This window comes from Triplophysa rosa, linkage group LG6 (genome assembly GCF_024868665.1).
Source record: "Triplophysa rosa linkage group LG6, Trosa_1v2, whole genome shotgun sequence".
Lineage (NCBI taxonomy): Eukaryota > Metazoa > Chordata > Actinopteri > Cypriniformes > Nemacheilidae > Triplophysa > Triplophysa rosa.
In genome coordinates this window covers 19,922,078-19,989,069 of record NC_079895.1, presented here as the reverse complement: position 1 = coordinate 19,989,069, position 66,992 = coordinate 19,922,078, and the positions used below count along the sequence as shown (strand labels likewise).

General features: G+C 45.3%; 3 protein-coding genes across 3 annotated transcripts in view; 2 read left to right on the top strand and 1 right to left on the bottom strand.

Moving 5' to 3' along the window:
* Nucleotides 1-6,404: 6,404 nt before the first annotated feature.
* LOC130555225 (uncharacterized) lies at nucleotides 6,405-29,302 on the top strand. The gene is made up of 3 exons (XM_057335254.1): nucleotides 6,405-6,459; nucleotides 27,149-27,284; nucleotides 27,346-29,302. The coding sequence occupies exons 1-3, from the start codon at nucleotides 6,420-6,422 to the stop codon at nucleotides 28,010-28,012; spliced, it is 843 nt and encodes a 280-aa protein (XP_057191237.1). The 5' UTR covers nucleotides 6,405-6,419; the 3' UTR covers nucleotides 28,013-29,302.
* A 35,467-nt stretch (nucleotides 29,303-64,769) lies between these two features.
* LOC130555530 (uncharacterized) lies at nucleotides 64,770-66,484 on the bottom strand. Its single transcript, XM_057335822.1, has 5 exons — nucleotides 66,311-66,484; nucleotides 66,052-66,123; nucleotides 65,823-65,876; nucleotides 64,963-65,266; nucleotides 64,770-64,780 (listed from the first exon to the last, which is right to left on the bottom strand). Exons 1-5 carry the CDS (start codon nucleotides 66,482-66,484, stop codon nucleotides 64,770-64,772), a joined length of 615 nt encoding a protein of 204 aa, XP_057191805.1.
* LOC130555224 (uncharacterized) overlaps nucleotides 66,331-66,992 on the top strand; it is a 3,831-nt gene continuing 3,169 nt past the window's right edge. The window contains exon 1 of the mRNA XM_057335252.1: nucleotides 66,331-66,825. Coding sequence (XP_057191235.1) covers nucleotides 66,618-66,825 — 208 coding nt within the window. The 5' untranslated portion in view covers nucleotides 66,331-66,617. The remainder of the gene's footprint in view (nucleotides 66,826-66,992) is intronic.

Below are 66,992 nucleotides of genomic sequence, written 5' to 3'. Positions count from 1 at the left end.
TGTAGGTTCATGGCCTGACCTGATGGTAGAGCGGAGAATGGGAAGTGGGGACCTGACAAGAGCTGAGATGATAGAGCTGGATAAAGAAGGACGCGGTCTCTTGACATGTCTTCACCACAAAATTTCAAATGCTATTAGATTATTAATGATAATCTTAAACTATAATTTATTTTATTATTAAGTTTATTTATTTTATTTAGCCTTGTTGTGCAAGTTCTCTGGAGCTTGTGCAGAGGCAGCAGCTTTTGCCAGAGGGGAACTGGAATCCCCTGGTTGGGCCTGGGTTCTCCTGAGGTTTTTTTTCTCGATTAGAGTTTTGGGTTCCTCGCCACCGTTTGCATACTGTTTTTGCACTATCTGCCTGACCGGGGGGGCTGCTTTAGAATTTTAAAGTTTTACTTAATTAATATTGCATATAGGAATTTATAGTCTGTTATATTTGACCTGTGCTTCTCTCTCCTTTATCCTAAATGTGTGCTCTCACTGAGCGTGTGTGTGTGTGTACTTGTCTGTGTACGTACGTATGTGTGTGTTGTGTGTGTGTGCGTGCGCATCCGTGTGTGTGTGTGTGTGTCTCTATGTCTATGTGTGTTAGTACGTGTGCATATTGTGTGTGTGGAGTGTTTTGTATGTGGGTATGTCTGTCTTCTGTGTTTTCAACCTTTTCTTGTTTCTGCAGGTACAACTTTAATTATTTTGCTTGTAGTCAATATGTCTCATGTACAGCTGCTTTGTAACAATGAAAATTGTAAAAGCGCTATATAAATAAAGTTGAGTTGAGTTGAGTTGAGTTGAATACTTGGAAAGAAGTTTAATAAAAAAAACTTCAGGATGTGTTACAGCACTAAATTACCTGTAGATTGAAACGAGAAACACGATTTCCCTGCAACACTCTATGTAAACATCTATGCTTTACCATGCTGGTTCATGATAGCTAGTCCTTATTTAGAGGACTGATTTTGATTTTAAGTCAGCATTAACTGATATAATCTTGCATGCATGGTCTTTAGTCTGACCACAGAATGTTAAGCTAGTTGTGTACGTGGTGGGGGCAATACACCAGCTTCTCATGTTACAGACTGGCATCCAAAACATAACAAATGCTGTTAAATAGCTATGCTGGATTTCTCAAGTCTTTACAATGCATTTTTGGACTTTATGATCTGCAAATAAGACCGTAAAACTTAGAAAAAAAGAGTAGACTGTTACATTGCCATGCATTGCAACATATTTCCGGGTGGGATGATTTACCTGTGGGCTGTGACACACATGATATATGCGCGACATGTATTTATATTTTAAATCCTGTCTCAGGCTATTTGAGTTGATTGGTTGGCTGAATGATTTAATTTATAAGGGGAGGGGAGTGGGAGGGAACATCTATAAATCAGTGTGATGTGTGCCAGACATTAAATCAGTATGTCTGCTTTTAGACAGAGTATGTCACTCATGTGTCATATGTCATCGTGTTTGTCACAGTCACCAGCTGGAGTGCCCTCTCAAATCCACTAGAGGGCACGCCCCTCATCACACGGACTGTCATTGCACACTTCATTTCCCATAACCCATTGCCCGGACTAATTGAACACTGATCTTTCTCCCCTGTTTGTAATCCCCTGTTTGTAATAACCTCTGTCTATATAAGATGGATCAATCACTTTGTCATTGCGAAGTCTTGTTAAGTGTCTACTGCATTTCTGAGCATTCTTGTTTGTGTTGGATTACCCTGTGTTTTGGACCTTGGACTATACTGCTGTCTTTTGTGAACCTTTGCTGCCTGCCTCGACCATTGCCTGTGACCCCGTTTCTGATTGTTTGCTGCCTGCCCTGAACTCATTGCCTGCTTGTACCAGATCTCTATTAATAAAGCTGCATTTAGATCCGCACCTGTCAAGTCTCCGAGCAGTTCGTGACAGTGTTATAAAGCAATAAGCTTTTGCAACTAAAACAACAAAAAAATCATTCATCTAAATGAATCGTGTCATACTGTACAGTACATCCTACATGCCTACACTATGCAGGAGTTTATTAAACAGATTTTTAATCTTAAATGAATAACACGTGACATGATGTAAAATTATTTTGTCCTGTTTTCTGGCAGAAATCTGTTTGCAAGTTAATAATTCCGTTATTCATTCAGGATTCAATCACTTACTTTTATGACAGTGAGTTTGTCTCCTCTGCACTACAGCTGCTGTGCGATTACAATGTGATTGTTTGTCTTATGGACTAACATTGTGATGTCGTCAGGTGAGCTGCTCTGAGTCAAAGGTCAGGGCCAATTTATACCCCAATCCATTTCTGGATATAAACACCTCTGGACATTTATGAAAGGGTAATGGGATTAGGCCAGATTTAAACCTGACACCGTTGCTCTTGAGAGCCTCTGAAAATGAAACAGTTGCTTTATTCTGTGCTGTGTGGTTTGTAATTGAATTATTTCTAGAGGCAAAAATTGTGATTTCTGCATTAGTGTCACCAACTAAAAAATGTTGTCAAGTGTCTACAGTTGTTTGGGGCACCGGTTAGTCTTGCCCCAAAATGATGCTATTGGTTGAGGCAATATTGGGTTGATCTGGATGCTCAAACAAACAGTTTTTACTTTTTTTAGGGGAGCCTATTCACATTAACTGTGATTGTGTAAATCCAGAGCTGTGCCATGTTCCTGTCCAAACCTGGCACATTCATCACCTTTCACCACTTTGAGTTTTAAATCCCTCTCTGGACCAAATCTACCAATCATAGCGCGTGTAAGAGAGAAGAGGCTGCCAGGAAGAAAAACAGCCTTTTTGTGTAAGAATATGTTATAGTACGATTGGTTTTAATAGTTCAGAAAGCAGTTGGAGGAAGAGGCTTTTTTTGGAATGGAATGGAAACAAACAATCACTAACATTTTGATTAGTAGTAAGTTTGTACACAATTGTTCAATACATAACGTTTGAAAACACATTAAATTGATTATTTCTACCAATAATCTCTGTATTTGTACATCAATTCATGGTTCAAAGTGGGCAGTTGGGTGCTCTGTAAAGTCAAGCGCCCACTACAAGACTTGAGGCTCATCACTTTTGAATTAAATTTACACTTATTTGTTTGCAAATATCAGCGCAACTGAGAATGGATAGAGAAGATAATACTGACACAGGATCAAACAATGATGATAACAGCAGCAAACACACAACAAAACATTTAAAACTTCATATTCCAGCCTCAACAGAATCAGAATCAGAATCAGAAGAGCTTTATTGCCAAGTGTGCTTGCACACACAAGGAATTTTCTTTGGTGTTGGAAGCTTCTAGTACAGACATTCAACACAATGACAATACAATATAATACGATTTACAGTCTAAAATATTCTAAATTGTGCATATATAAAATAAATTCTATTTTACAGAAAATGGGGGATAATAACATATAAGAGACATTGTACTGGGTAGTATATAGTAGAATAAACATATTAACAGATTGTATGTACACTTGTGCAAATGGATAATTTAGTAAGTGGAGGTAGTGTTATATACATGTATACATAAGATGTAGCAGCAGCACTCATCACATTAATGCATACTACTGCCATGAAAATCTTACTTTATGACATACTGTTCATCCCTGGTTTGAAAGCTGGAAAGCTATTTTTCTGTTTTTAACATAGGAAAGGGCACAAAATCAAACATTTTAAAAAGAGGTGGGGACATGTGGCCACTGTTCCCATTGTAAACAACGCCTCTGGCTGTATTAATACCTTGTAATAATATCCAGATGTGCTTGATTTCACTGTGTTAACAAAATAAAAACCCTCGAACAGATCATTCAAGTTATCCAAAGACATAACAAAACAGACAAATGTACAAAACTGCTTTCGGACACAATCATTAACCAACAAATCATCATGTACACACATTTAAGACTTAATATTCAGTTTTTTTATTCTTTTGGGTGTTTCCCAGCATGCCCTGCTACTCTGGGGGTCAGGTGGGAGAAAATAAATTGATCTATTTTCACTTTAGAAGTTGTAAAAGAGAATTACATTGATGACAAGAACAAAGTATAATGCAAAATTATTATTATCATCATTATTATTATTGAGTATAAACCCCTTTTGCGCCGACGTCACGCTTACGTCACAGCATTAGCTGGAGGCAAAACAAAGGGAAAACGGGAGGCGGCCAATACAAACCAGCACAGATTCGGCTACATACTGTATAAGGAGTTTTAAATATCATCTTGTTGTGTTGTTTAGTGCCACAACCGACAGAATACAGTCTCCAATTTGATATTTTAACACATAAATGCTGCCATTGCAAAACAAAAACACTGACAATAGCTGTAGTTAAACACAATGAAACTAGCGGACTGAACATAAATGATCAAAAATCTTTTATTAAGTTTTTGTCAGTACTGTCTCCAGATGCTACATATCATATTTCGTACAAATCTGACAAAACAACTCTGATATCTGCAAGGGCTCGAACGGATGAAGTGAAAGCGCCTTTAAAACCAAGGCTAGGTCCCATGGCGGCACCGTAGGAGGGCGAGGGGGGTTTAGTCGTCTCGCGCCCCACAAAAATCTCACCACCCAAGTATGCTTGCCTACCGAGCGACCGTCAATCGGAGGGTGAAAAGCGACAATGGAACCGATCTCAGATCAAGCTTACTGACTGAGGGTTCAACCTCTATTCCCCATGAGGGGGGCCGTACCTCGACAGCATGTCCGCTCCGCAGTTCATCTGACCAGGCACATGCATCGCCCTGATGGAGATGGAGAGTCCACCTGATGGAGAGTTGCACTGCCTGCTCGAAGAGGGCTCGTGAACGGACACCACCCTGTCGATTTATGTATGACACTACTGACGTGTTGTCCATACGAATCACTACATGTTGCGACTCGATCTGCGGGAGAAAGCACTTGAGGGCCAAGAAAACCGCTTTCAACTCTAAGCGGTTGATATGCCACTGTCTCTCTGACTTCAACCAGGAGCCCGAGGACGGGGCGACATCGCACAGGGCTCCTCATTCCGTCAGAGACGCGTCCATCGTAACCACTTTCTGCCCTGTGATAGGACCCAACTGGACGCCGCAGCGATACATGTCGGGGTTGCGCCAAGGCTTCAGGGTGTTTAGACATCCGCGTGTTACAGCGACTCTCACGTGCCCCGCAAACCAAGCATTTCTCGGCACGTGGGACATCAGCCAGAGCTGGGGGGGACGCATGAACAACAGACAGAGGTGGCACACTGCGGTTGCTGACACCATCAGCCCCAGAAGCCTCTGAAACACTTTTAGCGAGACGGGACGTCCCAGACTGAAAAGGCTCAAGGTAGACGTGATATGTTGCATGCGCTCTGGGCTCAGATGAGCGCGCATGGTGATCGAGTCTAAGCACACTCCCAAATACACGATCGACCAGCTGGGGAGAAGCACGCTCTTCTGTCTGTTCACACACAGCCCCAAGGATTTCATGTGTGAAAGGAGCCTGCATGCATTGGCATCGAGCATCTCTTGCGAGTGGGCTAAAACTAGCCAATCGTCCAAATAATTCAGAATGCGCATACTGCTCGCTCTCAGAGGGGATAAAGCCGCATCCACTATCTTTGTAAAAGTGTGCGGAGCTAACGCCAGCCCGAAGGGGAACACCATGAATTGGTACGTGGTGCCTTTGAATGCAAACCTCAGAAAGCGCCTGTGGCGAGGGGATATTTGAACATGAAAGTATGCATCTTTTAGATCCACTGAAATAAACCAGTCCCCGGGCCGAGTCTGCGCGAGGATCTGTTTTATCGTCAACATTCTGAAAGCGCGTTTGTACAGCGCACGATTGATGGGTCTCAGGTCTCGAATCGGCCGGAAGCCCCCATCTCTCCTCGGAAAGACAAAATAGTGGCTGTAGAATCCGCTCTCTCTCTCGCTTGAGGAGACTACCTCTATTGCTTGCTTCGCGAGGAGGCTGTCGATCTCCTGTCTCAACAGTGGTATATTCCGCGGGGAGACTACGGACGGGAACCACGCTATTGAAGCGCCGCATCCCACTCCGCCCACTCCTTCTCCGACGTCGCTAGCTCCTCTGACCCCGACAGATCCCTGTCCGAAGCCGCCAGCGACATGAGCTCGTCTTCATTTCCCAAAGTGCCAAACCGGATCATCTCCGTAGCTTCATCAGCGGGATGGAGGCTCTCATCCGTGAAGAACACTGGAGACGGTCCAGCTCTTTTTATCTCTGGAGGCGGTCCAGCTCTTTATCTCGCCTTAAGCACCCCCACCTGAAGGTCTTCGCAGTGCGGGCAGTTAGACTCAGAGAGAGTCCCCTCTGCATGGGCCAGACCCAGGCAGAGCACGCAGTGTGCGTGCGTGTCCTGCGGGTCGATGGGTCCGAACATAAGCTGCAAATCGGCATACCACAACACACGAGCAGAAGGATCTGATGAATTCCTCTTCTGTTCTCCCTCAAAAGCATGCAAAAGGTGAGTGAAGGAGAAAGATTCTGAGGAATGTGGTCCAGACAGCTAGTTATATAGGGGTGGCGCCACTCCCCTAGAAGGGGATTCCCCTAGCATTTCACGCAATGTAGAGAGACCTCTCTCGAAAGGGAACCTGTTAGTTTAGATTTAAATAAAAGTTTCAACTTACCAAACTGTATTGCAGCTCATTGATCAAAACAAAGGACGCTTCCGTTCCGGGGTAGAATTTGAATTTCAGACTTCCGGTTCTTCTAGTGAGAGGAAGCATTCTGTGAAATGAAGTCCTTTTCATAGGGCGCATTTAACGCTGTATTCGCAAATCGACTACAACTTCCAAGATGCATGGCAAACTACATAGTCATATCTGCAAAGACATCAGGCTTGCTCGATTTCATGAAGCGCTGCGAATACCGGATCATTGTTTAAAAAGCAGGCGAAGCAGTCGGCTCTCAATGCTCAAACTATACCATTCAGTGACGAAAAACACCCATACAAATAATATAAAAAATCTACAATCGTTTTTAATGATATAAATTTTCATATAATATCATATCATATAAATATTTGCCTTCTTAAAATTAGTTGTTATATTCCTCATTTGATATAAATTGGTTTTGATGTGTCTGCTAAGGGTTTTTGTGATAGTAATAATAGTATCATATTATAAGATATTATTACTGCCAGTTTTTGTTGCTTTTAACTTTGTGGCTAACCAAAACCGACCCAAATCTTAACCGAGCCAGGATGTAGCCAAATTAATGCTTGTTTTTTTGTTTCTTCTGGCTGAGCAGACTCACACCAAAAACGAGCCTAATTCTGTTTCACACAAGACTGTGAAAAAAACAATGCCAGATTCAAGATGTGTTAAAAATCCCCACCCCCACATGCTGCTTTTCACAGCGCAAAACGGGTGTACAGTTAAATGCTGCAAATTTACAGAAATTGATTAATATATGGGCCTTGGTGTGTTAGTCTACAGGATTAAACTGTCTATTGAAATAACAGTATTTTACTGTTGGAAATTGCCAGGATCAGCTCTGCTCGGAAGAACTACAAGAAGAGAATGCATACAATCTGCACTGATTTCTTTCGCATTCAGAGACAACCTCTACCTCCAATAGAATAGTCATTGTGCCAGTAACCACATTTAGCATAAGGGGGTCCCTGCTCCATGCATCTCTCATCTAAGGGGTCCTTGCCCCAAAAAACGTTGAAGACCCCTGCTTTAAAGCATTTTGTCTCCTGGCAATGCGAGCAAACGTTTGGAAAGACAGGTGTCGACTGCAAGTGACGTCACTTGCACAGGAAGCGAAGGTCGTGCAAGTGCAATTCTGCAGCCAGATGCTATTGGGTCCCCTTGCATTGAATTCGCATGTTGTTTTTGCAGTAGAACTAAACGGGCAAACTGCTCTGCACAGCGCGTTTCATAAATACATTATCTCCTTTGGCAAAGAATCAAAAACGTGACAACATCTTTGTTTTGTGTCAGTTGGCGTAGTGCTTCGAAAGGGAGAGGGGAGGAGTGAGCCATTGTTTGCATTCGCAACCTCACCACTAGATGGCGCTAAATTTCATACACTGGACTATTAACCTCTCTCATTTTGTGTCCAGAATAAGAATCTGGTTTTATAAGAGCTCAGTTCACAGCTCTGTTTCACGATTCACAGTGAATCTAACCTGTGTTGGTAATACGTTACCTCACACCATCTGTTCTGCCTTGTCCCAGAGTCTCATCTTGTTACATCGAGAGAAAAAGAGGAAAGAAGAGTGATAATAAAAATAAGGGAAGAAACAGAAAAGCTACATATGAATATGCTTTAATTGGCATTAGGAGGGGGGTATAGTGGTTTGTGTCACGATCAGCAGGGGAAGAACCCAATTGCAGGCAGCCGGGGATTAAGGGGTTAACACAAAATACTTTATTTTAACAAACACAAAACAAGGCCCGCGATGGGGTAAAAACAGCAACAAGAAAATAACAAACAAGCACAGAACGAAGACTGACTAAACACTAGACTGAATAAACACTTGACAAACTAAACTAAACTAAACTAAACTAAACACTTACTAAGACGATGACACAGGAACAGGAAATAATGGCTAACGCTGGATGAGAACAAGACAACTGAATATAGCACACACAATGACCGAACACAGGACAATGAAACATGAGGGTATTATATAGGGAGACTGACAAAGGATAATTAGCAAGGGGCAGGTGTGGGTAATAAAACACTCAGGGAAAGTTAACGAGGAAACGAGATGGCGGGAACAGAGACGCGGACCGGAGAGAGAGGGCATGGAAGGCCGAAAGGTCAACAATCTCTCTCTCCACATAAAACCTAAGGCTTTGCCATGACTCTGCTACAAGACCAAGAATAGACATGACATGATGAAGCAGAGTCATGACACGTTTGGTATTAGAGAACTATAAAAAACCTCTGATGTGAACGACCTGTAATGACCTTGGCAGTAATGCCAGTAATCCTTTATCCTAGACTTCCTAAGTAATAAAGCATAAACATAACACTTTAGTCATAATTGTCAGAAAGATTGAGGCTGATAATTGTTTGTGTTGTCTAATCATGTGAATCACCCTATTGTTGTATTAAACCTGTGTGATGTTATTTTTATATCATGATAAAACATGAGGAAAGTTTGTCAGCGATTTATCATTTTCATTTCGCTCTGCTCCTCATACAATGCTACAGTGTCTTTAATGTAACATAAATATACTCTTATGGACCACAGTTTTGGTTCATCTGCTCCTTTGTGGAGTATCACAACCAAGATCAAGAAAAAGAGTTGAATCTTCCTTCGTGTTTAACTGTATTCACAGCACAGAGGTTTGAAACGTTGGTTTCAATAAATAATGACAGAATTTACAATTTACTTTGTGTAAATTGAATATTACAGACACTGTAATATTCTCTGGCCCCCTCACTGCTTATCGTGGTGATGAGATTTATAGCAGATTATCATCACTAAATGGCTGGTTGTCTGAGTGGTGCCTGCAGAGTGATATATTTTTTATAAATAACTGGAAGAGTTTTGAGGGCAGACCTGACCTGTTGAAACGAGATGGTCTCCATCCCTCCTGGGCTGGGGATTCCATCCTGTCTGGAAATATGGCAAAAAGTCTTAATAATGCTAAAGCTTGACTCACTGGGGCCCAGGTCAGGGAGCAGACAGAATGGCTTAACCTGCTTGCCATCTCACGTCGCAGAATACACAAAATGTACAACATGTAATAATCCCTTCTCCCAAACATCACAAAATAGAGACTGTGTCTGTCCCCCGGATTAGCAAACATAAAATAATGCGTAAACCTCTTGAAAGTAATTTAATAAACGTTAAACAAATTAAACATCAACAAAATACAGATAATCAACTGTTATGACTCGGATTGCTAAATATTAGATCTTTCTCTAATAAAGCACTTTTTGTTAACGATTTGATTACAGATCATAAAATAGACATGCTCTGTTTGACAGAAACATGGCTAAAACCAGATGATTATATTACTGTAAACGAATCTGTCCCCCAAGATGATTATTATAAACATGAGCCTTGTCTAAAAGGCAGAGGAGGAGGTGTCGCAGCACTTTACAATAACGCTTTTAGCATTTCCCAGAAGTCTAACTCTAAATACAATCTTTTGAAGTCATGGTACTTCATGTATCAACACCTAATACTAAGGATAAAACATTTTTTAAATTTATTCTAGCTATTGTATATAGGCCTCCAGGGCACCACACAGATTTTATTAAAGTTTTAAATTTGGTGGGTTCTTATCAGAACTAGTACTGGCCGCAGATAGAGTCCTTGCCATTGGTGACTTTAACATCCATGTAGATAGCGATACAGATGCATTAGGAATGGCTTTGAAAGACACTGCATGAGCGTTAGTCAACATGTGTCAGGACCCACTCACCTTCCCCATATAGCAACCAAACCAGCAAATCATTGCGGCCCAAATCCGGCCCACACCTTACTCCCCATACCACCTCATCTGGCCCACATATGACATGGAATGATGGCATTTGGGTGGACCGCTCCTGTTTGCCAGGTTTGGGCCACAAGCAAGCCAAAGCAATGCCACATGTCAGCCAAAAACAAAACAAATAAAGCAGAATTGACCCAAATTTAAACAACTGTTCATTTCAATTCTGGCCCAGATTTATCCTAAAACCAACAACTTTCTGTGCTCCTGTTTGACAGAATTTGTATTGAGTTTCATTATTATTATAGTGATGATTGGGTCATTAGTGATGAACATCTGCTGTTAACAAACACACCGCAGAAAATATCAACAAAAACTACAAAAATTGTATTTACCCAAAGATACACAACAACTACAACCTGAAACACAACCCAGCTAACAAAAGTTTGTTATAATAACGTTCCTTAGAGGTTTTTCATGTGTTTGAATATGTTTTAAAAACATTACCATCATGGGGATAAGTGTTTCCTTGAGTTGGGATCTTGACCCTTGACTGTTACTTTATTTGACCTGCTGAAACTGTGAGCTTTTAAAGTACACTTGTTATGCGAGTGCAAACGAGAACCTAACCAAATGGTGTTGGTATGGAACCATTGACACCACTGTGATGTTGTAATTTGATTCAGTGCTTGCGTTTGGTTTGAGTGCTATGCTGTTGATCCTGAAAGAACAGTATAAGATCAGGGAGTTTGATTGTATTTTGACGTCTAGAAAGATTTGTGAAAAATGGATGTATGTTCATCATAAAACATTTTAGAATCACACAGACATCAAGAATCAGTGTATGAATCTCAGCAAGGGAGGCTAGGTAAATCGTGGACAATTGTCCATTCATATAGATTGCCATCGGTCGACTAGGCCGACGAAGGGCTCGTATACCTGGATTGGACGCCAAATTCTCGCTCACTCTTATTATGATTGGGACTTTTTTCCCTTATCGGAGTTTAGGGGCCGTTTTCCCGGAGAGGCATCATACGGACACCACAAGGGGTGTCAAAGTGCTGCGGGCGTGGACCCTCGCTCCACAAAATGCCTATTCATCCCCTGACAACCTAATCTTCATCACTGCATCCACGAGGGGCCTTTCGCGTCCCCCTGACCGCCTAACTCTGCCATAGTCTTCCTCACGTCCGCAGCGCGCCTAGAGTTGGTAGTTTGCTGCCCCTTGCTTCCTATTCGTGGCGCGACATCCAAAAGATGCCAAAACGTCTCGCTCGCCGCCCTTCTTTCTTTTTTCTCTCCCTCACGGCCGTGGCGCCCCCTAGAGTAGCCGGGCGTCCTTCGTGACCTTGCTCGTTCATGCTTAGGAGAGGTTTCTGTCAGAAAGACGTCGGATACCCGAGCCCACTGCGCGAGGGGGTTTGCGGGCCCATAGAGAACCACTAGAGGCAGGGAGATGTATGTAAAATAAGAAAAAAGATTTAATTTCACTTCCCGACGAAGCCCTAACGGTATGACGTCGAGAGTCTCGTGACGCAACTTTCTGTAATGTTTCGGGCTCCTGGGGCCTCCGCGGCCCGTACGGGAGCCTCTGACACCTGCAACATATCCTATTTCTCTCATAGGTTGCTATCATACGATGACCCCGGAACAGCCAGGGAGTCTTCGAATGACCCAGATTCAAATTCTATAGCTCCTCGCAGCCCCCTCATTCGGTTCCCAGAGTTTGAAGTCGGTACGGCCTCGTTATGTAATATATTGCATGTTTTGGGGACGTTGTGGGCCGTTTATTTTTCTGGAATAATTTTTGTGATTTTTTTCGAGCACTTGCCGTACAGCGAGGGGCATGGGCTTCGAATATGTGATGCAAGAGGGTGTGACGAACTAGCATTCGAAGCGCCAAGGTTTTTTACAAAAATAAAGCAGAATATTGCTGAAAATGCTGGTCAGAGATTTATTTCTGTGAAAAGTGCATTTGTGTAACACGTGAGCATTTTGACAGCCTGAAGTGTGCAATATACCTATACGGGGTGCTTCTAGGATACATATCTGTAGGTTTGTCACAAGAAAATGGGTTTACAGTATGAAAAATTGACCGTTTACAGCATTGTCCACCGTTAGCCTAAACGGCTACTGTCAAATAAGTTACGACTGGGACTTCCGGTGGTTTTGCTGAGTCACAGGAAGTCCCAGTCGTAACTTATTTGACAGTCGGTCGGTAGGCTACTAATGTACAAAACACTTTTCACACTAGAAAATGTTCCCTAGGTTCCAGTAAGCCACTCTCTCGGTGTGTGAAACAGGGGCCAACAGACTACCAGACTATAAAGTTTGGGGCCCCTCGATCCCACTGCGGCCCAAACGGCTGCTGCCGACACTCTTAACCTATCCCATTCATTTTCATAAGCTCACGGTGGACAAATGGGACAGAAAGGTCTGATCGACCTGCAATTCACGTATATGCCTCGTCACGGGGCCCTGGGTCGTATTCTGGAGTTCCGCGCCCCTCAGACCTCGTTGACCTCTCACTTTGCCCAAAAAGACACCAGAAGCCTACATATAGGTTGCGAATGTATGCTCTGGAATACAGGAGTCAAAAGGTCAAACGGTCTTAATACTCGGCACGGTATACCGTGGGAGTCTCCCAAGCCGGGGTATTGAGTACCGTGGTTCTCGGTCACCTCGAAGTATCTTATTCTTGAAAAAAGATTGAGGCCCAATTTTGTTCAGTTTGCTCATTCAAGAGGGTCTTTCTGGCTACGAAACATAGAAGCCTGCATGAGAGACTTTTGCAAACCGCACTATAAATCGTTTCCCTCGGTTCTAGAGAGCCACCCTCATGGTATGTTAAACAAGGGCCTACAGACTACTAGAATCTAAAGTTTGGGGCCCCTCGAGCACCCGGGGTCTGAACGGGAGCCGCCGACACTCTTAACTTATCCCATTCGTTTTCATAAACTCTTGATGGACAATTAGGGTTGGGGTACAGAATGGTCTGATCGACCCGCAATTCACGTATATGTCTCGTCACGGGGCCCTGGGTCATGTTCTGGGGTTCTGCGCCCCTGGGACCTCGTTGACCTCTCACTTTGCCCAAAAAGACACTAGCAGCCTACATATAGGTTGCGAATGTACGCTCTGGATTACAGGGGTCAAAGGGTCACAGGGTCTTAATACTCGGTACGGTATACCGCGGGGGTCTCCCAAGCCGGGATATCGAGTACCGTGATTCTCGGTCACCTCGAAGTATCTTATTCTTTAAAAAAGATCGAACTTTAATTTTGTTCAGTTTGCTCATTCAAGAGGGTCTTTCTGGCTATGAAATGAAGAAGCCTGCATGAGAGACTTGCAAATCGCACTATAAATCATTTCCCTCGCTTCTAGAGAGCCACCCTCACGGTATGTTAAACAAGGGCCTACAGACTACTAGAATCTAAAGTTTGGGGCCCCTCGAGCACCCGGGGTCTGAACAGGAGCCGCCGACACTCTTAACTTATCCCATTCGTTTTCATAAACTCTTGATGGACAATTAGGGTTGGGATACAGAATGGTCTGATCGACCCGCAATTCACGTATATGTCTCGTCACGGGGCCCTGGGTCATGTTCTGTGCCCCTCGGACCTCATTGACCTCTCACTTTGCCCAAAAAGACACCAGCAGCCTACATATAGGTTGCGAATGTACGCTCTAGAATACAGGGATCAAAAGGTTGCAGGGTCTTAATACTCGGTACGGTATACCGTGGGGGTCTCCCAAGCCGGGATATCGAGTTCCGCGTCCGTAGACGCTTCCGGAGACAGATTTCCACCTGGAAAGCAACTGCCTCACGAGGCCTTCGCAGGCACAAGTCCCCATAGAGATCAATGCGAGGGAGAGAGATGTGTGAAAAATAATAAAAAATATTAAATTTAATATCCCGACCTAGCCCTCTCGGTATGTCGTCGAGGGCCAACTGATGCAACTTTCTGTAAAGTTTCGGGCTCCTGGGGCCTTTGCGGGTGGTACGGGAGCCTCTGACACCTGCAACCTATCCTATTATTTTCATAGGTGCCTATCGTACAGAGACCCCCGAACGGCCCCGGGGACTCCGAATGACCCCGATTCAAATTCTGTAGCTGCTCGCCGCCCCCTCATTCGGTTCCCAAAGTTTGACGTCGGCACGGCCTCGTTATGTACTATATAGCACGTTTTGAGGACGTTGTTGGCCGATTATTTTTCTGGAATATTTTTTGTGATTTTTTTGGATCACTTGCTGTACACCGAGGGGTACGGGCTTCGGATATGTGGTGCGTGAGGGTGTGAAGAACCAGCATTCGAAGCCCCGAGGTTTCTGTACAAGAATAAAGCAGAATTTTGCTGAAAATGCTGTTCAGAGATGTATTTCTGTGAAAAGTGCATTTATATAAAATAAGCATTTTAATAGCCTGAAGTGTGCCAATATGGGGTGCTTCTAGGATAAATAGCTGTAGATTTGTCATACAAAAGCTTTTTACAGTCTTAAAAATTGACCTTTTACAGTCACATGGCCCATAGAGATCAATGCGAGGGAGAGAGACGTATGAAAAATAATAAAAAATGCTTACTTTCATAGCCCGACCTAGCCCTATCGGTATGTCGTCGAGAGCCACGTGACGCAACTTTCTGTTAGGTTTCGGGCTCCTGTGGCCTCTGCGGGCCGTACGGGAGCCTCTGACACATGCAACCTATCCCATTATTTTCATAGGTGGCTATCGTATGATGAGCCCGGAACGGCCCCGGGGACTTCGAATGACCCCGATTCAAAATCTATAGCTACTAGTTTTAATTTTTGCTTAAAAAACTGGTGAGAGACTAATTTCTGTGAAAAGTGCGTTTGTATGCAAAATAAGCATTTTAATAGCCTGAGGTGTGCAATATACCAATGCGGGGTGCTTCTAGGATACACATCTGTAGGTTTGTCATAAGAAAGTTGTTTACAGTCTAAAAAATTAACCGTTTACAGTATTGTCCACTGTAAGCCTACGAGGCTGCTGTCAAATAAGTTATGACTGGTACTTCCTGTGGTTTTGCCGAGTCACAGAAAGTGCCAGTCGTAACTTATTTGACGGGTCCTCATAGGTAGCTAATGTACACACCATTTTAAGCTTCTGGAGCACATCTATGAGCCTTAATGCACGTCATTGTGAAGGGCTGTGACTCTCATACACTCTACTGTAGGATTAAGCCATACAACTCCCTACTTAGGCTTATAATGACCCTTAATAGGCTTTGTCCATTATTTACCTATGAGGGTCCCATTAAATAAGTTACAAATGTACATGCCACACGTAACACTTTTGGCATGGCTCCCATAGGTAGCTAATGGACACACCACTTTTAAGCTTCTGGAGCACAACTGTGAGCCTTAATGCACGTCATTGTGAAGGGCTAAGCCTCTCAAACACTCTACTGTTGGTTTAAGCCATATAACTCGTTGCCAAGGTTAAATAATGACCCTTAATAGGCTTTGTCCATTATTTACCTATGAGGGTTACATTAAATAAGTTACACGTGTATTGTCCGTTATACACCTATGTGAGCCACATCAAATAAGTTACACATGTATTGTCATTTTGAGCATAATAACCATGTTACAAAGCTGTAATAAACAGGCTTTGTCCACTATTTACCTATGAGGGTCCCATTAAATAAGTTACACATGTATTGTCATTTTGAGCATAATAACCATGTTACAAAGCTGTAATAAACAGGTAATTGCCAAACTGAGTCACGGACACTTTTGGCACGGCTCCCATAGGTAGCTAATGGACACACCATTTTTAAGCTTCTGGAGCACAACTGTGAGCCTTAATGCACGTCATTGTGATGGGCTAAGCCTCTCATACACTCTACTGTTGGTTAAAGCTATATACATCCTTACTTAGGCTTATAATGACCCTTAATAGGCTTTGTCTATTATTTACCTATGAGGGCCCCATAAGATAAGTTACGACTGGGACATCCTGTGGCGACTCGAAAGTCAAAGAAAAGGGCTTTGGGCTGTTTAAGCGTGTGTCACACAGCCACTGGGCTCAAATGAGGCAGTCAGCTCTGAGACGGGGTCCCCCGGGGCGCCGGGTGGCGTCCGGGTCTTCGGGGGTGCCGGGCAGGCCTCCCACAAGTTTAGGCTGCAAGGGGGATGCGTAGGCGTTCTGAGGATGGAGGCGTGGCCAGCGGGAAGCCCCGCCCAAAATAGGTTACAAGGGGCACGCGTAGGCTTCTCATGTACGTCGGGGTCCGTAGCCGGCCCGTAGGCTGCAAGGGGGATGTTCAGGCGCTCTTCGGGAGGCCCGGTCGCAACCTGATCGGTGCGCGTGGCTTAGGCTGGGACCGTAAATCGAGTCGCCCCCTCGTGGTTCTGCCCAAGAGAGCGCCTAACCCTTCGTTCCGTGACTCAAAAATTAGGCACTTTGGGCATTTTTCATGGGTCCCCCTGGCGTCGCCACCGCCCCATGACGCTTCCATTCGATCGCGGGCACTCTCCCCTTCATTTAGGCACGGCCAGGTGACCTGGGAAAAATTTGGGGGCGTCGGCGCGCAGCGTCCATAACTAGTAGTCCGGCGCATATCAACTAAGTTAAACGTTACGTTTGATGGCATGCAATGGTGACAATCAACCAACTAATTTAGATAAACAGATCAACTGCAATGCATGCTGGGAATTATGAATGAGTTTTGTGCTATGATGTTACCCAGCATGCCTTGCAACATGAAGTTTTCATTTGCTGATTGTCACCATTGTTGAGATTCATACACGGATTCTTGATGTCTGTGTCTAAATTCGATTTTTTGCCTAAATATTTATTTGTTTCAGTTTTCACAAATCTTTCTAAACAGCAAAATGCAATCAAACTCCAAGATGTAATAAAGTTCTTTCAGGATCAGCAACACAGCAATTTACTCAAAGTTAAACATGATAGTAATCTCAATGACCTCCAACCAATAACATTAGATTAGATTAGATTATCATTTGCATTACCAAAACAAATGTACTTGAAAAGTACATAGTTACAATTAATCTAAGGAGTAAATGTCAAGGGTCAAGAGCCCAACTCAAGCAAACACTGATCACCATGATGGTGACTTTTGTCAGCTGGGAACGTTCTTAAAACATAAAAACATCTCGGTTACGGATGTAACCTTGGTTCCCTGATGGAGGGAATGAGACGTTGTGTCGAACCAACAGATGGGGTTCGTCCCTGAGAACCAATTGCTTCCGACTTCTTAGAAAAGGCCAATGAAAATTGGCGAATGAAATTTGCATGCCGGGCTCCTCCCCAGCATGTCCATTCATTCACCTTTGGTCTGAGGAGCCTAAGCATCCTCCCCCGACCGCTGGGGTGGGCGGCCAGTGTTGTGGCATGAGGGACACAACGTCTCGTTCCTTCCATCAGGGAACCGAGGTTACATCCGTAACCAAGACGTTCCCTTTCTGTCGGTCTCTCGACGTTGTGTCGAACCGACAGAATGGGGTTCCTATGGAAAACGCCACAGCACTGAGCCGCGTCACAATCTCTGCGGAGCGACGTTGACTGGCCTGGGCGAGTCAGACGAACACGCTAGCGCGAAATTATGACCTTCCAGTGGAGAGGAAGGGGGACCCAGAGCTTTCCACAAAAAGTTGGGAAGCCCCCTAACGCCGGCCGTCACGGGCGGAGGCCTGATTCTCTAAATGGCGAGAAGCCGCCCGGCACCGTACGGGCCACTGGGTAAGCATCATCCCCCCCGGGGGGAAAAACGCTGCAGAGGCCACTACCTACCGTAGGGAGGAATTAGTGGAGACACCACATGGTCTCACCATCAGGGGAGAACTCATGGGAGGAATGTGCGGACTGCAGGAGTTAACCGCAAGGTGGGAGTCCACCTGGGGAGGTCATGGGTTGCCAAGGTGGGAACCATTCATGAGGATACATCAGACGGAACAGCCCACGGGGGGGGGGTTACCACGTCTGGAGCACTAGGTCCGGTTAGAGCTATGGGGAATAACTCAACTGTTCCCCGGCCTAAGGGGGCAGGGCTGCTCTGCCCAGCCTGTCCCCTGGAAGGGTGCTTAGTGATGGATGGAATGCCTATTCTTTACCCGAGGGGAAAGAAGTGAGGCTGGATCGCCACTGCTCCCCCCGAAGGGGGAAGGGCTTCCGCAGGTGTACGCCCAATGGCTGCTGGTCCTACCTGTTGCCCTGCAGGACGCGGGCTGACACCGGTTCAACGCGGAGGTTGTAGAACCTCGCGAAGGTATTGGGTGTAGCCCAACCCGCAGCTCTGCAGATGTCTGCCAGAGAGGCGCCCTGAGCCAGTGCCCACGAGGAGGTGACACCCCGAGTGGAGTGCGCCTTAACTCCTAAAGGGCAGGGGCGATCTTGCGACCGGTATGCCAAGGATATGGCATCCACGATCCAGTGCGCCAGTCTCTGTTTGGAGACAGCTCTCCCCTTCTGCTGACCTCCAAAACAGACAAAGAGCTGCTCAGAGCTTCTGAAGCCCTGCGTGCGGTCCAAGTTGAGGCGCAGTGCGCGTACTGGACACAACACGGAAGGGGTTGGGTCTTCCTCCCCGGTGGGGAGCGCCTGCAAGTTCACCACCTGGTCCCGGAAGGGAGTGGTGGGAACCTTGGGCACGTAGCCGGGCCGTGGTCTCAGGATAATGTGAGAGTCTCCAGGCCCGAATTCTAGGCAACCCGAGGACACAGAGAATGCTTGTAGGTCCCCTACCTTCTTGAAGGAGGCGAGCGCTACCAGGAGGGCCGTCTTTATCGACAGGCGAGAAAGATGTTGAGTTGAGTTATAACTTGGCGAAATGCCAAGAGGTCGCCCTCCGATGCTGTGATCGACATCTCAACTTCGTCACGCACTCCCGAGTACGTGGCGGAGGAACAAGATGGGGTAGGACCGTCTCTTAAGGGATGGTCAGACAAGCGTGACGGGGCGTGAACGGTCCGTGAGCCTGTGGCTGGCGGTCTAACGTTCACGGTGATCCCCATATCACCCCCGGTGTTAACCGAAACGGGCGGCAGGGCCGTAGTCACTGCCGTCACGGATCGGGTAACAGACGAGGTGGTGGCTTTACCCATAAAGAATACAGCCACCCGTGACCGCAATGTCTGGATAGGCATCTTCCCGCAGTGCGGGCAAGATGTATCCACGAAGGCTGCCTCAGCATGCTGGAGACCCAAACACGTGAGACAGACATCCTGTCCATCCCCTTCCTCAATGAGCGCGTCGCACCCAAGAGTACAGCGGGACATGCCACGCTGGAGAAATTTGCTCTTTTAGAAAAAAGTGCTCAGACACTTCTGGAACTGCCGAGACGCCCAGGGGAAAGTCGCTGCAGGAAGGGACCGTCCGCTGCACCACGTCGTAGATTCCAGCAGGATACCAGCGAAGAACTGGAAGACCAGCGAAGATCTGGAAGATCAGCGAAGATCTGGAGCTGCTCATCAGATGCGTAGGCTCTGAAGAACAAAAGGTGAATGAATGAGCACGCCGGCTTCCCTCTTATACCCGGACATCCGGGGAGGAGCCCGGCATGCAAATTTCATTCGCCAATTTTCATTGGCCTTTTCTAAATACTCAGAGGATGATAGGTTCTCAAGACAAACCCCATTCTGTCGGTTCGACACAACGTCGAGAGACCGACAGAAAGGGAACCTCAGTTCTCTGATGGAGGGAATGAGACGTTGTGTCGAGCCGACAGATGGGGTTCCATCTTGAGAACCTATCAACTTCTGACTAGTTTAGAAAAGGCCAATGAAATTGGCGAATGAAATTTGCATACCAGACTCCGCCCCTGGACATCCGGGTATAAAAGGGAGTCGGCGTGCTGCATTCATTCACCTTTTGGTCTGAGGAGCCTGAGCATCCCCTGACTGCCGCGGCGGGCGGCCAGCGTTGTGGCAAGAAGGACACAACGTCTCGTTCCCTCCATCAGGGAACTGAGGTTACATCCATAACCATGACGTTCCCTTTCTGTCGGTCTCTCGACGTTGTGTCAAGCCGACAGATGGGGTTCCTATGGAAAACGCCACAGTGCTGTGCCGCGTCACAATCTCTAGCAGAGCGACGCAGACGTGAGCGCTAGTGCGAAATTGTAACCGTCCAGTGGAGAGGTAGGGAGTCCCAGAGCTTTTGAAAAAAAGGTGGGAAGCCCCTGCCACCGGCCGTCACGGGCGGAGGCCTTGATTCTCTAACAGCGAGAAGCCGCCCGGCAACATAAGGGCCACTGGGTAAGCATTATTTCCCCCTGGGGGAAAAACGCTACAGAGACCACTACCTACCATAGGGAGGAATTGGTGGAGACACCACATGGTTTCGCCATCAGGGGAGAACTCATGGGAAAATATGCGGACTGAAGGAGTTAACCGCAAGGTGGAAATCCATCTAGGGAGGTCATGGGTTGCCGAGGTGGGACCCATTCATGAGGATACATCAGACGGAACCGCCCATGGGGGGGGGGTTACCACATCTGGAGCACTAGGTCCGGTTAGAGATATGTGGTGGATAACTCAACTGTTCCCCGGCCTAAGGGGGCAGGGCTGCTCTGCCCAGCCTGCCCCCATGAAGGTGCTTAGTGATGGATGGAATGCCTGTTCTTTACCCAGTGAGGAAAGAAGGGAGGCGTAAATAGCCACTGATCCCCCTAGAGGAAGGGGGAAGGGATTTCGCAAGCGTACACCCTACCGGCTGCTGGTCCTACATGTTCCCCTTCAGGACGCGGGCTGACACCGGTTCTGCGTGTAGGTTGTAGAAACTCGCGAAGGTGTTGGCCATAGGCCAACCCGCATCTCTGCAGATGTCTGCCAGAGAGGCACCCTGAGCCAGTGCCCTTGAGGAGGCTTACACCCCGAGTGGAGTGTGCCCTCCCTCCTAACGGGCAGGGGCGATCTGAGATCGGTATGCAGTAGCAACGGCATCCACAATCCAGTTCGCCAGCCTCTGTTTGGAGACAGCCCTCCCCTTCTGCTGACCTCCAAAACAGACAAAGTGCTGCTCAGAGCTTCTGAAGCTCTGCGTGCGGTCCAAGTAGAGGCGCAGTGCGCGTACTGGACACAACACGGATGGGGTTGGGTTTTCCTCCCCAGTGGGGAGCGCCTGCAGGTTCACCACCTGGTCTCTAGGGGGAGTGTTGGGAACTTTGGGCACGTAACCGGGCCGGGGTCTCAGGATAACGTGAGAATCATCGGGCCCGAGTTCTATGCAATCTGTGGACACGGAGGGTGCTTGTAGGTCCCCTACCCTCTTGGAGGTGAGCACCATCAGGAGAGCCGTCTTTATTGTGAGGTAACCCACTCAGGATCTCCCCGTCCAGACATGGAAGTTCCAGGGGTCTGCCTGGGATGCCGTAACGTGCCCTTCCCCTGAGAAAGAAGAAGTTTTATTTATATAGCGCCTTTCCATAGCTCAAGGTCGCTTCACATAGTGCTAAACATACATTTGCACATCCACATACACATTACAAACACATAAGGCCACAAATAGCCACATTATCAAAAAGATACGTTTTTAGCTGTGTCTTGAAGGTAGGCAAGGATGATATATTACGAAGTGTAAGCGGTAGCGAATTCCATAATTTAGGAGCATTAACACTAAATGACCTACCACCTACAGTGGACAGCCGAAAACGAGGAATGGACAAAAGACCAAGCTCAGATGATCTGAGGGTCCGGGCAGGAGAGTAGGAGCAGAGTAGATCAGACAGATATGGAGGCGCAAGACCATTTAATGCCTTAAATGTTAGAAGTAATATCTTAAAGTGAATACGTGATGCCACAAGTAGCCAGTGAAGATCATGCAGTAAGGGAGTAATGTGAGCAGAGCGCCTGGTGGAGGTGAGAACTCTAGCTGCTGAGTTTTGAACATACTGTAACCTTGCTATGAGTTTTTTAGGCAGACCAAAAATTAGAGCATTGCAATAATCCAGACGTGATGTGATTAATGCATGAATTAGGATTTCAGCATCAGATAGAGTGAGAGAAGTGCTATGAGATGAGAGCTGGTGGTAAGGTAAATTTGAATGTCATCAGCATAGCAATGAAATTGAAGACCATGCATGCGTATGATGTCACCAAGTGGAGAAACATAAATGATAAACAGAAGTGGACCCAGAACTGACCCTTGAGGAACACCCTGTGAGACCGGAGCAGTGGCAGATTTATACCCTTGTATGGTGATATAATATTTTCTGTCGCTGATGTAGGAAATGAGCCAGGAAAGAGCTGAACCAGTGATACCGATATCAAAAAGGTGAGAGATGAGTATTTCATGGCAGACTGTGTCAAATGCAGAGCTTAGATCGAGAAGAATCAGGATGTTAATTGACCCAGAATCCCTGGACAGAAGAATGTCATTAACCACACGAAGAAGAGCAGTTTCAGTGCTATGTGATGAGCGAAATCTTGACTGAAAAGGTTCAAAAAGTCCATTAGCATTTAGGTAAGATCTCAATTGTGAAGCCACAACTTTTTCAAGAATTTTACTCAAGCAGGTCCTTCGCCAGGGGGATCGGCCAGGGGGGAGTTGTTGTCAAGAGCATTAGCTCCGAGAACAAAGTCCGGTTGGGCCAACAGGGCGCAACTAGTACCACTTGATGCTCCTCTTCCCTGGCCTTGCACAAGACCTGTGCAATGAGGCTCACTGGGGGGAAGGCGTACTTCCGCTTGCCCCGCGGCCAGCTGTGCGCTAAGGTATCCATGCCGAGGGGTCCCTCGGTCAGGGAGTACCCAAGTGGGCAATGGGAGGAATCTGGGGAGGCAAAAGGTCCACCTGCGCCTGGCCGAACTGCTCCCATATGATCCGGACTGCACGGGGATGGACTCGACACTCTCCACGAGGCGTCGGCTGTCTGGTTCAGGTCGCCTGGGATATGTGTGGCTTGCAGGGAGCTTATCACCTACTGACTCCACAGGAGGAGGCATCGGGCGAGTCGTGTTAACTGTTCTCAAGAGCGAACCCCATCTGTAGGCTCGACACAACGTCGAGAGACCGACAGAAAGGGAAACATAGATCATACATTACATTCAGTGGAAGTTAATAAATGAAGATTATTAATTTAGACGGTGTGTCAAAAGCAGGCTTTGAAGAAAAAGTGATGGAAAAAGCAATGGCGGACTGTTCCGCAATAGAGCTGTGTGTCCTGCTGCAAAACCATCGCATCATTATAACAACACTAAAGAAGTCTCCTTGTCTGTGTGTTTGCTCCTCGTCTTCTTCAGTGCTCTCCTCGTCTCCCACGATCTGCTTCCCACATACTCGCCCTGCATCTCCTCAGATCATCTGCCCAGCATCCACGATCTCCTGAAACCCAAAGGACAGTATTATTATTCAGTTCACAACATCTGCATGATACACTCATCCATACTTATCTGCCTGATTGCGGTGTTGTGTGTCAATAAACATTGATAAAGTTACTCACCATCTGCCTGCCGTTACCCTGAGAGGATAAACAAACACATACCTCCCTCCTACTGACCGTCCTTCCTGCATACATTACATTCCTCAGCCAGATGCAAGAGGTGAACGTTGAACTTGAGTTATAACTCAACTCAACTCTCAACTCAACTTTATGTATATAGCGCTTTTTACAATTTTCATTGTTACAAAGCAGCTGTACATAAGACATATTGACTATAAGCAAACCAATTAAAGTTGTACCTGCAAAAACAAGAAAAAGGTGAAAACAAAGATGACAGACATACCCACATACAAAACACTCCACACACAATATGCACACGTACTAACATGTAGACACACACACACGGATGTGCACGCACACACACACGTACACAGACAAGTACGCGCACGCACACACACACGTACACAGACAAGTACGCGCACACACAAAGACATGCACACACGCACGCACGCACGCACGCACGCACGCACACACACGCACACACGCACACACGCACACACGCACAGTGAGAGCACACATTTATGATAAAGGAGAGAGAAGCACAGGTCAAATATAACAGACTTTAAATTTCTATATGCAATATTAATTAAGTAAAACTTTAAAATTCTAAAGCAACCCCCCGGCCAGACAGATGCAAAACAGTATGCAAACGGTGGCGAGGAACCCAAAACTCTAATCGAGAAAAAAAACTCAGGAGAACCCAGGCCCAACCAGGGGATTCCAGTTCCCCTCTGGCAAAAGCTGCTGCCTCTGCACAAGCTCCAGAGAGCTTGCACAAGGGTAAATAAAATAAATAAACTTACTAAAAGGTAAATTATAGTTTAAGATTATCATTAATAATCGAATAGCATTTGAAATTTTGTGGTGAGGACGTGTCAGGTGACCGCGTCCTTCTTTATCTAGCTCTATCATCTCAGCTCTTGTCAGGTCTCCGCTCTACCATCAGGTCAGACCATGAACTTCATCCTGCTCGCTGTGGTAACCTTGGAACAATGAGAAAAGACTGGCTGAGAGTAGAGTACTGTTCTGTACTCTTTGATGCAACAAGTACATCAGTTGTGTTTTTGGTTCCGGTTGATCTAAATAGTGCAGCCTAAACCCTCAGAAGATTTATATTATGGAAGTCTAGTGTATGCAAGATTAAAAAGATGCGTCTTTAGTCTAGATTTAAACTGACAGAGTGTGTCTGCCTCCCGGACAGTGCAGGGAAGACTATAACCAGATATAAGCATTGATATAAAACTTTACAATAAGATTGTAGTTGTTAACATTAAATTATGCATTAGCTAACATAAACTAACAATGACCAATACTTACTTGGTTCATGTTAATTTAACCATTTACTAATACATTTTTAAAATCAATCATTGTAACCGTTAACATTAGTTAATGCACCATGAATGACATGAATAATTGTATTAATATTAACTAACATTAAGAAAGATTAATATATGCCAAAAACAATGTCAGCCCAAGTAAAAAAAACAAATAATTTAAAATGCATTTATTTCATGTTAAGTATAGTTTAAATGTATTAACATATTTACTGACATAAAATTATAATTAAACGTTACTTGGAGAACTATTTATACACAATGCACATTTCTTCATATTAAGCCTGTGTTTAAATAAAAATGTTTTGTAATGTCACTTTTGATAAGGATCTTATGATTTTTTAAAATAAAATCAATCTTTCAATGCAAAATATTTAAAGTGTACCTTAAGAATTTGCATTAGTTTCACTTTAGCACAATCAAATACACTTAAATGTATATTTTGTTGGACCTCAGCGCTATTTCTGCACAATTAACGTATATTAAGTACAAAATTAGTTGTTCCAATTTAGCAGACTTTCAGTATACCAATTTATCATACCACAAATACAATCGCAGTGAATTTTCACTAAGAACATAATATGTAAATGGTTTTGCAGTATACTTAGCATGAAATAAATGTGTTTCAAATACACTTTAGTATATTTATTTTTCACTAGGGAGTTCATGTTAGTTCATGCATTTACAAATGTTAACAAATATATAAAAAAAATATATATAAATAAATATATAATAAAACTTTACAACCTTAAACATTACAGTAATGATTCTTCATAACAATAATTAATCTAGAGACCAGACCTATTCCTTGCTAGCAAAGACTTGAAAAGTCATGAAAATTCATGATTATGGAAGTCAACTTTTTTGGGTTGAGATCTGTTGAGATCAACTGTATTGCATATATTCATATGATATTGGATTATTCAGTTGCTTAGCGTAACCTCTGAAACTATTATGAGGTCATTTGCAATCACATTTTAAAATCCCTGCCATAAAACATGGAAATGTATTGCTACAGGAGGGTCGCTCTTAAGTAAATGATCGGAAATTCATGATCGGAAATTCAGCGACAGTTTCCATTACTGCCCTGTGAGCTCTAGACGTTGGTTTACATCAGTGGAGTATATAAAATCGCAGGCCACTGCCTTTAACGGTACATACAAATAAGAGATCTGGGTGAATTTCAGGCGACGTCCAGGTTCGAGCCGGGGCTGCGCGGCTCCCCGCGGAGGCCATGACAGTGAATTTGATGTGGGATTGTAGTGTTGTACTAACTCATTTCCCCTCCCTGTTCCCCCAGCTCCACTCCTGGAGTCTTAAAGGAGCCCCATTGTGAGGGGTTGGATGTCACAGCATTCGCAGCACGTAATGCCTGGCTGCTTTACAAAGACGCTCCTGTTCATGCCAACCCCCTCTTTTCCTCTCTCAGCCCCCCCCCCCCCTATCCCCATGTGCTCAGAGTGGAGGTCTACACAAATACAGACTAAGTGATAGATGTTGTCAGACATATAATCCACACCACACTCTGTTCCTTCTGATTCCAGCGTATAGCACCACTTCCAAACACAAAGCCAAATTGGTAAGGGAAGTTTGTATTGTATATCCAGACATCACACAGAGACCCTGTGCATACCCAGAAGTAAACTATATTGCTTTACGATTTCGGTTATTGTATGGAGTACGGTTTTGCTGAGAGCGCGTGGTTTGAGTCGGAGCTCTTTCAAATTTATTCTTAATACATCGTTTATTCTTGTTATATCTTAAGACTTGTGTTTTAAATTGTTATCCTCGAGGGTAAAACATATCCTTAAATATATCCCATACCAAAATCGTATTTAAACGCACAGATAATTTATTTTTATCGGATCACTCGCTATTAGCCTCAGGCTGTTAGCATTCCCAGCCTGCCTGCTTACTGCTTAACACACTGTTCTCATTATTAAATCACTGATGGCTAATGTTTCAGATGTGTCTGTACCTCTGTGTGCAGATGAGGAAACGATCGCACTTCAGTCGGAACTGGAGGCTGTGGAGAAGCAGATCCAGGATCTACTAGAGAAGCAGCACGGCTGCGAGAACGAAAAACGGCGCTGGAAACATCCAGAGCCGACGCTCGCAAATCCGCGGTAAGTTTTCATCGCGATTTTAATACTCCTTCCACTTCTACTCGCGTGTTTCTCTGCACAGAGCCCAGGCTTCGAGAACACGGTCAGCCCAAATGAACTTCACTCCTGCACCGGCACACCCACGGCGAAAGGCGCGAGCCAGGACTGGAGCGATGACCCAACCGCCGCCACCGGTCTTCGAGATCCCGACCAGGAACCGCTTTGCCGCCCTCTGCGAGACGGAATGCAACGCTGTGGTCATCGGAGACTCAATCGTCCGGAACGTACGCGCTTCCTCCACTAAAGGTAAGGTGCACACTCATTGTTTTCCTGGCGCCCGTGTTCTTGATGTCTCTGCGCAGGTACCTGCGATCCTGAAGGACGATGCTAACGTCGGAGCTGTCGTGCTGCACGCGGGGGTGAATGACGTCAGGATGAGGCAGTCGGAGATCCTGAAGAGGGACTTCAGGAGTCTGATCGAGACGGTACGCAACGCATCGCCCACGGCGAGGATCATCGTATCAGGGCCGCTTCCTACCTACCGACGAGGGAATGAAAAGTTCAGTAGACTATTTGCTCTAAATAAATGGTTGATGTCATGGTGTATTGAACAGAAGCTGCTCTTTGTTGATAATTTTGATCTGTTCTGGGAGCGACCTAGGCTCTTCCGCCCTGACGGCCTGCACCCCAGCAGCATCGGAGCGGTTCTTCTGTCTGACAACATCTCAAAGACGCTACGCACCGCTTGACTACGTCTCCCAGCGGTAAGTCAAAACTTCAACCATAGTCTGTGTTCCTCCCACTCATCTGTTAGAAATGTTACTGCTTCCAAATGCATAGAGACTGTGTCTGTCCCCCGAATAATACTACAAAATAACAAAATAGCCAAATCTCAGAGAAAAAATCTAATCGTGATTAAACCTGAGGACAATGTAATAAACGACCAAAACAAACTCATAAAGTTCGGCCTACTTAATATTAGATCACTAAATTCAAAAGCAGTTATTGTAAATGAAATGATCACAGACAACAGTTTTGATATACTTTGCCTTACCGAAACCTGGCTTAAACCAAATGATTATTACGGTCTAAATGAGTGTACCCACCAAGCTACTGTTATATGCATGAGCCACGTCCGGTTGGTCGAGGTGGCGGTGTCGCAACAATCTTTAGAGACTTTCTTACTGTAACTCAGAGAACGGAGCATAAATTTAAATCATTTGAAGTGCTTGCGTTGAACATAATTGTTCCAATTGACAGTAAAAAACATTGCTTTCTTGTACGTTGGCTACAGTGTATAGACCCCCTGGTCCCTACACTGATTTTCTGAAAGAGTTTGCGGACTTCCTATCGGACCTATTGGTTAACGTTGATAAAGTACTAATTGTCGGAGACTTTAATATCCACGTAGATAGTGCTAACGATGCATTAGCAGTGGCGTTTACAGAGCTATTACACTCTTTTGGAGTAACACAACACATCAATGGACCCACTCATCGATTTAATCATACACTAGACTTGATTATATCTCACGGAGCCGATCTAACCAATATAGATATTATACCTCAAAGCGACGATGTCACTGATCACTATCTTATAACATGTACACTGCGCACTGCAGAAATCAGCCGTTTAACTCGTTATCGACAGGGTAGAACAATTACCTCAACTACTAAAGATAGTTTCGCAAAGAGCTTGCCAGATCTGACTCCTTTAATAACCATACCAATAAATATAGAATCGCTCGATGACATGACCAGCAAATTGGGCACTATTTTCTCTAATACATTAGAAGCTGTCGCACCTATGAAGTCAAAAAAGATTAATGAGAAAAACGCAGCACCATGGTACAATAGCACCACTCGCGCCCTTAAAAGAGAAACACGTAAACTGGAGCGCAAATGGAAACAAACCCAATTAGAGGTCTTTAAAATTGCGTGGAAAGAGAGTGCAAACTGTTATAAAAAGGCACTAAAAGCAGCAAAGGCTGAGCACCTTCGTAACCTCATAGAAACTAACAAAAACAATCCAAGGTTTTTATTTAGTACAGTTGCTAAACTAACAAATAAACAGACTTCACCTGACCTGGGTATTCCGCCGCACCTTGGTAGCAATGATTTCATGAATTTTTTTACAAGAGAAAATCGAAAACATACGAGACAAAATAGTAAAAACTCAACCTCCAAGTCTGTCCTATAAATTAGTACCAACCATCGCCCCAAAAGAAAGGCTACAGTGTTTTTCACCTATAAAACAGAAGATTTAATTAAACTTATTGCAACATCTAAACCTACAACTTGCTTATTAGACCCATACCAACTAAATTATTAAAAGAGTTATTACCCGTTGCAATTGAGCCCATTTATAACATTATCAACTCGTCAATTAATCTAGGCCATGTCCCAGGAGCCTTTAAACTGGCCGTCATTAAGCCTCTTATCAAGAAACCAAACTTAGACCCCAATGAACTAGGAAACTATAGACCGATTTCAAATCTCCCTTACCTGTCTAAAATACTAGAAAAAGTAGTGTCCACTCAGTTGTGCTCTTTCTTACAAAATAATGACATACACGAAAAATTCCAGTCAGGCTTTAGACCGCATCATAGTACTGAAACTGCGCTCGTTAAAATTACAAACGACCTGCTTATAGCATCAGATAAAGGTAACATCTCACTCCTAGTCCTGCTCGACCTTAGTGCTGCGTTCGATACTGTAGACCATAAAATACTTCTAGATCGCTTACACAATTATACCGGTATTCAGGGACAGGCACTACAATGGTTCAGATCTTACTTATCAGACCGACATCAATTTGTCCATTTAAATGGGGAATCATCAAATCTAACGCAAGTAAATTATGGATTACCTCAGGGGTCGGTTTTAGGACCCTTGCTATTCTCCATATACATGCTGCCCCTTGGAAACATTATTAGAAAACATGGAATTAGCTTCCACTGTTATGCAGATGATACTCAGCTATATATCTCATCAAGACCAGATGATTCCTTCCAACTATCCAAATTGGCAGAGTGCATCGACAGATATAAAGCATTGGATGACTTGTAATTTCCTTCTTTTAAATTCTAATAAAACAGAAATATTACTTATCGGACCAAAGACACGTGAGCAGAATATTTCGGATTATGACCTGCAAATTGAAGGCTGCACTGTTACTCCAACAAATACAGTTAAAGACCTTGGCGTTATATTAGACAGCAACCTGTCATTTAAAAATCACATCTCAAATGTCACAAAAACAGCCTTCTTCCACCTTAGAAATGTTGCCAAACTGCGAAATATTTTATGTGTGGCTGATGCAGAGAAGCTCATTCATGCATTTGTGACCTCAAGACTTGATACTGTAATGCACTGCTTAGTGGTTGTCCTGCATCATCAATAAACAAACTACAGTTAGTTCAGAACGCAGCTGCCAGAGTTCTAACCAGGTCCAGAAAATACGATCACATAACCCAATGTTATCAACCCTTCACTGGTTACCCATTAAGTATCGTATTGACTTTAAAGTTCTTTTAATTACTTATAAAGCCTTAAACGGTTTAGCCCCTACCTACATAACAGAGCTTCTACCACACTACAACCCATCACGCTCTCTAAGATCTCAAAACTCCAGACTTTTGATAACACCTAGAATAACTAAATCCACCAAAGGGGGTAGAGCTTTCTCATACGTAGCACCTAAACTCTGGAATAGCCTCCCCGATACTATTCGAGGGTCAGACACACTCTCCCAATTTAAATCTAGATTAAAGACACATCTTTTCAGCCAAGCATTCACTAATACATAGCTAATGAACAGCAGCTACGCTAATTATTCTCTTTCTGTTTCTGCCCTCGCCTCGGGATGCCCATCCCGAGGTAGGGAGAGATTCCGCCAGGCCCAGATGAACGTCATATGCCCATCCACAACTAGAGATTACGCCAGCTACATCGAAAATCCCGTGCCATCCTCCTGCGAGAGCCTGCGGACTGACTGACCATCCAGCTCCATCCAAGGCAATTCCATCACCACCCAAGAAAAGGCGACCATCTGGCCGGCCCAGCTCAGACAATTCCATCCCCAACCGAGAGCAAAGACGGACTACCTGTCACATAAATGCTAAATTTACAATACTTGGTATTTAATGCTAAACTTACATCACACGACAGCAGTTTGAAGTTATGGCTGCACTCAGTGACTTTGATTGGAGGTAGCTGGGTGGGTGTTGTGGGGAGTGGGGGGGCTTGTTGGTTGTGGTTCGGGGCGTTTCATTTGTTGGGACTGTGTGGATCTGGTCTGGTTGGTCTTGTTTTGTGGTCGATGTCGGACAACAGAGGAATAAAGTTAATTATGCCATTACTACTTTTCCCTGGTTGTTCCTCTGTTGTCTGTTGTTGATCGCGGAATGGGACCGGGTTGGACCTGCACGGTTTCGGCGGGTGGGGCTTCCTGGGTCGCGGCTCGTGGGCTCTCCCTGTTCTTCGTGGACGTTGCTCGGTGGCTTTGGTCGGGGTCACTGAGTGCAGCTATGACACGTCAGAGGAGATCTGGCCCTCCCGGCTGAGCCTGGTTTCTCCCGAGGTTTTTTTTTCTCCATTATTCAGCATTGGAGTTTGGGTTCCTCGCCACAGCAGAGCAGTGCAGTGTTGGCTTGCTCACCGGGAGACTGCATTTATTTATTCATTTATTTATTAGATATTATTTATTATAATGATCTTGCTTGGTCTATAAACACCATGCACTGTGTTGTGTTTTACCTTTCTGTGTTTTTCTTATTTGCTCCTGTAAAGCTGCTTTGGAACAATGCACATTGTGAAAAGCGCTATATAAATAAAATTGAATTGAATTGAATTGAATTTCCTTTTAAAGGGATAGTTAACCCAAAAATGAAATTTTATTTCATCATTTACTCACCCTCATGTCATTCCAAAATTTTGGTAAACAACTTGTCTTGTATAGACAAAAATACAATGCAAGTGAATGGGTGCCGGTTAACAACATTCCTCAAAATATCTTATATTGTGTTCTGCGAAATTTTCAATTCTAACTCTTTAAAGGGATACAGCTGGGTCATCGATCCGGGACGGTTCCTGCCCTGCCCCCAATGGCCCACTCTCTTAAGAGTTCTCTCTCTCTGGGTGTATATCACAGCTGCTCTCGCCCTCTATACGACGGTGTTCGGCAACTCGACGTTGCATCACGAGGATAATCAGTAGCCCTCAGCACTCTCAGTTGACAGTGCGTTGTGCTACATCATCGCCAGGCAGGTAAGTCAGCAGAGCCGATCTCCACCCCGGGGGCTTCCCCACGACAAGGAATCCGCACTGCCAGCCATTGAACCACCCCCTGGGAGGTTGATGAAGCAGACCGTACCCCTAGCCCCGGTCTTGGTCCCTGGGAGCCTGACTAGAGCCCCCAAACCGTCACGGCGGCTACGAGATACGATCCGTCTCGGCTACGCGATACAACTTACCAGACGCCTGCTCAAGTTCGGGCGATATTAATCGTCAGGATGGCATTCGCTCAAGACAGCTGACACGACTCGCCCGACGCCTCATCCTCTGGAGTCAGCAGGTGATCAGCTCCCTGCGAGCCACACACATCCCAAGCAACCTGAACCAGACAGCCGACGCGCTCTCTCGTCAGTCGACACCTCGCGGAGAGTGGCGACTCCATCCCCGCGCAGTCCAGCTCATGTGGGAGCAGTTTGGCCAGGCGTAGGTGGACCTGTTGCCTCCCTGGACTCCTCCCATTTCCGCAGGACCCCTCGGCACGGATACCCTAGCACAGAGCTGGCCGAAGGAAAAACGGAAGTATGCCTTCCCCCCAGTGAGCCTCATTGCTCAGGTCTTGTGCAAGGCCAGGGATGAGGAGCATCAAGTGGTACTAGTTATGCCCTATTGGCCTAACCGGACTTGGTTCTTGGAGCTAAGGCTCTTGACAACAACTCCCCCTTGGCCGCTCCCCCTGGGAAAGCAGGTCCTTTGCCAGGGGAAGGGGCACGTTACGGCATCCCAGGCAGACCCCTGGAACTTCCATGTCTTAACGGGACGAGGAGATCCTGAGTGGTTGGGACCCCTGCGGTGGTTGGGACATCACTCAGGCTAGGGCCTCGGCCACTAGGCGGCTATACGCCCATAAGTGGCGCCTCTTCTCATCCTGGTGCTCTTCTCGGAGAGAAGACCCGCAGAGTTGCTCGATCGGGAACGGGCTGTCCCTTCCTCAAGAGAGTAACCTCTCCCTCCTCCACACTGGGAGTGTATGTAGCTGCTACGGCCGCTCATCACGACCAAGTTGCTGAGAAGCCTCTGGGACAGCATGACCTGGTCATTAGGTTTCTAAGTGGCATGAGAAGGCTACCGCCTCGTCCGCGCTCCGTACACTCTTACGACCTAGGCAGCGGGCCTCAAGAGCCCCCCCCTTCGAGCCCCTCGGAGCTGCCGCTCTTTCTCACTTCACGATAAAGATGGCTCTCCTGATGGCACTCACCTCCAAGAGGGTAGGGGACCTACAAGCACCCTCCGTGTCCACAGATTGCCTAGAACTCAGGCCCGTGATTCTCACGTTATCCTGAGACCCCGGCCCGGCTACATGCCCAAAGTTCCCACCACTCCCCCTAGAGACCGGGTGGTGAACCTGCAGGCGCTCCCCACCGGGGAAGAAGATCCAACCTGGGCAGATGTTGTGTCCAGTACGTGCACTGCGCCTCTACTTGGACTGCACACAGAGCTTCAGAAGCTCTGAGCAGCTCTTTGTCTGTTTTGGAGATCAGCAGAAAGGGAGGGCTGTCTCCGAACAGAGGCTGGCGCACTGGATCGTGGATGCCGTCGCTACAGCATACTGATCTCAAGATCGCCCCTGCCCGTTAGGAGTGAGGGCACACTCCTCATGGGCACTGGCTCAGGGCGCCTCTCTGGCAGGCATCTGCAGAGCTGGGGGTTGGGCTACGCCCAACACCTTCGAGAGGTTCAAATACCTACGCGAGGAAACGGTGTCAGCCCGCGTCCTGCAGGGCAACGTGTAGGACCGGCAGCCGGTAAGGCGTACGTCTGCGAAAGTCCTTCCCCCTTCCTCTAGGGGGATCAGCGGCTATTTACGCCTCCCTTCTTCCCCACTGGGTAAAGAACAGGCATTCCATCCATCACTAGCACCTTCTTGGGGACAGGCTGGGCAGAGCAGCCCTGCCCCCTTAGGCCGGGGAACAGTTGAGTTATCTACCACATAGCTCTAAGCGGACCTAGTGCTCCAGACATGGTAACCCCCCCTCCCCGTGGGCGGTTCCGTCTGATGTATCCTCATGAATGGTTCCCACCTCGGCAACCCATGACCTCCCTAGGTGGCCCTCCCTAGGTGAACGTCTCGTTCCCTCCATCAGGTAACTGAGCTTACATGCGTAACCAAGACGTTCCCTCCGTATCAGCAGCCAATGAGCTTGCTGCTCTACGTTTAAATCTCGGCTAGTGATTGTTGCAGCAGTGCAGCGCGTTTCAGAACCCTCCTCCTTCCCCGGCTCCATATGTGTAGATCTGCTACAAGGACCACGTAAGCTGTGGTTTATTCATATGTGACCCTGGACAACAAAAACAGTCTTATGGGTCAATTTTTCAAAATTGAGATTTTTACATAATCTGAAAGATGAATAAATAAGCTTTCTATTGATGTATGAGTTGTTAGAATAGGACAATATCTGGCTCAGATACAACCGTTTAAAACTAAGGAATCTGAGAGTGCAAAAAAATCTAAATATTGATAAAATCGCCTTTGAAGTTGTTAATCAGGGGCACTGTGGCAGGCCATCCACTCACAAAAATAAAGTTTTTATATATTTAAGGTAGGAAATTTACAAAATATCTTCATGGAACATGATCTTTGCTTAATATCCTAATGATTTTTGACATAAAATAAAAATTGATTATTTTGACCCACACAATGTATTTTTGTCTGTTACTAAAAATGCTCCCCTGCTACTTAAGACTGGTTTTGTGATCCAGGGTCACATATGTTATATGCGCAGCAGCAGCATTCCTTAAATGCACACAGCAGCATATTGTTGTCACGACCCAGGTCAGGTCGGGGTAATTGTCTGCACAGGAATGGTCTTGTTTTGTCGAGCACGTGGAAGCTGTCTACTGATGGCTGATCACGTGCTCGGAGTCTGCGTCACTGTTCCCGCCCTCGTGTCTCCGTTAGGGTTTTCCTTGCACTGGTGTTTTTCCACTCAGCTCTCACACCCCTGTTTTTACTTCCCTGATTAAGCCCGCTTGTTCCTGCAACTGTCCCACACCTGTTAACTATTACAGCCCATCTAGGTTTCCTTTATAATCCCTTGGTGTCTCTTGTCCTGTGTCTGACCGTTGTGTGTTTTCCACTACAAACTGACCTAGGTGCTGCTGCGGCTCACCTATTGCACATTTATATACTCTTGGATTCCTTAGCCTTAGCCTAGCCTTAGCCTTGCCACAGTCCTAGTCATAGCCTTAGCCCTAGCTCCTCTTGTCATTTGGCCTTCACGAACTTGCTTCTCTTGACTCTGTTATTCCATAGCTTTTCAAGTTTGTTCTCACCTCTCTCCCATCACGTCCCAGGTCTGCTCTCTGTCTACGCAGTGTCCGTTGGCGTCCCGGCCGGCGGCCTCGCTCCAAACCCGCCCTGGCAACAGTCGCATCAGGGGCGTCATCTTCGTACCTCGAACCCCAACTACTGACCCCTTACCCCGGTGGGGGATTCTCGACACTCTTCAGAGGCCTCTCCCGTTCTGGTGGTGTTTCTTTCTGCTTCCCGCGGCTGTGCCTTCCTTGGTTGTTTGGATTATTGACTGTTGCCTTTTTCTAATAAAGCTTTTTCCCGCATTTGGGTCTCTCTCAGCTTTGTCGACCATGACAGAACGGTCAGACCAACATCACGACCCAGCGGGACCGGATCCCTTATGCACGGCGCTTCAACAACAGGGCGTTCTACTGGGAGAGCAGGCATCGCGCCTCACTGCCGCCGCCCAGGAGGTTGACGCCCTTCACCGGCAAGTGGCGTCGTTGCAGCTTCAGGTTTCGGAACTCCTCCGTGGTACCGACGGCGCTGCAGGATCATCATTTTTTTCCACCACGCGGAGCCTCTACTGATCCAGAGCCCCATGCCAACAGTCCCCCACCTTATGACGGAGATCCCAACTCCTGTCGGGCATTTCTATCGCAGTGCTCGCTGGTGTTTGCCCTCCAACCACGCCGTTATTCAACAGAGGAGACCAGGATTGCGTTCATACTCACTTTGTTGACCGGATGAGCACGCCAATGGGGGGTCGCGGTGTGGGAGGCTCAGGACCCTTGTTGTCGTTCTTTTTGAGAGTTTCAGGAGGAAATGACTAGCCTGTTCGACAGGTCGGTTCGTGGTGCTGAGGCGGCGGCACAGCTCTCACGTGCTGTCCAGGTAAGAGGCACGATTACGGACTATGCTATTCACTTCAAGACATTATCCGCGGCTTGTGACTGGAATGCAGGGGCGCTGCGCGCATGCTTTCTCGATGGCCTTAGCCCCAGTATTGCGGATGAGATCGCAGCACTGGATCCTCCCCGTGATTTGGAGGAGCTGATCAACCTCTGCCTACAAGTTGAGAGTCGGATAACTGTTCGCCGCCGCTCCTCTCCACCCTCCTGGCGACGCAGTGAGTCCAGCCGGGACACCATCCGGGAGGCCAGCTGGGACGCTAACCCCATCCACCTTCCTCAGCCGGACTCGGAGCCCATGCAGATCGGGCAGTCACGCCTGACACCGGCCCAGAAGCACCAGCGACTCGTGGACGGTCTTTGTTTTTATTGTGGCAAGGCAGGCCATTTAGTAGTTCACTGTCCAGCAAAAGCCGACGCCCACCCGTAGAACGGAGATTACAGGTGGGCTCTATCTATGATTCCTCTCCGAACTCACGCACCTTGCTGCCATTTCAACTCACCTTCGGCCTTACGACCCACTCTGGCTTGGCTCTTATCGACTCTTTGCTGAAATTGCTGAAGACAATTTCCTAGACGGGGCCACTGCTCGGAAGAGGGGCATTCCTATTCATCCCATAGATCCGCCAATCTCAGCCGTGACGCTGGCGGGACTGCATCTATCCACCGTCACCCACTTCACCTCTCACGTAAGCCTTTTTCTGTCGGGTAATCACTGTGAGAAGATTAGGCTGTACATCCTCGATTTCCCCACAAACCCTCTGGTATTAGGGCATCCGTGGTTGTCACAGCATAATTCTCACATTGATTGGGTGAACACTTCCGTCTTAGCGTGGAGCCCTGCTTGTCATGTGTCTTGTCTTGGTCCTGCTCCCTCTCCTGTCTCTGTGTCTCCTGTGTTGCAGGTTAATGACGTCAACTTGGCTGGGGTCCCGGAGGATTACCACGATCTGCGGTCCGTGTTTAGCAAGTCCCGGGCCACATCCCTTCCTCCTCATCGGCCCTACGACTGCGCCATCGACCTACTCCCGGGCACTTCTCCGCCTAGGGGTCGATTATTTTCCCTTTCGGGTCCTGAAAGAGAGACCATGGACAAGTATATTCGTGAGTGTGTTAACGCCGGGCTCATTCGCCCCTGCTCCTCGCCAGCCGGTGCGGGTTTTTTCTTTGTACAGAAGAAGGATGGCTCCCTTCGTCCCTGCATTGATTATCGAGGTTTGAACGAGATTACTGTTAAGAATAAATACCCCTTGCCTTTAATGTCATCTGCCTTCGAACTGTTACAGGGAGCTCGGGTCTTCACTAAGTTAGACCTCCGCAACACCTACCATCTGGTCCGCATTCACGAGGGGGACAAGTAGAAGACAGCATTTAATACTCCATCGGGACATTACGAGTATTTGGTTCTTCCGTTCTGCGGAACGGAATTATGATATCAGCAACAGAGAGCTGCTGGCGGTTCGTCTAGCCTTGGGTGAGTGGCGTCACTGGTTGGAGGGTTCGACGCAGCCGTTCTTGGTCTGGACGGACCATAAGAACTTGGAATATGTCCGTTCAGCCAAGAGGTTGAACTCTTGTCAGGCCCGCTGGGCATTGTTCTTCGGCAGGTTCAACTTCACCCTGTCGTACCGGCCTGGTTCTAAGAATACGAAGCCTGACGCTCTTTCCCGTCTGTTCGAGAGCCCAGGCAGGGAGGAACCCGTCGACTCTATCCTTCCTAGGGATAGAGTGGTCGGTGCCCTTGCCTGGGAGATTGAACACGGGGTGGCGGAGGCCGGTCGCAGGGTGCAAGTGCCGAGGGGGTGCCCAGCGGGTCGGATGTTTGTTCTTCCTCGGCTGCGCTCGGATGTCCTCCAGTGGTGTCATTCTTCCAGACTGGTGGGCCATCCAGGAGTCAAGGGAACCTTGGCGTGCGTATGTCAACGGTTTTGGTGGCCGTCGGCTCCCGATGATGTCAGACAGTTCGTGTTGGCTTGCCCGGTCTGTGCTCAGAGCAAGACTTCTCACCGTCCACCTGCAGCTCTGCTTCAGGCCCTTCCCATTCCCTCCCGCCCCTGGTCACACATTGCCCTGGACTTTGTCACTGGCCTTCCCCTGTCTAGAGGAAATACCGTTATCCTTACGGTGGTGGACCGGTTCTCCAAGGCGGCCTATTTTATTCCTCTTCCCAAGCTTCACTCCGCCCGGCAGATGTCTCAGCTGATGGTGGACCACGTCTTCCGGCTCCACGGTCTTCCGGTCGACGTGGTGTCCGATAGGGGTCCTCAGTTCACCTCCCGGTTCTGGAAACAGTTCTGTAGGCAGATCGGGGCCTCTACGAGTCTGTCCTCAGGTTTCCATCCTCAGACCAATGGACAGTCCGAGCGAGCCAACCAGGAACTCGGACAGAGACTCCACTGTCTGACATCCAACAACCCCGGTTCCTGGAGCCAACAGCTCTCTTGGGTGGAATACGCCCATAACTCCCTTCCCGTCTCTGCCACAGGTATGTCTCCATTTGAATGCTCTCTTGGATTTCAACCCCCTCTGTTTCCCCCTCAGGAACTCGATGCTGCGGTTCCCTCAGCTCTGGCCTTTGTCCGACGCTGCCACCGGACTTGGACAAGGGCCAGAGAGGTTTTGGCCCGAACCTCTCTGAGGACCAAAGCAGCGGCCGACCGTCACCGGATTTCCTCCCCCACCTATGTGTGCGGTCAACGGGTATGGCTTTCCACCAAGGACCTGCCTCTCCGGGTGCCTTCACGCAAGCTGGCTACCAGGTTCATTGGGCCATTTCGTATCGCCAAGGTGGTCAATCCAGTGGCCGTGCGGCTCAAGCTTCCTCCTACTCTTGGTCGAGTTCATCCTGTATTTAATGTGTCCAGGGTCAAGCCCGTAATCATATCCCATCTCAACGCTGCAAGTTCTCGGCCCACCCCCCCTCCCCCACAGCTTGTGGATGGGATCCCCGTGTATACTGTTAAGAAACTACTGGACGTTCGCCGCCACAGCAGGGGCTTCCAGTACTTGGTGGACTGGGAGGGTTATGGTGCAGAGGAGAGGTCGTGGATACCCTCTCGGAATGTGCTGGACCGGTCGTTGATCGTGGACTTCCACCGGAGACGAGGTGAGACCCCTCCCCTAGCGCCTGGAGGCGCTGGTGGGGGGGTACTGTCACGACCCAGGTCAGTTCGGGGTAATTGTCTGCACAGGAATGGTCTTGTTTTGTCGAGCACGTGGAGGCTGTCTACTGACGGCTGATCACATGCTCGGAGTCTGCGTCACTGTTCCCGCCCTCGTGTAACCGTTAGGGTTTTTCTTGCACTGGTCTGCTCTCTGTCTACGCAGTGTCCGTTGGCGTCCCGGCCGGCGGCCTCGCTCCACACCCGACCTGGCAACAGTCGCATCAGGGGTGTCATCTTTGTCACAAGCTACCACTTCTCTCTCCTCCTGAGAGTTGGTTCGAGGTAATCCCTCCAACCCCAACTACTGACCCCTTACCCCGGCGGGGGATTCTCGACGCTCTTCAGAAGCCTCTTCCGTTCCGGTGGTGTATCTTTCTGCTTCCCGCAGCTGTGCCTTCCTTGGTTGTTTGGATTATTGATTGTTGCCTTTTTATAATAAAGCTTTTTCCCGCATTTGGGTCTCTCTCAGCTTTGTCGACCATGACAGTTGTGGATATATTGGCAGTAGCATGTCTCCTTACTTGCACCTCTGCAGCAGCAGCAGTGTAGCAAATCTATTTCGCCAAGACCAAATATATTATATGTTCTGCACACTACCATGCTAAACAGTTGTCATGACTGAATTGTGTTTCATGTGTATCAAATTTTTCCTAAAAATGCTTGGGAGAAATAAAAACTGACAGTTAAAATTAGGCTTTTTTACTCTTGAGAACATCTGATATTGTTGAAATCCAATATAAAACTCTAGATGTTGGGTCTCGGGTCTGAGCACTGCATTGTTTTGTTTCATGTCGAACACATGGTGCGGTTTGACAGCTCACAAGGTGTTCGGTGTCTCCGTCTGCTACCCCACCCTCTCGTTCCTGCGCTTGTTTCCTCATTATTGTTTCACTCTCCTCACCTGGACTGGCTTTGGTTTCTCTCTCTCCTCCTGGTTCCCTTTCTGTCGGTCTCTCGACGCTGTGTCGAACCGACAGAATGGGGTTTGATCTCAAGAAACTATCATCTCTGACTGTACTTTTAAAAGGCCAATGAACTTGGCGAATGGCATGGCATGCCAGTCTCTGCCCCGTACATATGGGTATAAAAGGAAGATGGCGTGCCCATTCATTCACTGTTTATTCTTCGGAACCTGCTAAGCTGAAATACTGAATGCATTATCTCCTGATTATCTACTGGATTTTACGTCGCAGAGCAGTGGATTCGTCCTGGTGTGTGTGATTTCCCCTGGGCGTTTCGGTAGCGAGCCGAAGGTCTATTAGAGCAAATTTCCTAAAAGAGCTAAATTTCTCACAGCGTGCACTTGTCGCCAGGCATGTCATCTTGTCGCACGCTGTAATCTTGGATGTGACCACCTCGTCCTTGAGTCTGATAGGCACGATACCTGCATCAAACGTCTGGGTCACCTGCATGCTGAAGTAGCGTTCGTGGATACGGCATTTCTGCACTGCGAGACATGTCTATCAAGGTTTTGCAGTTCACAACATCCACGACATGGTCTGCTTCCCGCCTTCCCCACAGTGCCCCGATACCTTTTTTCCCGGAAGTGCACGGAGAGATCGCGAAGACCGACCGGTCACTCTGAACGAGCTCGGTCACTCTGATTTCCCTTGACACCGGAGCAGCTAAGGGCTACGTCGATGTACCCCAAGTTGAGCGTGCCGTCTGCAGACCGCCGCCCCCTAGAGGGACTGACCAAGGCTCCTCGATGCGCTCGATGTTTGGTGATACCGTTGAAAATTTTTTCAGTTTTCGGCGGTGAAGAAGCAGACAGTCCCCGCCGTGATCTGGCCCCCTTCAGGGCGTCGAGGTCCCAGACGGCATCTGTTCCCCAGCAGCCCCGCACCTCCTGCTCCGGCACCCTGCTTCTCAAGCGACCCGTGGACGGAGGTCATTATGGAGGAGAGCATTGACATCAACCACGTCCTTTTCAGGGCCTGGCACCCACTCTGTCTCTAAAATTGCTTCCTTTCTCCCTGGGTGTTCCAGCATGCAGCAGCCTCAACTCGACCTTGCATCATGCCAATTCCGCAGCCCTCAGCACTCTCCACTCGACGGTGCATCTTGCAGCAAAGACTTAAGGCAGGTAAGTCAGCAGAACCAGACACAGAACCTCCCCCCACGGGGGCGATGTCGCAGATCTCCCCGCTAGTTCCTCTGTCGAGGTGTCTGGGGCCTGCTCACAGCTCCACAGCCCGTCACGGTGACGAGTAAGGACTATCCGTATCAGCTACGCGTTCCAGTTCGCCAGGCGCCCGCCCAAGTTTCGGGACATTCTGCACCCTGGAGCGAGGTAGAATGCTCCCGTGTTTCGGGTCGAGGTCGCCACCCTTCTGGTGAAGGGAGTGATTGAGCCCGTCCCTCTGGTCGAGATGTCTTCATCGTCCACAAGAAAGGTGGGGGGCTGCTCTCCATCCTGGACCTGCACACTCTGAACAAGACCCTTCACAGGCTCCCATTCAGAATGTTGACGCAGAAGTGCTTCCTGACATCTGTCCGACATCAGGATCGGTTTGTGGCTATTGACCTGAAGGACGTGTACTTTCATGTCTTGATTCTCCGACGGCACAGACCGTTTCTTCGGTTTGCCTTTGAGGGTTGACCATACCAGTACAAGGTCCTGCCCTTCGGTCTGGCCCTGTCTCCCTGTGCCTTTACCAAGGTCGCGGAGACTTCTCTCGCTCCCCTTAGGGAGCAGGGCGTGCGTATCCTCAACTATCTCGATGACTGGCTTATCTTGGCTCACTCGCGAGATCTGTTGTGTACGCACAGGGACCTTGTGCTCCGGCATCTCGACCGATTGGGCCTACAGGTCAACTGGGACAAGAGCGAGGTCTCATCCGTACACAGAGCACCTCTTATCTCGGTATAGAACTGGACTCTGTTACCATGTGAGCGCGTCCAGTCAATGCTGCGCTGTCTGATCCTCGTCAGGTAGCACTCTGCGGTCCCACTGAAACTTTTTCAGAGGCTCCTGGGGTGCAGTGTGCAACAGGCATGCAGTGTCGGGGCGCTGGACGGGACACATCCTGCAGTGGCATATCAATTGATGGAGTTGCTGGCTGCTTGGCTTGCGTTGAAGAGGTTCCTTCCTCTCATTCAGGGCAAGCACGTGCTGCTCTGCATGGACGGCACGGCTGCCATGGTGTATGTCAACCACCAGGTGGAATTCGCTCACGGCAGATGTAGCAACTCGCCTGACACCTCCTCATCTGGAGTCAGCAGCTGGTGGAATCCCTGCGGGCCACTCATATCCTGGGTGACCTCAACCAGAGGTCACGCTCCGTGGAGAGTGGTGACTCCATGCCTGTGCCATCCATCTCATTTGAGAGCAGTTCGGGCAGGCACAGGTGGACCTGTTTGCCTCCCTGGACACCTCCCATTGTCTGCTTTGGTCCTGTGCAAGGTCAGGGAAGAGGAGCTTCAAGTTCTGTTGGTTGCACCCTATTGGCCTAACCAGACTTGGTTCTCAGAGCTAACGCTTCTGACGGCAATTCCCCCTGGCCGATTCCCCTGATCTTCGTTCTCAGGGGAAGGGCACAGTTTGGCACCCGAGACCAGACCTCTGGCACCTCCACGTCTGCCTGGACGGGACGAGGAGATCCTGACTGACCTGCCTCCCACAGTCGTGAGTACGATCGATCACTCAGGCAAGAGCAGCCACTAGGCGACTGTACACCTACAAGTGGCGACTCTTCTCGTCTTGGTGTTCTTCCCGTAGGGAAGACCCACAGAATTTTGCGATCAATGTCGTGCTGTCCTTCCTTCAAGAAAGGTTAGAGCGCAACTTCTCTCCCTCCATGCTCAAAGTATATGTCGCTGCCATTGCTGCACATCACACGCTTGTGGCAGGAAAGTCTCTCAGGCAGCATGACATGGTCATCAGATTCCTGAGGGGCACGAGGAGGGTGAATCCTCCCCAACCGTGCTCCTTACCCTCTTGGGGCTTTAATGTGGTGCTTGTGGGACTAGGGGGCCCGTTTGAGCCCCTAGGGGAAGCCGCTCTACCTCATCTCACTATGAAGACAGTTCTCCTAGTGGCGCTTGCTTCCACTGCACTGGCTCAGGACGCCTCTCTGGCAGACATCTGCAGAGCTACAAACTTTGTGTAGAGCTGGTGTCTGTCCCCGTCTTGCACACCAGGTAAGACTGACGGCCAGCTGGGCGTACGCCTGCGAAGTGCCTTCTCCCCTTCATCAGGTGAGTCAGTGCACTGTTCCAGCTTCCCTACTCCAATGGATGAAGTATAAGCATTCCATCCATCACTAAGAACTTTCGAGCTTACCTCCTTGGGTAATCCTGTCTGACGTTTCCTCACTCTTGGTTCCCCTGTCGGTGAACCTGTGACCTCGCCTCGGTGGACTCCACCACTTCTGTCCACCCCTGGTTGGGGCCCCGCACTACTAGTCCCATGAGATCTCTCCACTGGTGAGACCGTGTAGGTATTGGTCAGATGTGGTCTCCGTAGCGTTCCCCCCTCAGGTGACGGGGTATCGCTTCCCAGTGTTACTTATGGTGCCGGGCCGCTAACTAGCCCCTAGAGTAGCAAAGGCCACCACCTGTACGGCCGTTAGTAAGAGCCTCTCGTCATGATACATGCAATTGATGCCTTACTACACCACTGGAAGGTTACGCTCACTTGTGACTCGCCCAGGCCAGTCAGTGTCGGTCCGCTGGAAGTCGTGATGTGGCGCAGTGCCGCGGTGTTTCGTATAGGAAGCCCATTTTGTGGGTTCGACACAACGTTGAGAGACCGACAGAAAGGGAATGTCTTGGTTACGTATGCAACCTCATTTCCCTGATGGAGGGAACGAGACGTTGTGTCATTCATGCCACAACTCTTCACCGTCCACTGCAGCGACTGAGAATGCCTCTCAGGTTCCTCAGGCCAAAGGTGAATGAATGGGCATGCCATCTTCCTTTTATACCCCTATGTACGGGGCAGAGACTGGAATGCCATGCCATTCGCCAAGTTCATTGGCCTTTTAAAAGTACAATCAGAGATGATAGGTTCTCAAGATCAAACCCCATTCTGTCGGTTCGACACAACGTCTCGTTCCCTCCATCAGGGAACTGAGGTTCCCTTTCTCTCGATGTTGTGTCGAACCGACAGATTGGGGTTCGTCTTGAGAACCTATCATCTTCTGAGTATTTTGAAAAGGCCAATGAAAATTGCCGGCGTGCTCATTCTTTCACCTTTTGTTCTTCGGAGCCTACGCATCGATGAGCTACACAGTGATCTTTAGTGATCATTTTCCTTCTGGAATCTACGACGTGGTGCAGCGGACGGTCCCTTCCTGCAGTGACTCTCCCCTGGGCATCTCGACAGTTCCGGAGGTGTTCGAGCAAATTTCCTTTTCTAAAAGAGCTAAATTTCTCCAGCGTGGCTTGTCCCGCTGTTCTCATGGGTGCAACACACTCATCGAGGAGGGGGACGGACACGATGCCTGCTTCCAGTACGTTGGGGCAGACGTTGTGGATACGTCCTGCCCGCACTGTGGGTGGTTGACTATTCAGACGTTGCGTCACGGGTGTTCCCACAGGCACCTCGTCTGCTCCCCGTTCCGTGACGGCAGGACTACGGCCCTGCCGTCCGCTACGGCAAGCAGCGAGGGTGATATGAGGATTACTGTGAGCGTTAATCCGCCAGCCACTGGCTCACGGACCGTTCGCACCTCGTCTCGCTCGTCTGACCGTTCCCCAGGAGACGGTCCCACAGTCTTGTTCCTCAACCACGTATTCGGACACGATGCGTGATGATGAGATGTCTCTTGCAGCATCGGGGGGTGACGTACTGCCATCCGACTCCGACGATTCCTCGGGGGGTCGAGCTTAGGAAGAAGCGGACGTCGAAATGTCAGCCAAGCTTTCCCAGGCCGCCGTGAGTGTTGGGTTGCAGTGCCCGCACTGCCCCTCCCAGCGCTCGCGGCTGGCTACATGGCGCCTCGGGTTTGAGCGCGGCTCCAAGCCGCGCCCGCCCCCAGTGCCGTGTTTACCGTAAGTGCATGAGGAACTTAGTAAGACCTGGAACGCCCCCTTTCCGGGAATGTTTCACGTCAAACAAAGTTCTGTCACCCTCTCTTCCCTCGAGGTTGAGACAGCTAGAGGATACGTCGATGTCCCCCAAGTGGAGTGTGCCGCCGCGTCGCACTCGTGCCCCTAGGCAGCGGCCACCTGGGGGGGCTCGACCTAGAGACCCGTCCAAAGCATGTGAGGTCTCGACATCTCTGGTGTCGAGGGCTTACATTGCAGCGGACCAAGCTGCCTCCTCTCTCCACGAAATGGCTCCTGCCAGGCCAGGGCATTGAGAGAGCTCCATGGGGGTAAGACCGGCCCAGCGCTTATGCAGGAACTCTGCGCCGCCACTGACCTCGCTCTACGGGTGACCAAGGTGACCACGCAGGCCTGGGTCGGACGATGTCCACACTTATGGTCCATGAGAAACTCCTCTGGCCGAACCTTGCGCAGATGAGTAACGCCGAGAAGGCCCGCTTTCTCGATGCACTCATCTCGCAAGGGGGGGGGGCTGGTTGGTGATACTGTCGAGCCGCAGTTCTCGACAGTAAAGAAGCAGTCCTCCAGTGCCGCGACTCGGCCGCCTCAGCCGTCGAGTCCCATGCACCGTCTGCTTCCCAGCAGCCCTGGTCCTCTTCGACGCCCTCCAGCTCTGGCACCCCCCACTCAGGCGGCCCCCCCTGGAAGAGACAGCGAAGAGGAGACCATCGCCCCATCAGCAGCCATGGAGAAAGCAGAAGCGGCCCTCATGGGAAGACCTCAGGGGGATCGAGGCTACCATTGGGCCTGACCCCAGCCACATCGCTGGGAAATCGGATAGGGATGGATCCTGCCCCGTCTCACCATCTGCTGGCCCCCTCCACTTAAAAAAAGAGAGTTTCCTCTCTCTCTGGGTTATCACAGACGCTCCCACCCTCTGCACGACGGTGAACGGCAACTCGACGTTGCGTCACGGCGAATCGCAATGTCGAGTATAACCACCAGCCCTCAGCACTCTCAGTCAGACAGTGCGTTGAGCTGCGCGCAGTCGCCAGGCAGGAAAAACAGCAGAGCTGATCTCCTCCCCGAGGGATCTCCCCGGCAAGGAATCCGTACTGCTAGCCATCGAACCACCCCCCGGGGGAACGATGAAATAGATCGAACCTTTAGTACCCCTGTCACATTTCTGGGAGCCTGGCTCCGGCTTCCCAGACTGTCAGGCTGGCTAGGGAAGACGATACGTCTCGGCTACGCGATCCAGTTCGCCACACGCCCGCCCAAGTTTCAGGGCATCTGATATACCTCAGTCGGAGGCAAGGATGCTCCCGTACTTCGCGCCGAGGTCGCCACCCTTCTGGCGAAGGGAGTGATCGAGCCCGTCCTACCAGCCGAGATGTTCAATGGGTTTTACAGCCTGTACTTCACTGTCCCCAAGAAAGGCGGGGCGCTGCGCCCTACCTTGGATCTGTGTGTTCTGAACAGGCACCTACACAAGCTGCCTTTCACGATGATCACACAGAAGCGCATCCTGACGTCCGTCAGGTGTGAACTAAAATTTTCATTGGCCTTTTCAAAATACTCAGAAGATGATAGGTTCTCAAGACGAACCCCAATCTGTCAGTTCAACACAACGTTTCGTTCCCTCCATCAGGGAACTGAGGTTACATACGTAACCAAGACGTTACATACGTAACCAAGACGTTTCTCATTTGCACCTTTGATTTTTCCCCTTCTTAATCCCAGTGTTTCCTCTGTCCGTCGTCAGACCGTCAGTGTTTGTTTCCGTGTCGACCTGTCATTTGAGTAATTCTTAGCTCTTGGGTTTCCTAGTAATCACCTTTTTCGTCTTGGCTCCAGTGATGTTTTTGCCACCCGGTGTCTACTTCTTGTCTGCCTGCAGCGCCAGTCCCGCTTATGTCTACCATGTTTTCCCGGCTGGTCATTTGGATTGCTCGTGTAAGGGTTTTCCTGTCTGCCGTGCCACTCTGCTTTTAGAGGAACTCTTGCTGGTCCAGAATATTACTCCTGTGAACTTCTCCATGTCAGATTTATGGACTTCATCTGAGCGTATGTTTCCTGTCGGTCTTGTGGACGCGATGTCCAGTGATTACTTACCGTGTGGTCAAGAAGGATTTGGGAATCCTTTATTCTGAACTCTACTTTGTGGATTATTATCTGAATTTTTCTTTGTGGATTATTATATGAACTCTGCCTTGTGGATTATTATCTGAACTCTGCCTAGTGGATTATTATCTGTGCTCCTCTTAGTGGTTTTGTCCCCTTACTGCCACCTTCCCCTATCACTGCAGCTGAGCACTCGAGCCTTTAGCCCCTTAACTTCCCAAGATCTGTTTTGAGTTTACCCACTTCGGCAGGCTATTGTATTGCGTATTCTCTGCTTCTGCAGTTGTTTCCACTCTGGTTCATGTGAGTTCCGTTTGAGGGTGTAAATAAAGTCTGTTGAACCCTGCATCTGACTCTCGAGTTTTCCTGACATCTACATGTGAGACATATGAGACCTGTAATGTAAAACTCTGAGAAGCAGAAGATTCTCCATGTGTTTTTCATTCATTCTCATCGAGATTTAATTGGTGATTCTTCTTTCGCATGAAAGGATTCTTTTTTTTTGCACAATATAGCTTTTGTTATGTATTGCTCCAACACACAAAGGGGTTGAGGATCTAAATGTAGCTTTATTGAAATAAACAGCAGTAGGTCAGGGCAAACAATCAAAAAGCGGTCACATGCGATGGTCAGGGCAGGCAGCAGAGGTTCACAAAACAATAAGCAAGTCCAAAAATCTAAACACAAGTAATCCAATAGAGAAATGCAGTGAAATAACCAACAAGATGAGTGACTGAGAAAACCGGGTTTAAATACACAAGCTGTGTCCCAATTCGGGGGCGGCGTGTTTCAAAGGCTGCATTTCAAGACCATTTGCATCACAGCAGCGCGACTGAAGGCTGGTAAGGCTGTCCCATTTCGAAAAAATGCAACCTTGTTTCAGCGGGCTGACAAGGCTACAACGAATGGATCCTTAACAGCCTTGGACATCCCGAGATTCATTGTGCGCATGTACCAGCTGCATATTTTCAAATATAAATTCAAAACTTTAGTTAAATAAAAGTATGTCATCTGCAGAAAACTGTTTGTGTCTCTGTTTTTATATTATACACAATGTTGTTCATTCATTTTATTGATGCATTATTGTGTATTGTATTTCTAAGGTTGGGTAATTTTATATACTGTTTGGTTGTTTTAATCTACATAAACGCGTCATATTCTCTAAATATAAAAAAAAATGTAGGTTCTGTTTCTGTTTAAAAAAGTCAGAAATGTCTCTGCCGTGTCCCGCTGCTGTCACCACGTGACAGGAGCAGCAGGTGACGTAACTTGGAAATCCTGCATAAGGCTAGACCGTCTAATTTTAGTTCACTTCGTGGACTTCGGGGGCTGTGTGCTTGAAGACCGAGACCTCATTTGAATTGGGACACAGCTACAGAGTGAAACAGGTTAACAAGACACAGGTGATAGTGATCAACATAATGAGTCCAACAATGGATTATGGGAAGTGTAGTGTGTAATGGCAGTCCGGGGGAGTGCCCTCTTGTGGCTCTGCAGGACACTCCAACTGGTGATGTGACAGCTTTAGACTGAGATATGATGTAGCCCAAAACGTTTTTTTATCTATTTGTTTGGCTTGAAAACGAGAATAAATCCTTTGGTCTAGATAATGCTGAGAAATTCTGATTCGCAGAGCTCTGACAAACAATGCAAAGCATATTTCAGCCTTTAATCAAGTTAATCCCACCAAACTGTGGTAAACCACCAGACAGCAAACAAGTGATTATCCTCCCAGCAGCAGTGAAGAGAAACGCACCCTTTCTTTGATGATTAATGTCATGGCTATGCAGTTCTATCAATGAAACAGACTGGAGACAAAAGTGGATGATTTTCTATGTCTTTGTGGTTATCCTCAATTTGAATTTTTGATATTTCAGTGCTTCTAGATTGGTCTACACTGTTGTATAGTGTGGAAAGGAACTTCCTGTGCACTTCAGAAAAGCTTTCGCACGGTCTTTGCATTTCTAAAGATGGGGGTATGAAACCTCTGGTGCACGCAGGAGGAATTTGTATATGATTTAGGGTTCAGTTCTACTTGCCCTCAAAAACATATAAAAATACTCCTGCTACCTTCGAGGCCTAGTTTGCCCTTTTTTTGCTGTTTTATCTTCCTGCTATGGCATGACTATATGTCTGTGTGTTAGTTTGGGTGTGTGTATGTGGGGTGTAAGTTCCTGTAGCTCAGCAGGTAGCATATGGCGCAGGCAATGCAATGGGTCATTGATTCAAATCCAAGTGAACACATAAAATTTGGCGACACTTGTGAGCTATTAAATGCATTTCTTAAAGGAACATGTTAGACTTGGAGTGCGCAGTTCACCATCACTCACGTATACAGAAACAAACGGAACGTTACTCTTTTATCCACTTTTATTCAAGCAAGTCTCATAACGGCAGCATCTGCTTAGTTCAACACAGACGCAACGACAACGTTCACGGAACAACGTGATGACGTCACATTGAAATCGTAATACCTCTTAAATGAAAGGAATAGGTAATTCGGCTGATGCCGTAATACAATGAATAACTCGACTCAACTCAACTTTATTTATATAGCGCTTTTACAATTTTCATTGTTACAAAGCAGCTGCACATGAGACACATTGACTACAAGCAAAACAATCAAAGTTGAACCTGCAAAAACAAGAAAAGGTTGAAAACACAGAAGACAGACACACCCACACACAAAACACTCCACACACACAACACGCACACGCACCAACACACACAGACACACACACACACACACACACACACACACGTACGTACACAGACAAGTACGCACACACACACACGCTCAGTGAGAGCACACATTTAGGATAAAGGAGAGAGAAGCACAGGTCAAATATAACAGATAATAAATTCCTATATGCAATATTAATTAAGTAAAACTTTAAGATTCTAAAGCAGCCCCCCCGGTCAGGCAGATAGTGCAAAAACAGTATGCAAACGGTGGCGAGGAACCCAAAACTCTAATCGAGAAAAAAAACCTCAGGAGAACCCAGGCCCAACCAGGGGATTCCAGTTCCCCTCTGGCAAAAGCTGCTGCCTCTGCACAAGCTCCAGAGAACTTGCACAACAAGGCTAAATAAAATAAATAAACTTAATAATAAAATAAATTATAGTTTAAGATTATCATTAATAATCTAACAGCATTTGAAGTTTTGTGGTGAAGACATGTCAAGAGACCGCGTCCTTCTTTATCCAGCTCTATCATCTCAGCTCTTGTCAGGTCCCCACTTCCCATTCTCCGCTCTACCATCAGGTCAGGCCATGAACTGCATCCTGCTCGCTGTGGTAACCTTGGAACAATGAGACAAGACTGGCTGAGAGTAGAGTACTGTTCTGTACTCTTTGATGCAACAAGTACATCAGTTGTGTTTTTGGTTCCGGTTGATCTAACTAATGCAGCCTAAACCCTCTGAAGATTTATATTATGGAAGAGTAGTGTATGCAAGATTAAAAAGATGCGTCTTTAGTCTAGATTTAAACTGACAGAGTGTGTCTGCCTCCCGGACAGTGCAGGGAAGACTATTCCAAAGTTTAGGCGCTAGATAGGAAAAGGATCTACCACCTGCACTTGATTTTGAAATTCTAGGTATTACCAACTGACAGGACGCCTGAGAGCGTAATGCACGTGAAGGACTGTAATACAAAAGGAGTTCATTCAAGTACTGAGGAGCTAAACCATGTAAGGCTTTATAGGTAATAAGCAAGATTTTAAAGTTAACGCGATGCTTTATAGGTAACCAGTGCAAGGTTGACAGAACCGGGCTAATATGTTCATACTTTTTTGTACGTGTAAGAACTCGAGCTGCCGCGTTTTGGACCAATTGGAGTTTTTGTAATAAGCCTGCAGGGCAACCACCTAACAGTGCATTACAGTAATCTAGTCTTGATGTCATGAATGCATGAATTAACTTCTCTGCATCTGCGATTGACAGCATATGACGTAGTTTAGATATATTCTTAAGATGGAAAAACGCAATTTTACAGGTGTTGGCGACGTGGCTCTCAAATGACAGATTACTATCGAATAGAACGCCAAGATTCTTTGCTGACGACGAGGGTTTTATGGAACATCCGTCAATAGTTAAACAGTATTCTTGGTTGTTACTTATAGCAGTTTTCGGTCCAATAAGTAACACTTCCGTTTTGTCCGAGTTCAGTAATAAAAAGTTGTTACTCATCCAGTTTTTTATATCGACTATGCATTCCATTATTCGATGGAACTGCTGTGTTTCATGAGGCTTCGAGGAAATATAAAGTTGAGTATCATCAGCATAACAGTGAAAGCTAACTCCGTGTCGCTTTATTATATCTCCTAGAGGTAGCATGTATAATGCGAAGAGCAGAGGCCCTAAGACTGAGCCCTGTGGTACACCGTACTGGACTTGCGATTTGCGTGACACCTCATTGTTTATTGCTACAAATTGAAAACGGTCGGATAAATAAGATTTAAACCATTTCAAAGCTATTCCCTTAATGCCGACATAATTTTCGAGTCTATGTAGGAGTGTGCTGTGGTCAATGGTATCGAATGCAGCACTAAGGTCTAGCAGCACCAATAACGAGATACAACCTCGGTCAGACGCCAATAGCAGATCATTTGTAACTCTGATCAAAGCAGTCTCTGTACTGTGACATGCTCTAAATCCAGACTGGAATTCTTCATTGATGTCATTCCTTTGGAGGAAGGAGCATAATTGAGTTGAAACTACTTTTTCCAGAACTTTAGATATGAAAGGTAGATTCGATATAGGCCTGTAGTTCCTTAGTTCTCTAGGGTCGAGTTGGGGTTTTTTGACAAGGGGCCTTATAACAGCCACCTTATATGCTTTAGGCACATGTCCTAATGTCAGAGATGAGTTAATAATACCAAGAAGAGGATCTATAATTTCTGGGAGCATCTCTTTCAGTAGATTTGTAGGTATAGGGTCTAAGAGTGAATAAGAGTGCATTACTTTAACACCCCCACTCGCTCTTAGCTTATTGTGTTACAACAAAAAAAAAAAAAAAAAATATATATATATATATATATACAAATACACAAATGTATATATAGAACATAATATAAACATCAACAATGTAAAATACCTTTTACATCTTACATATATACTCTTAAGGGCCAAAAATGTCTTTAGCAAACCTTCTCAATTTTTGCTTGGTGGTTGGCTTTGTCAAAATGTCAGCAATCATTTCCTCAGTGGGACAATATTCCAAAATTACCTTGCCATCATTTACAATTTCCCTTATGAAATGATATTTGACATCAATATGTTTACACCTTTGCCTACAGATTGGGTTTCTGGCTAGTGCTATGGTACTTTGGTTGTCCTCAAACACCTTTGTTTGTGCATATGCATATGCATCCATACCTTTTAGTAGCTGTTCCAAGTAAACACATTCTTGCATAGATATTGCTAAGGACATGTACTCTGACTCACAAGTCGACAATGCCACTGTTGGCTGTTTTCTGGTTTTCCATGAAATCAGAGAACTTCCTTCACTTAGATTGACACAATATCCTGAAGTACTACATCTGTCTTTTGTATTTGATGCCCAGTCAGCATCAGGCCCGGATTAAGAATTCAGAGGCCCCTGGGCACAAGTGTTTCATGGAACCCAACCCCGAACCAAACCCCAACCCTAACACATACACGTGCACACAATAAAGTTTTTAATTAGCCTATAGGGTACCATGCGTATAAACACCTCTATCTTTTACAGGATTACATTGACAAGTTACAAATTATGATCACAACCTGAAGGACTATATCAACACCTGTACACATCCTCCATCATACTTTACACCTCATGATTGCAACAATGCTTTTCTGGACCAGCTGCAACAATATTAAGACATTTCCCAGCATACTGTAACTCACTGGCATATGCAAGCAGCACACACTACCACACCTCTACCAAATCAGTTCTATCAGATTCTTCCATAATTCACACACAAACATGCAGGACATGCAAAACTGTTCTTAAGAGAAAATATAAGAACTTTCTTAAGATAAATTACAGAAAGTTTTAAAGAATATTCTTAAGTGCAATTTTCAAATATTTTCATCTTTATTTTTCTAAGAATAAATGGGCAGTCTTTGTCAATGATTGTACTTCAAGAGTAATTTCTCTATTTGTTAAACTTTATTTGTATAACAAGCACCTTGCGACTCACGTTCTTATTTAAGCGTGTAATGTGTTACAGTAAACGGCATTAACGAGTATTATAAGTACTGTATAATTCTTTAGCATATATATTATGACATCATCATATGTGTGCGTATGTCAACATTTTGCAATGTATGTAAAAGCACTGTGGATTATCTAATAATGAAGGCTTAATATTGGTAAAGTAGGGCAGTTACTGATCAACATTATATCAATATAAAATAATTCATAATTGGCATGGAAGCACCACCAAATAAATGTAAAAAACGCTTACCTTTTAAGATTTAAGACAGCCGCGAGGGTATATCAACTCATGTTTACAACAATAAAACCGTTCTCATTGACATAGCCTACTGTGTGTTCAGTATCTGTTGTCAGTTCATGACGCGACATCATCTAACAACTCACAATAAAAAGCGGTGATTTCGGCTAAAGTTAAATGTTCTTTCACACAGCCTCATGGTAACCATGTGTATATTTACAGATGAAATTTGTTCATGTTTATATATCCAAACAGTCGATAACAGTGACAGGTTGTTGGAAACGCTGTTTTGTACTCATTTTATTCACGGGTCACCTGTCGTACCGTGGTGCTTCTTCCTGCCGCTCAACTGTACAGAGTGACGCCGAGAGAAGGGATCCCTACGCCGGGAAAGAGAGACCTCGCGCTCGCGGGGCAGCACTGGCGACATTTTCCCACTGAATGAAAGCTAAGGTTTATCCAAGAAGTGGATAGATTTGTCGCTATGTGCTTCTTCTGAACAAAAGCCGCTAGATGGCTCGTAAAAGTGACTAAATCAAAAGATAGATTTTCTAATTCAGAAACAATGTTTTGTGTGTGCACCTCCATGTGCGCACACAAATGAATTTGGCGTAAACGCTGTTATGTGAAATTTTCTTCCCCTTGCCTGGGCCCCAAGCGCGCATGGGCCCCTGGGCCCGTGCCCATAATGCCCATTGGATAATCCGGCCCTGGTCAGCATCACTATAGACTCTTAGACCTAGTCTCCCTCTGTCATTTTTTCTGAAACACAATCCTTGTTTTGCTGTACCTTTAAGGTACCTGAACACATGTTTTACTGTGTTCCATTGTTGTTCTGTTGGTTCAGCATAATGCTGAGATAGTTTACTGACAACAAAACTTACATCGGGTCGTGTGCAAGTGGACAAGTAAATTAAACTTCCCACTGCTTCTCTGTATTTCCTTGGTTCTTTCATTTTTTCAGCATCATCTGAGTAATCAAGCTTTGACTCACATGGAGTTTCTCTAGCTTTACATTCTTGCATACCAAAACGATCTAGAATCTTCATTACATATCTCTCCTGTGACATTTTGACTAGACCCTCTGCTTGTTCAAAATCAATGCCCAGGAAGTATTTCAATCTCCCCATGTCTTTCATTTTGAATCTCTCAGTAAGCATTCTCTTTACACTTTCCAGAACACTTTTGCTGTTAGCTGCTATGATCAGGTCATCTACCCACACTATCGGGATTACTTTCTCATCATGTTTTTCCCTTGTATACACACAGTTATCAGCTGAGTTTTGTGTAAAACCATTCTCAATCAAACATACTTGTAACATAGCATTCCAATTTCTGCCAGATTGTTTAAGACCATAAAGAGATATTTCTAACTTACTCTGGCTGTTCCATGTAAATTTCGTGATCAATTGGTGCATGCAGATAAGCAGTCTCAACGTCCATCTGGTGCAGAATTAGATTCTCTTGCGCTGCCTTTTGCATAATCACTCTCACACTTGTCATATCAGCTGTGGGTGAGAATGTTTCATCATAGTCAGTCCCTTGCTTCTGACTATATCCTTTTGCAACGAATCTTGCTTTGTATTTCTCAGATCCATCAGTGTCTCTTTTCAGTGTGTAAACCCATCTACCGCCGATTAGTTGTTTTCCTGGTGGCAAGGAATTAGTTGTTTTCTCTTCGTGGTGCTGAGGAGTTTGGGCAGCGCGGATGAGGGATGTTTGTCAGCGGCTACCCGAGGCGGTGGTGCTGGAGCAAGAGGAATCGGCTAGGACGAAGACCTCGCGGCGTGCGCCTGGGTCGAGGTGGGGTGGTTGCCGTCCGAGAGGGAGCAGAGGAGCCGTCACCGTTGCCCGTGGGCCGTATTGTGTAATTTCTGGGCACATATAGATGTTTTTTACATGTATTGAGCACTGTTTTTCACCACAGTTATAAATGCACTTGATGAAATACCTAAAAAGTATTGAGAAGTATTCATAGGAACATTAGTACATAGATGGGTTGATCTGAAACCATAGTCAATAAGAATAATTACATATAGTAGGTTTATGATGATAATTTGATTATTTGAAGAAGAATTGATGATTTAATGACACAGTCTGTACCTGTAACCAATGATTGTTCATATAAATGCACTTAATGTCACTTTAAGCATGTTTAAAGCACATTTGAACACAATGTAACAAGGTAAAATCCAGTGATGTTTTTAGAGGCCTAAAGTTTGAAGCCTGTTGTGCTCTCTCTGAAACCTGGGGATTTTCCACTGTTTAAAAGTAACCATGATTACGCACGTACGCCACGCCGTCTCGTATGGAGACCATGGCTTGTTTGGTGGTCTCGTGTAGTAACCATTGTATGCAAATTATTTTAAAAATAATGTAATAACCAGCGTACCACCATTAGATACGTACCTTGTTACCTGGGACTTATTGGTGGCAGACAATTAACAATTGGTTAATAAAAATAAGAGATAACAGGAAAATACCTGATTGGTTTCAGAAGAGACCACCTTTCAGAAATTTTACTATATCTATAGATTGGAAAACACTTGGTTTTTAGATGACTTGGAACATCTCACTTTGTTTGGCTCGAGCAAATAAAGTTAACTCCTCGACACCCGGACCTTCTTAGTCTGAGAGATTTTTTGAACTACAAGACTGAAATTTTTCCACAACAGCCGGAGCCTGCTGCCGTCCGCCAAAAAGGGAAGGAGCAGGAGACGGAAGACTCGCTACCGGCTGCCCTCTGTCGGAGGAGCCATCACCGGCCGCCAGGGCATGAAGACCTCGCTGCTGTGCTCCTGGGCCGAGGTGGGGTGGTGGCTGTAGAGGAGGGAGTGGAGGAGTCCGGGCCATTTGCATTAGGATGGAGCCTGCTGTCCACCGAGGAAAAGGGGAGGAGCAGGGAATGGAAAACTCGCTGCCGGCTACCCTCAGCCAAAGAAGCCACCGCCAACCGCCAGGAGGCGGAGGAGGAGCGGGCCGTCCACCGGATGTCCAGCACCACCGCATAGCACCGCGAGGAAGAGCCTCTCGGCTGGCTGAGGACAGAGCGACAGCATGTCAGGGAACCGGACCAAAATTTTTTTTGTCTGTTTCCTCTCTCCCCTCTCTCGCCCCTGTCGCTCCTGGTGCTTCAGTCTCCGTTCTCTTGTCTCGTCTGTCCATACCCCCAGGCGCTGGGGCCGTTGAGACTGGCCCCTGGGAGGGGAGTAAGCACAGTCTCGTGGGTACCCCCCGCCCTGTGAGGGGCGATGGGGGTATGTGACGAGGGAGGCGTGACGAGAGCTGTGGGAGGAGGAAGCAACACCGGCCTCGCATCTCTCACGGAGGAGATCGGAAGCATAAAAGGACGAGTGACAGGAGGATATGCCGAGAGAGGACCGGGCCCAGACATGTTAAGTTTTGTTTATGTTTGTGTGGATATACACACAAACACAAACACTTTTTACTTCCGGATAATTGTTTGTTTATTTTTTATTAAAGTTTATTGTGAATGTTCGCCGGTTCCCGCCTCCTTCCTTCCCTACGACTTTGAACTTTATTACAGATACTATTGCATAGGTAGTTTGTTCCATAGAGACTTTCCAGTTCTTCAAATTATGATGACAAATTTACTAAGGGACCTAGAAAAAACCTGATGGCTTTTAAACCAGATAATTCCAAAAGAAGATAAGTAAAGTCACAAGCTCTGGACTTATCCAGGACTTATCTGGTGGTAGTATCCAGGATATCAGAGTCCATTAAAGCTTTTTTACATTTAGTTAAGCAGTCCCATAACACATCTTGTAACCTTGTTCTTCATAAATGAAATAGTAAAAAGTGAACATGATCATATTTTGCTTAAAATAATAAGCACATGGCGTGGTTGTGCTCTGGGCGACCCGAGTTCGATTCCCGGCTCGTGGTACTTTCCCAACCCCACCCCCTTCTTTCTCCCACTTCGTTTCCTGTCCTCTCTCATACTATACTGTAGAAATAAAGGCAAAAAACCTGCCAGATATTGTAATCACTGCCTGATTACACTGCCTATGAAAGTGGAAGTTTGCTGATTGTCAATCCACTTTGTATTGTTACAATAATGGCCGTATATGTAAATGGACAATGTTTACCCTTATTTTTTTAGTTACTTACTGAGATATTCCCATTTACAAACTTAACCTATATATATTATTGCCTGTTTAACTGAACATTACTTTAAACACATGACTTGTATTGTCTTAGAGCTATTGTGATATGAACATCACTTTGTTGTTTCTCAGTGAGTCACAGCCACCTCTGGCTGATTAAAGGATATATTTTTTGATTGTAACATTGAAACATGCATTTTTAAGCTACTTTGAAATTATATGCATTGTTAAGCACTATACCCTTACGACAGCTATCCTGGGTTTTACTATGGTAACACTGCAACCATGTAATCATATTTTTTCTTTTTTCAAATCAAGGTTTTAAAAATGGTTCTGATGCTTTTGAAACCATGGTGAAAGTCTGTATAGGTTTTCTATATGTTGTAGAAATGTCATAGTTATTGTGGTTTTGCTACAACAATCAATCATTGTAGTAGATTTTGTATGGTCTTACTGCAAATGCTGTAAAAAAAATTGATAACTTCCATATGGGTACAAATACTGTATTTGTGTGTTGGTCTGATAAATGTAATGCATTTGTGTATTTAATCTGTTAAAATATTAAATTTGCAGTTGTTATTGAACATTGGTTTTTGTGTTGAATGACATTTTGGTTAGCGTGATTTAACGATTATAAACCGCGGACTGACAGCAAACATTAATGATAAACCAGCGGCTTAGCAGCAGACCACCGGCGGAAATATGGCGGCTGCCGCCAGTGGACCGCTGGAAAAACGATGAGCAAAAAGCCGGTGGCCCGCAGGTGGTTCCCGCCAGTGGACCACCAACTTTGCCACCAGTGGCCCGCCAGCCTTATGTTAGCTGGGTAGCTCCAGCCTGACTTGTATCCTTCCTTTTAAACTTAAAATCCACAAACCTTTTATTTTATGTAATACATAAGTCATAGCTCTTTCTACAGTCTTTCTAATGCACGCAAAATCTCTTCCCTGCGTCAAGATGGGAACGACATATGTTTGTACTGTGGTGGCCACCGTCGTGTTTGGACTGAGCGATTCTTGGCAAATCTATAATACAATGCTAGCGGCCGCTGTTAATTAAGAACTGCGCCTTTAACAATGACAACTTCCGCTGCTGAGAAATGTTGTGGAGTTTGAAGTAGTTTTGAGAAATTTATTACTGATCTGAAAAATGAGCAAGCGACTGATGGAAAAAAACTGTATGGTGTCAGAGAAACTTTGATGTTAAATAAAGTGACACTTTTCATAGTGACTTTTAAGTACACTGCAAGTTAAAAACGGATTTTAATTATCTGATTGATGGCTCTCATTGATATCATTTGGTTTTTATTTTAAATATGAAATGTCACAGCTGTAATGTTTAAAGAGTATTTCACTAACAATACATACAACAAGCCAACTTTAAGTAGTAAACTTAATATTATTAGAATTATTTGTTTGCAACTTCAATTTACGCTACAGAAAATTTACGCTAGTTCTAAGAATGTTTCAATTTGCGTTATTATTTGTTATTATACTCATCCTTAAATTTTCTTACATTTCTTCATATCCCCAGAAGATAAGTTTTTATGCTAACGTTTTTAGAATGTTCCACTAACAACGCAATGTTAATGTTTTAATGCTAACGTTTTTAGAATGTTCCACTAACAATACAATTAAATGTATGTAATGCTAATGTTTTTAGAACGTTACAATGCAATGATAATGTTTTATGATAATGTTTTTAGAACGTTCTACTAACAACTAGCAAATATAGCGTTTGTAATGCTAAACTTTGAGAACGCTGCATTAACAACGCAATGGTAACGTTTTCAATGCTAATGTTTTTAGAATGTTCCGCTAACAATGCAATTACAACGTTTGTGATGCTAACATTTTTAGAACATTACATTATCAAAGCTATGGTAACGTTTGAAATTCTAACATTTTTACAACAATTCACTAACAACGCAATGGTAACGTTTTCAATGCTAATGTTTTTAGAACGTTTTGCTAACAATGCAATTATAACATTTGTAATGCTAACGTAATGCAAACATGATGAATAAATCCAAAATAATAAGTCCAACACGAAAAAAGGAAAGTCCACAGCAAACAGGAATGAGGGATCCGGAACACGAGGGCAAGGTAAGGTGAGGCAAACAAATACTAGAGAACAAGGAACACGCATACAATCACATACACAATGAATCGACAAGGACTGGGAATAAAGACAGGACTTATAAAGGGGAAAACTAACGAAGGATAATAGGACAGGGATGGTGATGGGCAGGTGACAAGACTTACCATAAATGGGAACTGGCGGGAAGATGATAGGGACAGGTGAGGGAGATGAAACACTAACAGAGAAACAAGGGGGCGGAGTTAAATGAAAGACAGGAGGACACGCGGCGAAATGTCACAACAAACCGCCACGTGTCTCCACACAAGACAAAACATATACACACAAGACATGGTACTGTCACGACCCTGTCCACAAGACACGAAAACTCTGAATAGGAAGGACATGACCCTGACAATGGTAACGTTTGAAATTCTAACGTTTTTAAAATAGTTCACTAACAACGCAATGGTAACGTTTTCAATGCTAATGTTTTTAGAATGTTTCGCTAACAATGCAATTATAACGTTTGTATTGCTAACGTTTTAAGAACATTACATTACCAAGGCCATGGTAATGTTTTCAATGCTAACGCTTTAAGAACATTTCGCTAACAATGCAATTATAATGTTTGTAATGCTAACGTTTTAAGAACATTACATTACCAACGCAATTGTAACCAATTTTAGGGGTATAAAAATGAATTACAGTATAATGAGAACTGGGATCAATAATAAACCACGGCCAGAATCAGAAGATATCAAAATTCGTTAGGAGCCAACGCGTTGAGCAGCAATAATTAACCAGACAGAGGAATAACGGTTGAGTAACCAATCTTGCATTTGTTTCATACGAGACAAAATAAATGTTCAGTTTACATAACTTATGAAACAATAAACCAAATTGACCAGAAAACAAACAAACGTGTGCACATAAAAAAAATAGTTAAATGTGTCCGTTGGGGCCCTTTTCCTTTTTTAATCGTTGCAGGTTTAGCCTGATGTTAAATGTCCAAAGAATTGTAATGTGAATGTGCGAGTGTGTGTACGCGTGTATCTCCTTGTCAGCGTCTTGTCCTTCAAAGGGTTTGGCTCGCCATCTGACACAATCAGGATTACGTCCTGGTCCTCGGATTTTCCCCGTCCTCTCAAAAAACCTGACCTATAAACAACGTCATACTTATTATAATCTCAATTTCAAATGCATCATTAAAGGCTTAAGTGTCATGCCGTTACACATTGCATCAACCCTCATACCTATATCTTAAATCTTAATAAATCTCAAATCTTCAGTTTCAGTTGTACAACATTAAACATTCAAAAATATCAAAATTCAAATATGAGAACTAAACATTCAAGAACTCACATGTGTTACCGTTCACATTAACAGCAATTCTATAATACTCATGTTAAGTACCCATTAACATGCAAAACATATCATATCAATATCAAAGCAGGATAACATGACACGCGATTTAAAACAACAGTAATTACCCATAATGAGTGGCTTTCAGAGATATCAAGGAAATGTGCTTAATCACTTCTCATACACTATAGGCCTACTAGCGTGAGAGAAACTGCACCAAAAAATTTACCCTCCTAGTAACTTTAAACTCACATGGATTATCAAATTACTTCTTGTGTTAAATTGGCAATATAAAAATAAAACAACTTCCCTTTGCATCGGCTTATAATAATAGCCGCAGTATACATGTTCAACCATTCCCTTACAAAAAATAACTATAGGTTTACTGCAGTACACTGAGGTACAACTGCAGTAAAATTGCAGTACAAAAATACAACTGTAGTAAAATGAAGTACAATTGTAAGTTTACAATCTTCTGAAGTTTAAATTGCAGTTTAATGATGAATGAAATGCATGTATACTCAACTATACTGCATTGAACTGCAGTTATGCTGTATTGTGCAAAATGGAGCCAGTGCTGTAGCTGCAGTATCAGGTATCACAAACAATCAGTGATATTTAGACATTTTGGACTAATGATGTCTGTCCTGTGTTTTACAATATGCTATAATGCTTCAATACATTGTTTTGACAAAAAGCATCCATCGTGTTTAAGATTAAGCTTAATTTGATTAGAAATAGTAAAAAAATCAAATGCACTTATCTTAGAAAATACATTTTATTTGTCACATTCTAAATGAAAACATCTTCACACAAGGTAAAATGCAGTAAATGCAAGAAATATATATATATACAGTATATTTTCTTACAAGTTCCAAGTAATTTGGAAAACATTCACAAGTTTGAGCTAATGATTAAACTATAGACAACATTCTTTCCCAAAGCATGAATGTTCTCCTTTTCACACATTTCAGTTACACAGTGATACTGTCACAATTATTCTGATACTGTTAATTTGTTAATCTCGTTCATATGTATTTGGTAAGGGCAAAATTACATGCCCATCTGGTCTTTTTTCAATTTCTATACATTTGTTTGTTATTTCAGATGGAAGCACAGCCTTGTAGCCTGAAGAGAATGTAACATAAAGTATGTGAGAATTCATGCAAACATACTCTGTTCGCTTTTTGTAAAATTCTTGGACTTGGTTTGTAAACCTTACCAGTAAAACAGGCTGCATGGAAATGGATGGTTTTTGAGCAACAATTATGTGTTCAATTTTTGCAACCTGTTGACCAATGACTACCAAGGAATTACATCTAGAGTATTTTGAGTCATACTGGTAAGTGGAGTAAAGTGTCCCATCGCAAACAAACCTCTGAAAGTATGTGGCCTGACTTTGTTCAGTATGAATTCTAGAATTTTGTAGCAGGATATGATGAGACAGTGGTAGCTCTTTTAACTGACCATGGCCAAAAAACTTACAGCCATTCACCTGTGACACGTTTTTGCATAAGGAGTAACCCCTAAGTGCTGACAAAATGTATTCATGTGCCAGGGAGTCTTCGGAGATATAAACTTTACATAATATTTTTAGCTCCTTCAGTCTTGCTAGATTTTGAGTTATTTGTAATGGTACATGTTGTGTCCCATTAAAAAGTTTTAGCAATCTACCATTATGTCCTTCAAAAATGAATGTTGAGGTCAAGGACAAAGGGCCATGTCTCCTGACACTCTCAGCTAAGTGAGTGAGGAGATGAATGTTGTAAGAAACTTCTTGTTTTTTATACAGAGAATCAATAAGAAGTACAAATTCACAAAGTGCCATATGTGCATTATCAATGTTCACATTTGAGATATGTGAACTAGTTAGCAAAAAAATGGCAAAGACTAGTAGCATCCAGTGGTTGAAATACCGGGTGGGGATTAAACCCTTCAGTACAAACGGAGAGATAAAAAGAAATGTTCTCCACTCACTTCCTTTCCATTTTTGACGTTCTTTCACAGATCGTGGCAATCTGGTTATTTCACTAGGTGGCCGCACCGATTTTAAACGTTTGTCTATCTCCTGCATGACACTTGGGCTTTTTACATTTACTTCGGACACTTTGTTGTCAAACCACAAGCCTGTTATTTGGCGCACTACTCCAAGAAGAACACTATGTAAATAGTCTGGAATAAAACTGTCTGCCATGTCAAAACACTGTAAGGTTGTCAAAAGACTTGGCCCTTTTACACCATTCACTGGGTTATTTACAGAAGCCAGTTCAGCATCATGAATCATACCTTCATGTGTTCTCAGACTAGGAATAGGTACTGAGAGAGGGTAGACCCTGGTAAATCCATCACCCTTTTCCACTCTTTCTCCAGGGTGAGTACAAAAATTGCAGCCATGTGCCCCATTAAACTGGTTAATATTTTGCACAGGAGCCCTTGCAACAGAGTCAACAGTGCATGATAGAATGGTAGCGACTTTGGAACATTCATATGTTTTTTTCGCAGTGTTGTACCACACAACACCTTCACTTTCTAAAGACCGACACTCCTCTATGAATGGTTTTAAAAAGCTTTCCATTTTTGGCTTTGTTTGACCAAACCAGAGTGCAGGTACCAACACAAAGTTTTTCCGCTCATATAGAGTTACCTCGTTTATGATACACTGAACGGGCCACATTGAATAACTGGAAGAGTTAAACACTGGGACACCATCTGTATTCCATGTCAAAGATATATTACTGCAGCCTTTCAACATTGTGATTCTCTTATACAGTGCACCATCACAGATATCCTGGATACAATCAGAATTGTTATTCAATGCTAGTTTGTCTTTAAGATTGTGGTTTTCAAAAAGATTTTTAATTTCATCTCTCAAGCTAGTGTACATGAAATTATAACCCTTACCCAAATGTTCTGATACCTTGCATTCTGTATCACACATTGGACAGAGTACGCTCTCAACATCTAGTATACCAATGTAAGCTCCACAATCAGGATTAAGACAGTAATGATGTAACTGCCAGCTGGTTTTGTCAAAAGCTCGATTGAACAGGTAGTTGGTAGAGGGTAAACTATTTTCAGGGAGAAGCATCTGAAGCAAATGCAGTAAATCCTGACATCCTGCCTTGGTCACATGGTGGCGTAGCATGTAGCTCAGAAGTGCAGTCAGACTTTCACCTTTTGAAAGTTTGGCTCCAGGATACAAAGGCTGGTCACCATCATGGATAAAGGTGGCACCTGTGGTATTTCCATCCTCAGGATCGACTGACCCGCTATTCTTGAGATGAAAAATTAGAAGAAATTGATGTGTGACCATTAAATGTGATATCGTCAGAGTACGATCTCCATTAAACTTATGATTTTGTAGAAATTAGGAATTAGCTTATTATAAATTTCACATTCATTTTTAAATTTCATTCATTCACTGGCCTATGATTAATGCCTATAACTATTAAGTTCAGAGCTAAAAGCAACATTCTGCTGGTTTAAAAGTTAGGTTACTAATTTAGGGGTCTGTTCAGATTCTAGAAAGAATTTAACTGGACAATGTGTAGGCATCAATATGATGTAAGACAGTTTTGCTTGTCTATCAAATGAAATTTACTTTGTCAATGTTTATAAAATCATTAGTATGTAGATTGCCTTTGTGTTAAATACACTTTCTCTTGATTTCCTTCTAAATTCCCTATTTCTTGATAAATACAGATGCATAAAGAACAACTTTTACATATAAATTAATTAATTAAAAATAAATATTGTAAATATTGTTTTTTCAAGAGCAAGCATACAACTGCAAGTCATTTGTAATAAGTTCCCTAGATAACAACATTTACCTCATTGCTCAACCACTGTGTGCCATCTACATCAACACCTGCTGTGTCATCTGGCTACATGGAGAAATATTTAAATGATCCACGGCTTACAACAAATAGCTCACTACAGTACATTTTAAAATGGCAAACTGTAAAGTAATTATAAAAGAAAATACAGTACAGACAAGATGTACAGTAAACAATTAATACCAAGAGAAAACTAAATTTATTTTCAGTGCAGCACTATTACATCTTCTCTGTAGAGTAGTTGTGTGTCTTCAGATTCAGAGTCAGTACCTTCTTGTTCCTCTTCTGTATGTGTCTTAGAAAATCAAATCAAATGACCATTAAACTTGTTTAAAAATGTCTCCATTTTGTTTTAAATGTCTCCATGCATATAATTGCAAAATGCTAATTACAAAAACGAATAACAATTTATAACAAATAATATTTAGTTATATTATACTAAAGGAGCTGAATTAAACATAGACTGTTTCTTTAATTCGTACCTCAGATAACAGGCTTGCACTTTCTCTGGTATTTCTCCGCACACTGGTGTTCCGAGGAGTTTCTTCTTCTTCATCTTCCAGAAATATTTTGTACTTGTTTCTTCTGCAATGTTTTTTATTTGGAATTACGCGGTCATCTTCTAAAAAGGATTTATACTTTCGCCCTTTGGACATGTTTCACTTATATAGAAATTCCGCTCGTGACTAGATTTAGTTTTTCGCGCCAATGCAACAGTTGTCCTGACAACAAGTCTCGAGCGCTGCTATTTCAGTCAGTCCACTTACAGCGTCTACAGTATCCTGCAGGATGGATATAAAATACGCATTAGTTGATTTCTTCACTTACAACACTATTCATATATGTGAACTATCGCAATTAAAACACAGAGATATGACAAAACTGAATCCCAATGCCATTCACAAGTGGGACAAAAATGAAGAGGCGTACATTTTCTGGAAGAAGAGTTCCTCAGACGAGCTCCAGCGCTGGCCTTGTCGAGTCATCCAATTCAGTGGTGAGTAACGTTATAAGTGTTGTATCGTGTTGATAACTTTAGTTATAATTTTAGCGAAATGTGAAAAAGATGTTTTTTTAATAAAAATATTACAAATGAGAGAAACGAGCTTACTCAAACGGATGAGTCTGAGGCGCGCGAATTTAAAGAAACAGTTCCCATACAAT

Excerpts from the sequence above, each read along its gene's own strand:
- LOC130555225 (XM_057335254.1), top strand. The coding sequence starts at position 6,420 with ATGAATTCCTCTTCTGTTCTCCCTCAAAAGCATGCAAAAG. Across the intron at positions 6,460-27,148 it reads CCCTCAAAAGCATGCAAAAG|ATGAGGAAACGATCGCACTT; the intron begins GTGAGTGAAGGA and ends CTCTGTGTGCAG. Across the intron at positions 27,285-27,345 it reads CCGACGCTCGCAAATCCGCG|AGCCCAGGCTTCGAGAACAC; the intron begins GTAAGTTTTCAT and ends TTCTCTGCACAG.
- LOC130555530 (XM_057335822.1), bottom strand. The coding sequence starts at position 66,484 with ATGTCCAAAGGGCGAAAGTATAAATCCTTTTTAGAAGATGACCGCGTA. Across the intron at positions 65,877-66,051 it reads AACTACTCTACAGAGAAGAT|CCAGATGACACAGCAGGTGT; the intron begins GTAATAGTGCTG and ends TTCTCCATGTAG. Across the intron at positions 65,267-65,822 it reads CACAGTGGTTGAGCAATGAG|AATAGCGGGTCAGTCGATCC; the intron begins GTAAATGTTGTT and ends TTTCATCTCAAG.